The sequence below is a fragment of the Pseudophryne corroboree genome, chromosome 1, assembly GCF_028390025.1.
Source record: "Pseudophryne corroboree isolate aPseCor3 chromosome 1, aPseCor3.hap2, whole genome shotgun sequence".
In the NCBI taxonomy this organism is placed as follows: Eukaryota; Metazoa; Chordata; class Amphibia; order Anura; family Myobatrachidae; genus Pseudophryne; species Pseudophryne corroboree.
Genome location: NC_086444.1, coordinates 1,213,375,524 through 1,213,447,612, shown reverse-complemented (window position 1 = coordinate 1,213,447,612; position 72,089 = coordinate 1,213,375,524). Strand labels below are relative to the sequence as shown.

General features: G+C 42.0%; 1 pseudogene; it reads right to left on the bottom strand.

The window, feature by feature from the left end:
• Positions 1–39,248: 39,248 nt before the first annotated feature.
• LOC135051755 (vomeronasal type-2 receptor 116-like) lies at positions 39,249–66,030 on the bottom strand (annotated as a pseudogene).
• Positions 66,031–72,089: the final 6,059 nt, after the last annotated feature.

Here is a 72,089-nt window from a genome sequence, read left to right as displayed (position 1 = left end):
GAAGTCTCCTAATTTGAAGCTGCAGGGTCTTTTCCGCTTATCAAAAACCCTTTTGGTCACTAATGACACAGACACAAGGGCTTTCTTCACTTTCCTCCAAATACCTCTAAGGACCGAAACCACAGAGGAACCACCAGGCGTGGAGTCCAGGGGGTCAAAAGAATTGGCCTTAGGATGATGCCCATACACACAAAGGAAGGGAGAGATCCCTGTAGCAAAGTGAGCCGCGTTGTTATAGGCAAACTCCGCCATGGACAGATGAGCAACCCAGTCAGTCTGACACTTGGAGACATAACACCTGAGGAACTGCTCCAAGGACTGGTTCACCCTTTCAGTCTGCCCATTAGACTGCGGATGGTAGCCTGACGACAAGCTGACAGAAATCTGGAGATCGGAACAAAATGCCCTCCAGAATTTGGCCACAAACTGGGATTCGCGGTCAGAGACCACATCAAGTGGCAACCCGTGGAGACGCACAACATGCAGCATAAATAATTCAGACAGGCGTCTGGCCGATGGCAGCCCAACCAGTGGAACGAAGTGCGCCATCTTCGAAAACCTGTCAACGACAACCCAGATGGCTGTCATCCCCGAGGATTTGGGCAAGTCCACCACAAAATCCATTGAAATGTGGGTCCATGGCTTAGATGGGATAGAGAGTGGATGTAATGGGCCAACAGGAACCCCTCTAGGAGTCTTATTTCGGGCACAGATGTCACATGCCCGAACCCACTGATCCACATCCTTAGCAACCGAGGGCCACCACACCGCCCTAGATAGCAACTCCCGAGTTCTGGCAATACCCGGGTGACCTGCCGACTTCTTGGCATGGAATTCCAGGAACACTCGCTGTCTTAACCTAGGAGGCACAAACAAAAGACCTACCGGAAGGTCTGGAGGAGCCTGCTCCTGTGCTCTAAGGACTAATGATAAGAGGTCCTGGGTAATGCCCACTTTAATACATGATGGGGACACAATGGGCAACGGCTCCTCTGTGGTCTCCTGGATTGGAGCAAAACTCCGCGAGAGCGCATCAGCTTTGAAGTTTTTTGACCTAGGGCGATATGTTATAAAAAAATGAAAGCGAGCAAAAAACAAAGCCCATCGTGCCTGCCTGGCATTGAGACGCTTCGCTGACTCTAAATATGCCAGATTCTTATGGTCGGTGAGAATTGAGACCACAAACTTAGCCCCCTCAAGCCAGTGTCTCCACTCCTCGAGTGCATCCTTAATAGCCAACAATTCCCGGTTACCCACGTCATAATTCATCTCGGCAGGCGAAAATTTCCGGGAAAAGTAAGCACAGGGATGAAGGCGATTATCAGACACCCCCATCTGAGAGAGCACTGCCCCAATACCCATCTCAGAGGCATCCACCTCCACCACAAAAGGACGCTCTGGATCTGGGTGTTGCAGCACCTTGGCCGATACAAATGCCCTTTTGAGACGGGCAAAAGCCGCTTTAGCCTCACAAGACCAGTGAGCAACATCCGCCCCTTTCTTAGTGAGTGCCACCAAGGGCGCCACTATAGACGAAAATCCAGCGATAAATCGTCTATAAAAATTCGCAAAGCCCAGGAAACGCTGAAGCGCCTTCAAACTAGTGGGCTGCACCCAATCCAGGACTGCCTGTACCTTGGAACTCTCCATTTGGAAACCTTCTGGGGAGATAATATATCCTAGAAATGCGATTTGCTGAACTTCAAATTCGCACTTCTCCAGCTTCGCCCCAAGCTGGTGGTCTCTGAGTTTCTGGAGGACTAAGCGTACATGCTTCCGATGTTCCTCCAGGGAATGGGAGAAGATTAGGATGTCATCTAAGTATACAACTAAGAATCTATCCAAATATTCCCTGAGTACATCGTTCATGAAATCCTGGAAGACTGCCGGGGCATTACAGAGCCCAAAAGGCATCACCAAATATTCATAATGCCCTGAGTGGGTATTAAAGGCAGTCTTCCATTCATCCCTCTCTCTTATTCGGATAAGATTGTACGCCCCGCGTAGGTCAATCTTGGAAAAAATGGTGGCAGTACGAAGCTGGTCAAACAAGACCGAAATGAGAGGCAGTGGGTATGAGTTTTTAATCGTGATACGGTTCAATTCCCTGAAGTCGATGCAGGGTCGCAATGAACCGTCCTTTTTACCCACGAAGAAGAACCCCGACCCAACTGGAGACTGTGAAGGTCTGATAAATCCCTTAGCCAAGTTCTCCTGAATGTACTCTGCCATAGCCTGAGTCTCAAGACGTGACAGGGAGTACAACCTGCTCTTGGGAAGCTTAGCATTTGGCAACAAATCAATGGCACAGTCATAGGGGCGATGGGGAGGTAGTACCTCTGCAACTTTTTTGGAGAACACGTCCGCAAAATCTGCATAACACCCTGGCAATCCTGGCAAACTTAGCTGCGAGAGCCTGACTGGAAGGCTCAAGCAACTCCTGAAACAATCAGTACCCCAACTAAGAATCTCCCCAGAGACCCAGTCAAATTGAGGATTGTGGGCCCTTAACCAGGGTAACCCCAACACCAATGGGGCAAAAGTACAGACAGTCACATAAAAGGACAATTTTTCAGAGTGTGTGGCTCCAATAAACAAAGAAATCTGGCTAGTGCAAGAGGTAATTTTACCTTGGGATAATGGTTCCCCGTTTAACCCACAAATCTCAATTTCCGATGCCAAGGGTACTAAGGGAACAGAGTGTTTCAGGGCGAATTGGCGGTCCATAAAAACCCCGTCGGCCCCACTGTCCACAAAGGCCTCAGTCTTGACAGTTTGACCGAGGATCTTCAAGGTCACCGGAATGATAAAAGTCTTCTTGGGAAATTCTGACTTCTGTCCTGACAGGATATTTCCCATCACCCTCAGGCCCTGAAGTTTTCCGGCTTTTCTGGGCATGATACTACCACATGACCTTTATTCCCACAGTACAAACACAACCCCTGCTGTATCCTCCGCGTCTTCTCATGCGAGGAGAGGCGGGTAGCCCCAATCTGCATAGGCTATTCGGAAAATTCCTCAGAGTCTGAGGTTCCCTTGGGAAAGAAGGAAACCTCGGTCTCCCTTTCAAGCCTACGCTCTCTCAGCCGTCTATCCACCCGGATGGATAACTGCATGAGCTGATCCAAGCTATCAGGCAAGGGATATTGTACCAGTTGGTCTTTTATCTGGTTAGAAAGACCTCTTCGGTACTGGTGTCTCAGGGCTGGGTCATTCCACTGGGTATCATGGGCCAACCTCCGAAACTCCGTACAGTAAACCTCAACTGGCCTTCGCCCTTGCTTAAGGATCGAAATCTGAGCCTCGGCTGAGGCCGTCTTGTCAGGGTCATCATACAACATGCCCAGTGCCGTAAAAAAAGCATCAACACTTTTAAGCGACGGACAGTCAGGCTGCAACCCATATGCCCAGACCTGTGGGTCTCCTTGTAGCAAGGAAATCACTATGCCCACCCGCTGAATCTCCGACCCAGAAGACTGAGGCCTAAGCCGGAAGTATAGCTTGCAGCTCTCCTTGAAACAAAAGAACTGCGAGCGATCTCCAGAAAAATGACCTGGGAGATTTACTTTCGGCTCCTTAACCCCTGAAGGTGCTGCTGCTGCGGGAGCTCCGCCTGCGGCCTGGGAGCTGTGCATTTTAATGGACAAATCATTAAATTGTCGAGTCAGGACCTGCACCTGATCGACCACCTGTTGCAATGTATTTTGAGGGGTATGCTCCATATTCCCACAAAATTTCAACAGGAGTATTAGGCTGCTGAATATGTTATGCACACCAGTGCCTGCAGGAATGTACTGGTGTCTGAACTGTTATGCACACCAGTGCCTGCAGGAATGTACTGGTGTCTAAACTGTTATGCACACCAGTGCCTGCAGTAATGTACTGGTGTCTGAACAGATAGGGATGCAAAACAAATGAACTCACAGACAGACTGGGGAATATGACATTACGTACACAGAAGGTGATAGGGTAACAAAATAAACACAAAGTGAACAGAGAAGCCCAGAGGCTAAGAAACTTGGTGTCTCCCTAGTATTAAGAATGCTCAGATGGAAAAAGCAAGATGTTGTGTTTTAATACGTAGAGAACCCGAAATGCTGTTGCTAAGGGCAACAGCAAAACCCTAAAGGGTTACCAACGGGTGTGGCAGTAAACTCCTTGGTCAGAGATGGAATGATAGACACAAGGAGAGTCTCCACAATCCTAATCCTCACTTGCAGTGCACAGGTTCAGCTTACTGCCACTAAACTGACACCTGAACACCTTGCACAGTGAGACAGGATTTAGGCAGGCAAGTCTGAGAATACAGCCGCAAACTTGCTAAGTTCACAGAGTAGCAAAAGAACCCCAGCAAGTTAAACGACTGACTCCAGTCTTACTGCTAGGTCTGGATTGGCAGAGTGTAGTACCAAATCCCAAGGCCTATATGCAGTAAGCAACAACAAATACAAAGCTACACAGTACTGGCTAACTTTCAGGAACTAACTAACCAACAAAGATTCAGCAGCAGCTGCTTAACCTGAGAAGAGGCCTTATATAGCAGGTGCTGTCCACGCCCCACTCAGACCTCACAGACTGTGAGCACAAAAACCAGCACCGGATCCCCTGCCGTGCACAGAGTCTGTAACCACTGCACAGCAAAAGACCCGAACCGGAGTATCAGCTGCGATCAGGTTACTCCGCTAGCACTTGTCTCCCGGTTGCCATGATGACGTGGCAGCACAGGGCAGGAGACCCTAACAGCTGCATCAGACCAGTGGTAGTGTCCTGTTCATCAGTCATTCCAGTGACGATCTATGCTGCTGCTATATGTCCACTGCTGCTGTATAATAATTATAACAACAACAACCAAAAGTCCCTTAGAGTGTTGTTGTGTTGTGCTGCATCATACCAGTGGTAGTGTCTTGTCTCATCAGTCATTCCAGTGATGAGGCAGTCACAGTGGTATTAGCTGCTGCTATATGTCCACTGCTGCCGTATAATAATAATTACAACAACCACAAGTCCCTTACAGTGTTGTTGTATTTTTATGCATCAGACCAGTGGTAGTGTCCTGTCTCATCAGTCATTCCAGAGACGATATACGCTGCTGCTATATGCCCACTGCTACCGTATAATAATTATAACAACAACAACCACAAGGCCATTACAGTGTTGTTGTGTTTTGATGCATCAGACCAGTGGTAGTGTCATGTCTCATCAGTCATTCCATTGACGATATACGCTACTGCTATATGTCCACTGCTGCCGTATAATAATTTTAACAACAACCACAAGTTCCTTACAGTGTTGATGTGTTGTGCTGCATCAGACCAGTGGTAGTGTCCTGTTCATTAGTCATTCCAGTGACGATATACGCTGCTGCTATATGTCCACTGCTGTCGTATAATAATTATAACAACAACAACAACAACAACCACAAGGCCCTTACAGTGTTGATGTGTTGTGCTGCATCAGACCAGTGGTAGTGTCCTGTTCATCAGTCATTCCAGTGACAATATACGCTGCTTCTATATGTCCACTGCTGCTGTATAATAATTATAGCAACAACAACAACCACAAGTCCCTTAAAGTGTTGCTGTGTTGTGCTGCATCAGACCAGTGGTAGTGTCCTTTCTCATCAGTCATTCCAGTGACGATATACGCTGCTGCTATATGTCCACTGCAGCAGTATAATAATTATAACAACAACCACAAGTCCCTTACAGTGTTGTTGTGTTGTGCTGCATCAGACCAGTGGTAGTGTCCTGACTCATCAGTCATTCCAGTGACGATATACGCTGCTGCTATATGTCCACTGCTGCAGTATAATAATTATAACAACAACCACAAGTCCCTTACAGTGTTGTTGTGTTGTGCTGCATCAGACCAGTGGTAGTGTCCTGACTCATCAGTCATTCCAGTGACGATATACGCTGCTGCTATATGTCCACTGCTGCAGTATAATAATTATAACAACAACCACAAGTCCCTTACAGTGTTGTTGTGTTGTGCTGCATCAGACCAGTGGTAGTGTCCTGACTCATCAATCATTCCAGTGACAATGGGGGTCATTCCGAGTTGATTGCTTGCTGCCGTTGTTCGCAGCGCAGCGATCAAGCTAAAAATCTGCATTTCTGCGCATGCGTATGGGGCGCAGTGCGCACACACAAAGTACTTTCACAAAAGCCGATGCAGTTTCACACAAGGTTTAGCGACTCTTTTCAGTCGCTCTGCTGATCGGTGAGCGATTAACATGAATGGGGCGTTTCTGGGAGGTAACTGTTCATTTTCCGGGAGTGTGCTAAAAAACGCAAGAGTGTCAGATAAAAATGCAGGAGTGCCTGGGGAAATGGGGGAGTGGCTGGCCGGAAGCAGGGCGTGTTTGTGACGTCAAAAGAGGAACTAATCAGACTGAAGTGATCGCAAGGTAGGAGTAGGTCTGCAGCTACTCAGAAACTGCTTAAAAAAATAACAGGACAGTTCTGCTAACCTTTCGGTCGCACTTCTGTAAGCTAAGATACACTCCCAGAGGGCAGCGTCTTAGCGTTTGCACTGCTGCTAAAAGCAGCTAGCATGCGATCAACTCAGAATGAGGGCCTATATACGCTGCTGCTAAATGTCCACTGCTGCCGTATAATAATATAACACCAACCACAAGTCCCTTACAGTGTTGTTGTGTTGTGCTGCATCAGACCAGTGGTAGTGTCCTGTCTCATCAGTCATTGCGATGACGATATATGCTGCTGCTATACAGTATGTCCACCGCTGCCGTATAATAAAAATAACAACCACAAGTCCCTTAAAGTGTTTCTGTGTTGTGCTGTATCAGACCAGTGGTAGTGTCCTGTTCATCAGTCATTACAGTGACGATAAACGCTGCTGCTATATGTCCACTGCTGCCGTATAATAATTATAACAACAACAACCACAAGTCCTTTACAGTGTTGCTGTGTTGTGCTGCATCAGACCAGTGGTAGTGTCCTGTTCATCAGTCATTCCAGTGACGATCTATGCTGCTGCTATATGTCCACTGCTGCTGTATAATAAATATAACAACAACCACAAGTCCCTTAAAGTGTTGCTGTGTTGTGCTGCATCAGACCAGTAGTAGTGTCCTGTTCATCAGTCAGTCCAGTGACGATAAACGCTGCTGATATATGTCCACTGCTGCCGTATAATAATTATGAAAACAACCACAAGTCCTTTACAGTGTTGTTGTGTTGTGCTGCATCAGACCAGTGGTAGTGTCCTGTTCATCAGTCATTCCAGTGACGATCTATGCTGCTGCTATATGTCCACTGCTGCTGTATAATAAATATAACAACAACCACAAGTCCCTTAAAGTGTTGTTGTGTTGTGCTGCATCTGACCAGTGGTAGTGCACTGTCTCATCAGTCATTTCAGGGATGATATACGCTGCTGCTATATGTCCACCACTGCCGTATAATAATTATAACAACAACCACAAGTCCCTTACAGTGTTGTTGTGTTGTGCCGCATCAGACCAGTGGTAGTGTCCTGACTCATCAGTCATTACAGTGATGAGGCAATCACAGTGGTATACGCTGCTGTTATATGTCCACTGCTGCTGTATAATAATAACAACAACAACCACAAGTCCCTTAAAGTGTTGCTGTGTTGTGCTGCATCAGACCAGAGGTAGTGTCCTTTTCATCAGTCAGTCCATTGACGATATACGCTGCTGCTATATGTCCACTGCTGTCGTATAATATTTATAACAACAACCACAAGTCCCTTACAGTGTTGTTGTGTTGTGCTGCATCTGACCAGTGGTAGTGTCCTGTCCATCTATCATTCCAGTCATTCCTGTGCCGCATATTGTCTCATATAACTCCAAAAAAATAATGGAGAACAAAAATTTTGAGGATAAAATAGGGAAAGATCAAGAAGAACCATTTCCTCCTAGTGCTGAAGCTGCTTCTACTAGCCATGACATAGACGATGAAATGCCATCAACGTCATTTGCCAAGGCCGATGCCCAATGTGATATAGGGCATGTAAAATCCAAAAAGCCAAAGTTCAGTAAAGAGAGAGAGAGAGAGAGAGAGAGAGAGAGAAATAGACACCACGGGGAGAGAGAAAGGAATACATGGGAGAGAGAGACCATGAGCAGAGTGAAAAGGAGACATGGGAAAGAGAGAAACTAGGGGCAAAGAGAGAGTCAGAGAGAGGGAGGGAGAGAGAAAGACAAGGGAGAGAGACAGACTAGGGGGAGTGAGAGAGAGGGATGGGCATGTTCCCAGGTCACTATGTTCTGCTTACGTGCTTCTATGGTGGTCATGCAGACTGCAGTGTCCCCACTGGTCTCCAGCTGGTCAGCAAATGGTAGTGCTGTTACAGGTGCCTCATCACTTTCCCTTTGTGTCCCTCACCTCAAGCGTCAGTCTCGACACACACTTGTCAGCATACAGGCAGCAGGACTTACTGGGGAAGGGAAACGGTGCGGTGATAAAGGAGACCAATGGTAGATAATGGTGACAGGGAAGGGTAAATAGGGAGAGACAGAGTGTGATGGAGAGGGTGACTAGGAGATAGTGGGTGATGGGGACATAGTGATTGACGGAGATAATGGGTGATTGGGAATGCAGGGGGTGACAAAGAGGTAGGGGTGGCAGGGAGGTGAGTGGTGGTTAAATAAGCGATCAGTGGGATAGCAGGAATATTTTGCAAGTATATAAAATTTGCAAGCTTTTAAAATGTGGTTAAGACGATTTGCAAGTATTTAAAATGTGGTTAATGTATACAGGTTAACAGTACGGCAAATGTTTTGCTGATGTAATATGGATAATTAAAGTTTTTGCAAACAGCAAGTTGGTGTTCCTTCATTAACTATGCTTCTTAGTGCAAAATTTGTTTTCCAGGAGCTGAGTAAAAATAGCATTACAGGTGTTTTTTGCAGAAAGTGATTGTATAGTTTCTCGAGTCAGTGAGGATTGGAGAATATTAGTAGTGAACATACATTTGTAGTTGGGATGCAGTCCAAGTATGTTTGGTCTTTGAAGGATTTTCTGCATTTGTCTGTTGTTTCGTTTCAGTTTTCATCCAGTTTAAGTCCAGAATAAGTCTCAGATGACATCCTTAGAAACATTCATCCTATGTTAACTTTCATCCCAGACTGTTTCAGCCAAGGCTTATTCAGCCAGACTACACATAATATCAAGACCAACAAACATGTGTTTGTAAGCACATTGATTGATTAGACCCACTCCTAGCTCATCACCCATTTGAAACAATAAAACTTAATCAAACAAATGGTGTGTGGGGATTGTCATGACTGTGGTTTTGTGGACCCGGTGTTAGTGAAGTCTGTGCGGGCGACTGGAGGACAATGTGAATACCATTACTGACCTGGTTTGGGAGTGTTGTGGACTCTGGGTTTCTTCCGGTGACCAGGAAGAGGAACTGCAGCTGAGATGGCCGAATCTAGGTTTTCCTCATGCAGGATTTGGTCGGCAGACAGGAGGCACGTATGGATGCTGGAGGTCTCCTGAAAGACAGAACTTGATAAGGTGCTGAGGAATGAATAAAGAGTACCGGATGCTGGAGACACCAATTACGCTTGTGAGCACTGGGTGTTTGGAGGTGCAGAAGTGCTAGGAGGCACTGAGGTGCTTGGAGGCACTGAAGTGCTTGTAGGTGCAGAAGTGCTTGGAGACACTGAGGTGCTTGGAGACACTGAGGTGCTTGGAGGCACTGAAGTGCTAGTAGGTGCAGAAGTGCTTGGAGACACGGAGGTGCTTAGAGGCACTGAGGTGCTTGGAGGCAGTGAGGTGCTTGGAGGTGCAGAAGTGCTTGGAGGCACTGAGGTGCTTGGAGGCACGGAGGTGCTTGGAGGCACGGAAGTGCTCGGAGGCACGGAGGTGCTTGGAGGCACAGAGATTCTTGGAGGCACGGAGATTCTTGGCGGCACTGAAGCCACAGGGATACGGGAGCTCTGGAGATCACAACTACAACAGCAGTAAAGATGAAAACACGGCAGCTGTGGTTTTCAGTTAAGACTATGGAATACTGTACTGTGCCTTTAAGATGAACCACTGCAGCTGTGCCTTTACGTTGAGACTCACGGAAATAGTGAATATCAGTGGCAACACAAAAGTAAACCAAACTGGGAAACAAAAGGAACAGAGTTTTCATAGGAACTAAAGTACAAAGGTTACCTTTAGGGAGCTCAGCTTCAAAACTCACACAGAGCTGAGTGTGACACGAGGAACTGGCCCAGTTTCCAACTCAGTCTCCCAACTTATACTTCCTGGTCCTTGGTGATTGGTGAGCAGGATTAGGTGATGCAGAGAGTCTTAGGCTGGCAGAGAATTGTTCAACTCTGGGTCAGGTGAACAGTCACTATCATGTGAGTACTCTAGACTAGGCTGTGATGTAGAATGAGGCCTAGCAGGCCGAGAGAACACTGAAGCCTGAACTTCTGCAAAACATGAGATGCTGGCTTTTAGGCCTAAACTTCAGATTACTGAATTCAGCCTCACACAGGAGATCACCACAGGTGGAGCTAATTAACTATTACCTTTCAGGCAGAGAACTCAGGAAAACTCATAGTGCTGACAAGCTGTTTAACTCAGTGAGTAAAAAGACACAGGATCCAGAACAGATGGCAGGGGTAAGTCACCAAATACAAGAACTACAGTCAGGATCGTGACAGTACCCACCTCTTCAAGGGTGGACTCCGTACACCCATCTTTGATCTTAGAGGAACTTGATGAATAACTTGTACACAAAGATTCAGAAAAGTGGAAACCAGAAGGTCCAGAAACAAAACTTAAGCTGAATTCTTCAAAAGTCTTCCTGATCTTCATCTTCTGAACAGGTAAACCATCCATCATTGACAAAACTGGAATTTCCTTCATCTGAAAGGACTGAGGAATAAACTGTTGAAGGTTCCTTTCCTAGATTAGTAATACGAGAAGATTGTGCTTTTGAAGCTAGCACTCCACTGAGTCTTATATTAAATCTTGTTCTATAACGAGGACTTTTCATACAGAGACTTGTAGAGTTTTTTGGTAATTATGGAACCTCTTCATGCGTTAAAGCATAACAGGAATGAATGGGACCTCCCAGGAAAGGAGTAGCATCATAAACTGGATCATATTCAGAGTCTGAGTCCAAGTCTATTGGAAGATACCAGTCGTCTTTTGGAGTAACTACATCCGTTTTGTAAGCTGCATTATCAAGTTCTGAACAACACAAGGAATTTGGAGTGGAATCAATGGAAACATAACCAATTCTTAAATCCACAGGCTGTTGTCTTTGTACTGTTTTCCAATTCTTGGCATCACTGAAATTTTTAAGGTATTGGTTCATCAAGGCATTATCTTGCTCAGAAAGCAATGGGTCAAAAAACAGAGCATTGGCTGAATGTTCTGAAGACTGAGTGGAGGATGAAATTGGACTCATGGAAACAGATGCCACTGAAACATTAGACTGAGGTACACATTCAGACATAAGGTCAATAGCCTTGGTATTTTTCTTGAATTATTCTGACATTGATGAGAAGAGGTATTAGTTTTCCCTGCAGAAGCTGTGGACTCAATGCTGGAAGACGAGGAAACAGAATCAGAGACAGACTGAAGTCTAATTTTAGAACTAGATGGTGGAAGTCATTAACTGTGACCAACTGTCAAAAGTTCTTTACTCGAGCCAATGCTTGGAATCGGTTTGAGTCCAGATGAGCTTGAACAGACTGAAACTGGAGAAATCTTTAGCTGGACGAGTAGGACTGGATTGGATCCGAGGATACTTGAATTGGCTGGAGCCAAAGGAGACTGACCAGGCTGGTCCTGGAGTATCGCTGGACCGGATGGAACCGGGACGGACTGACCAGACGGAGCCTGGAATATTGCTGGACTGGCAGGAGCCCTTTCTTCACGGGGCAGGGCTGAGGCAAGAGCCCCCACTTCACGGGGCTGGGCTGAGGCAAGAGCCCCCACTTCACGGGGCTGGGCTGAGGCAAGAGCCCCCACTTCACAGGGCTGGGCTGAGGCAAGAGCCCCCACTTCACGGGGCTGGGCTGAGGCCTGAGGCACTTCACGGGGCTGGGCAGCACTCTGTAGACTCTCTGGATGGGGAGCGCTCTGTAGACTCTCTGGCTGGGCAGCGCTCTGAAGACTCTCTGGCTGGGCAGCGCTCTGAAGACTCTCTGGCTGTGCAGCGCTCTGAAGACTCTGGCTGGGCAGCGCTCTGAAGACTCTCTGGCTGGGCAGCGCTCTGAAGACTCCCTGTGGCTGAATCCTTTAAAGAACACCCTCCTGGGGCTGGACACTCTGAAGAACCCCCTCCTGGGGCTGGACACTCTGAAGAACCCCCTCCTGGGGCTGGACACTCTGAAGAACCCCCTACTGGGGCTGAAGACACGGACGCCCCTCCTTGGGCTGTAGACACGGACGCCCCTCCTTGGGCTGTAGACATGGACGCCCCTCCTTGGGCTGTAGACACGGATGCCCCTCCTTGGGCTGGACGCTCTGAAGACCCCCCTCCTGGGGCTGGACGCTCTGAACCCCTCCCTGGGGCTGAAGACACAGATGCCCCTCCTTGGGCTGTAGACACGGATGCCACTCCTTGGGCTGTAGACACGGACTCCTCTGTGACTCTAAATTGCTTGAACATTCTTCTCTGGACACCCAACTTAGGATATGGTCTTTTAATCACCGGACCCCAGTCATAAATTTGAGTCTCTTTCAGAGTAGCCTTCTTGATACCCCCGTCAGCAGTAGCAGGATCGGCTACTGTGAACGACTTGTAGACATGAGCACCATGATACTGAGATTTGTCACCATTCCCTGGCTTGCGAAGAATGCAGTCTTTAACAAAATGACCGGAATTTCCACAGTAAAGACAGAGGTGTAGCTCCCTACGCCGCTGACGTTCAGCTTCAGAGAGCTTGGGCCGTGGATAGCTCTGATGAACAAATTTTCCTTGCACAGAGAAAGAGACTTTTTTAACTGGATGGGACAAAACAGGTTCAACAACGTTGGTAGTATTCCTGAAGAGATCAGGCATCACAGAAAGTGTACTAGACAAAAGTTCTTGTAACTGTAATAACATCTGGTAGAAAACCTGCAGTTGGTCAGGAGTCTTAGTGCAGAAGGTCTGAGAATCTCTGGAGAACGAATTCCGCTGCAGACACTATGCCAATTGATGCTGAGTCGACTCCAAACCCTCCAAGCGTCCTGCAATATTGCTTAGGAGGTCCTGCGTCAGACAAACACTTTCGGCCGGGTCCATGTGGCCAGTTCCTACTGTCATGACTGTGGTTTTGTGGACCCGGTGTTAGTGAAGTCTGTGCGGGCGACTGGAGGACAATGTGAATACTATTACTGACCTGGTTTGGGAGTGTTGTGGACTCGGGGTTTCTTCCGGTGACCGGGAAGAGGAACTGCAGCTGAGATGGCCGAATCTAGATTTTCCTCATGCAGGATTTGATCGGCAGACAGGAGGCACGTATGGATGCTGGAGGTCTCCTGAAAGACAGAACTTGAAAAGGTGCTGAGGAATGAATGAAGGAGTACCGGATGCTGGAGACACCAATTACGCTTGTGAGCACTGGGTGTTTGGAGGTGCAGAAGTGCTAGGAGGCACTGAGGTGCTTGGAGGCACTGAAGTGCTTGTAGGTGCAGAAGTGCTTGGAGGCACTGAGGTGCTTGGAGGCACTGAAGTGCTTGTAGGTACAGAAGTGCTTGGAAACACTGAGGTGCTTGGAGGCACGGAGGTGCTTGGAGGCACAGAGGTGCTTGGAGGCACGGAAGTGCTCGGAAGCACTTGGAGGCACGGAGATTCTTGGAGGCATGGAGATTCTTGGAGGCACTGAAGCCACAGGGATACGGGAGCTCTGGAGATCACAACTACAACAGCAGTAAAGAAGAAAGCACGGCAGCTGTAGTTTTCAGTTAAGACTATGGAATACTGTACTGTGCCTTTAAGATGAACCACTGCAGCTGTGCCTTTACGTTGAGACTCGTGGAAATAGTGAATATCAGTGGCAACACAAAAGTAAACCAAACTGGGAAACAAAGGAACAGAGTTTTCACAGGAACTAAAGTACAAAGGTTACCTTTAGGGAGCTCAGCTTCAAAACTCACACAGAGCTGAGTGTGACACGAGGAACTGGCCCAGTTTCCAACTCAGTATCCCAACTTATACTTCCTGGTCCTTGGTGATTGGTGAGCAGGATTAGGTGATGCAGAGAGTCTCAGGCTGGCAGAGGATTGGACAACTCTGGGTCAGGTGAACAGTCACTGTCATGTGAGTACTCTAGACTAGGCTGTGATGTAGAATGAGGCCTAGCAGGCCGAGAGAACACTGAAGCATGAACTTCTGCAAAACATGAGATGCTGGCTTTTAGGCCTAAACTTCAGATTACTGAATTCAGCCTCACACAGGAGATCACCACAGGTGGAGCTAATTAACTATTACCTTTCAGGCAGAGAACTCAGGAAAACTCATAGTGCTGACAAGCTGTTTAACTCAGTGAGTAAAAAGACACAGGATCCAGGACAGATGGCTGGGGTAAGTCACCAAATACGAGAACTACAGTCAGGATCGTGACAGGGATGAGACCATCAAAGATTCCCCAAATAACTTCTAATAAAACCAGCTTAAATCTCCTTATAACAATAAATCAACTATTCATTACCTATAGCTATACTATCATAGTATTCAGTTGTGATAATCAACAGATGCAATACAGATTGCTGATAAGTGTAGTTCCACTATTCATTACCTATATCTATGCAATCATGGTATTCAGTAGTGATAATAAGCAGATTCAATACAGATTGTTGGTATGTGTAGTACCACTATTCATTACCTGTAGGTAGGAGAACAATGAGATTTTGAAGTTACTTCATAGTCTTTTGCATATTGGGGGTCATTCCGAGTTGTTCGCTCGTTGCCGATTTTTGCTATGCTGCGATTTGTTGCTAACTGCGCATGCGCATGGTACGCAGAGCGCATGCGCTAAGTTATTTAACACAAAACTTAGTAGATTTGCTGATGTTCGAACGACGATTTTCAGTCGCACTGCTGATCGGTGAATGATTGACAGGAAAGGGGCATTTCTGGGTGGTAACTGAGCGTTTTCCGCGAGTGTGCTAAAAAACGCAGGCGAGTCAGGGAAAAACGCGGGAGAGTCTGGAGAAACGGGGGAGTGGCTGGCCGAACGCAGGGCGTGATTGTGACGTCAAACCAGGAACTAAATGGACTGAGCTGATCGCAATCTGTGAGTAGGTCTGGAGCTACTCAGAAACTGCAAATAATTATTTAGCAGCAGTTTTGCATCTTTCGTTTGCAATTCTGCTATGCTAAGATACACTCCCAGAGGGCGGCGGTCTAGCGTGTGCAATGATGCTAAAAGCAGCTAGCGAGTGTACAACTCGGAATGAGGGCCTTTGTTCATAAAATTATCCAGAATAAGTCACAGATGACACCCTTAGAAACATTCATCCTTTGATAACTTTCATCCCAGACACTAATCGACTAAACACGTTTGCATACACCATTAGAAAACATAATTCTGTCAAACACGAGTCTTTTGATCTTAAAAATCTCTTACAAATCCCAGAGATGCTGATCATGTTTAAACTCAGACCAAATGATTTTTAGTAAGTACTAAACACGTTTGCATGCACCATCAGAGAACACAATTCTGTCAAACATGATTCTTAGTAAATTTGAGTGTTTAATCGTAAAAATCTCTCATGGATACCAGAGATGCTGATCATGTTTAAATTCAGACCAAATAATTTTTCAGTAAACTTAACATTATGTCTTGCACAGTATCCGGTTCCCTCCTAGACCTCCATCAATCTGTCTCCATATGAGATATTTTTCTTAAATGCCTAAGTTTATTTATAGGTCCAGAAAAATGGCAAATATATCCTGACTAGACAATTTAAAATTACACAACAGAACTACTGTAGTTTCTTCCCAGGTCAGGAATAATGCTGACATAAATTATCACAATGTACAGTCTGATGAGTTGTTTACGACCAGGTTCATTTGCAGGTTGCAGGTTAGGACAATATCAGGCTGATCTCCACTACTGCAGTAAAGTTACCTGAGAGGCCTACCAGAATTCATACTTTACATTGCAAGAGAGCAACCAACCCAGTACACTGTTAGCGCCAGGAGGTGCGTGTCTCGGCCGTTACCTAAGAGCTGGGATGCCGCACCTCCCGCTGACCCCCGCCTGGTGCCTACCAACAGATGGACGCCAGGTGCAAGGTCACCTGGTCCCCATCCAGTGCCTAGAAAAAGGCTGACGCCAGGTGCTGGGTGCTGCCACAATCCTTGGCAACGGGGATGCCAGAAGCAGAAGGCATTCCCCGTTGCTTAAATTTCTTTAGTACATGCAGCAGAGCAGCTGCTCTTAGTTATTAATCAGTGTTGTGATAGGGCATAGTCCATTTATATTCTCCCCAGTGCACTCCCAAAATGCTGGTGATAGTTCTTAGTTCCTGCTCTTGTGAGAATCTGTCATCTCATGTGAGAACCTGTCAGTCTGTGATATATCCATGATTCTGAGACCCTGCTTGACTGATTTCCTGATCTGAACCAGCTAGCCTTGTATTCAGATTGTGGTGTGGAGTTTCCACACAGGCACTGGCTTGTCTACATTTCTTTACTGTATCCACCTTGTGCATTGTTGCATTTGCAAATAATTTGTATTTACAGTCTTGTTGTTCATAACACCGTGTGCATTGTTGCATGTACTTAGTGATTGTGCTAATATTCCAACCTGTGCATTGTTGAACTCACATGCACTCCTTACTTATTCCTCAGTCTGTGCCTTAGCATAGTAGTAAGGTTGATTTTGGTAAACATCTCACCGTATATGCATTTACAGTAGACTTTGACATTAGAGGCTGTTTTGCTTAACTTATACCCCTTTTCCACTAGCTCTTAGAAACACGGGTAAATGTGCGGGGGCGCGCATTTACCAGTGTTTTGCCCTAGTGGAAAAGGGTTCCCCGGCAAATTCCCGGATCAATTGATCCGGGAATCCTACCCGGCTAGCTGTCTAGTGTGAACGGGAGCCGTGTCGAGGCGACACGGCTCCCATTCGCAGTGTATAGGGAGGGCGGCGCTGGGAGATCATGTGATCTCCCAGCACCGCCCCTGCCGCGTCAGTAGTAGCGTCACCAACCCGGAAATATGCCGGGTTGGTGAGCGCTGTTCAAAAGGGGCTGTAGCACGGGTCGCAGCCGTGTCAGGCGACACGGCTGCGAACCGTGCTTTAGTGGAAAAGGGGTATAAGAGTAAATCATGTAAAAAAAGATCACTAGACCTCATACTGTTTATAGTAATCCTGATGGCAGAAATTTGAATTTATTACATACTTAACTAAATGGTGGAACAGAGGGCCTAATTGAGCATGGATTGCTGTTCAAAGAATTTGCAAATTGGCCAATTATCAAATGACACGCAAGGGGTAATAGTGATAGAAATTACGTACAGATTATAATCGCAATGTAGCCGCTGTTTGACTCAAAGTTTCTAGGCATTTCTGGGTGGAAACCTGACATTTTCTGGGTGTGTCAGAAATAATGCAGGCGTGCCTGGAAGTTTTTTTAGGGGGATCTCTGACGTCAGTGCAGACCACTTCATGGACATCTCAGTCTCAGATTAGCTGCAGCCTCAGACCTACTCACATTTTTTCAGACGCAAAATAATCTTCGTTGTTCCAGAAATTGCATATACATCTGCGAATAGATAGCCAACTGTGATGTATTTGCAAACTTGCATGGAGCGTTTCTTCTTTCTGTCAGGATGGCGCCTTCTACTCACGGACAATTGCTTTTTCTCAGAATAATGATCCAGGCTGAATAAGGCCCATAGTCAAGTCCCAGGTGTTACAGTAAGCAAGTGAGCAATGCCCACTTTTGGGTCCATTGTGTTTAATGACATTAATTAAAAAAGACACCCATGGAAATTCTAAAATGTCAAAGATTTGCATGTGTAATATGTAGGGACTGTAATACAATCCCAAACAATCACTGTATCACATGGTACTACAAAATGGTTGGTGAATGTGACCTTATGACACAGACTGAGAGGATGGATAAAAAGGAGGTAACCCATACAATAATAGTTTCAGAAGTTGTTTGTGAAAAACAAGATAACCACTAGAACTCAACAACCAGGTCTGGTACTGTAAATATGGTAAAAAATACTTTTGTTGAGTTAGCTACCACAGCAGCAGGTAGTAATGCATTCTATGTAGGGCCATCTCAGCATGTAGGAAACACATACAAAAGTTATTTCTTCTGTATCCCTCTCTGTGAAATAAAAAAACATTGGCTTGTTGTAGGCCTACATTGTGTTGTTCTGTGAAATTCCATTTGAATTACTGTGGGCAACACACCCAGATTATAAATCTGGAAAGTTTCATGCAGCAAAATATAAAATAGAGGTGCGACCTAGTGCTTTACTATTACAATATTACTGGGCCCACAACATCAATCTCTGGGATATATTGATACTTGAATAAAGCACCTTCAAGTACTGTAAGTGACATAGGGTCCAATATGTTCTGTATCTGCAAATCTGTATTTGAGATTATGTATTCTTATTTCCTTGCAATCTCAGTGCTATTTGAGGGGATTGACTTTCCATTACATACCAATATCACAATGGGGACTATTCAGAGTTGTTAGCAAACCAAAAAAGTTAGCAATTGCCCAAAACCATGTTGCACTGTAGGTGGGGCAGATGTAACATGTGCAGAGAGATTTAGATTTGGGTGTATTATATTGTTTCTGTGCTTGGTAAATACAGGCTTGTTTATTTTATTTAGTTTGGGTGCCATGAGGATCGTGTTTGGGAACCATTGGTCTAACCCATAAAAACAGTCATTAAAATAGTGGATTTTATTTTGTTCCTTTCAGGGGTCATTTATAAATAATCTGGTTAGAAGAAAAAAAGTTTGAAAATGACCAATGGCAGGATGTGATGGAGTCCGAGATTGCGGGAGGTTTGGGATCCCGTCTGATGTCAGACTTTTTTTTAAAGGGGCATACAGTTACAAAGCAAAACCATGCCTTTTAAGTGATTGCCCTTTAAAAAATTGTGCAAACCAGTTTTTCAGTGGCAGCTTAGTAGTCACATCCAATATTTCCCATTGGAGAAGTAATCTGAAACCAATAATGACAAGAAAAACGCCTCCTAGTGCAATATGACAGTTTCCACCATGAGTCTGGTCAAAGAACAAGATACACACGTACCATGTGTTAAGGCAAAAAGTATAACCCTTTGCTCAATATAGAGTTATGGATTTCACAGCAAATCCCAGTAGCTGAAGTTCATAATCACAATATCATGACACCATGCATCATGAGGCGATAACAGGGAATTGTGATATTTAAAACTAAATTTTATTAAATGTGGAACTAAACATACTGCACATTTTAGTTTAAAATGGAGAGCTTATCTGAACATTAGAAATAGCAGCAGATGTCCTTTGAACAATCCAAAAGAAAAGATTCCTCAATGCATTTCATCCATTCAATTACTGTAGGACTTTATCAGGAGGTGACCTTGACAAAGGGGCACTTATACCCCCTTTCAACCAAAAAAAACCCAATAACCCAGGTCTGACCTAGGTAATTGAATGTGATTTCAAGACATGTCTCAGCGGCTTGAAACCCCATTCACACTGCAGGCTGGAACCCAGTTATTGGCTGATCTTCGCTCTGCCAGTGCTTGGAGATGACATTATCTCCAAGTGCCAGTGAGCCTGCTCTCCCTCATATGTACACCACACGATTACCTTGGTCCTTCCAAGGTTTGACGCTGGTAGCTAATATGGTCGGATTCCCAGTTGCATGTCCCAGCTTATCTTTGTCAGACCCTTTCTCACCAACTTGGACCCAGGTTTCCCAGGCGATAACCTGGGATATAAGTTTAGTGGAAAAGGGGTATTACACTTACCTTCATAGGAAGATGCAATGTACAGTAGAAGCAACTTTTGTTGTGGTGATGCCAGGGAGAGTGAGCTATAATCATACCTACAAATCATCCCATTATGCTGCAAGACAGTGGTCTTGCAGTATATTTTGTTCAGTCGGGGGAGAATTTGAAGGACTCAGGAACCCTAATGTGTGAACCACTGAGATAACCCAGGTTTAAGAGAGTATAGCTATTCACTCTTCTTGTCATAACCAGGGGTGTATCTTCCTATTGGCCAGGATGGCACTCACCAGGGGCGCCAGCCGAGGAGGGGCGCCATCCAGAGGTGCCACCCGCGGGCAGTAGGTAGATTCTCTTTTAGAGGCAGCAGCTATCCCCCCATCCCCGTGTAGTTCCTCACCAGCAGAGATGCCCAGTAATGATCATAGTGCAGCAGCAGCTGCTGGGGGGTGTAGTTTATGTAGAGTTTCTTGTCTGTATTGTGGTGCGGTGCTGGACCCCGGTGCCAATTACAGTGGCTGCTGCTGCATTCTTTGATTATTAAAGGGCATCCCTGCTGTTGAGGAACTACACAGGGGTGGGGGGATAGCTGTCGCATCTAAAAGTGAATCTACCTAAAAGTGCTGCCTTTATTAGTAAAATCAACATGGGGCATATATGTGTCTGGCACTGTCGGGGCATACCTGTCTCTGGCACTGTGGGGGCATATGTGTATCTGATGCTGTGTAGGCATACGTGTATCTGGCACTGTGGGGCCATACGAATGTCCGGCACTGTGGGGGCATACGAGTGTCTGGCACTGTAGGGGCATACGAGTGTCTGGCTCAGTGATGGCATGTGTATCTGGCACTGTGGGGGCATATGTGTATCTGGCACTATACTCTGAGGCATTATGTGTATCTGGCACTGCACTACTGGGGTCCTTATGTGTAACTGCCACTATACTGGGGGGCATTATGTGCATCTGACACTATACTGGGGACATTATGTGTAATGAGAACTACTGTGGGTATTGTGTCTAAGGCTGCTAATTGTGTGTGTGCACATGTGTAGGGGGTGTGATTATATATTTATAGTTTGATATCATACTATAAAATTGTGAAGCCACACCCACTTTCCCAGGAGCGTGCACGCCTTCCCATATATATATATATATATGTACTACTGTGTGGCATAATGTGTATAAGGGGTACTACTGTGTAGCATAACGTGAATAATGTACATTACTGTGCTGTGTCATGTGAGTAAGGCACACTACTGTGGTGTAATTTGAATTGGGGTACTACTGAGTTGCCACGCCCCTTTTTTGGCACACGTGCCTTTCCTATTTCAAATATGGGGGGGCACCAGTCCTTTACTTTGCCAGGGGCGCTCGGACACCTAAATACACCCCTGGTCATAACCTCCATCCGGCACATATTCTTACATTTTTTCCAATTACTGTTATACTGTAACTGGAAGGAACTTTCTATGGTGCAGCTATAAATTGGCAGCTGCAGTAAGTATGTTCCCAGTAAATGTATTCAGGTGTTTTGCAATGTCAAGAATAGGTTTCAATTGCATTAAGGGAAAAGAGTTTGGAGTTAACAGGAAATACTTTTACATGTTATGTGCACAATATATCATATGCCACACCAATCATAAGACAATCACCATCCAATTAATGTCAGCCAAGCAGGATGACAGAGCAAACACTAAATCAGCCACAATCAAAAAGGCATAGTAACAAAGTAATATGATTTTATGCAAATATATGCAAACTACATTGCCACTTATTCATTATGACTGTATATGATCCAATATTTGCATCATCCGTCTACCAATCAGACAATGTATGGTGACCAGCAAACAGCAAGTATTCTAAAAGAAAAAAATATATATTGTTTCCCTAATCTGAATTATGTATGATGTAACATGGTATAGAAGAAGGTTATGATTCACAACTTAATAAGCTTATTAGTAGTAAGGTTTTACACTGAAATAATAAACTGTGTAAGAAAAGTACTTATACTGTAGATGATCTATATACACTGATACAAGGCATACATATGCTGTATATGCACTGATTAGGAGCATACAGATGCTGTATATACACTGATGAGGGGCATACAGGTGCTGTATATACACTGATACAAGTCATATATATGCTCTATATACACTGATACAAGGCATACAGATGCTGTATAAACATTGATTAGGGGCATACATATGCTGTATATACACTGATACAAGTCATATAGATGATGTATATACACTGATACGAGGCATACAGATGCTGTATATACACTGATAAGGGGCATACAGATGCTGTATATACACTGATACAAGTCATACAGATGCTGTATATACACTGATTAGGAGCATACAGATGCTGTATATACACTGATGAGGGGCATACAGGTGCTGTATATACACTGATACAAGTCATATAGATGCTGTATATACACTGATACAAGGCATACAGATGCTGTATATACATTGATTAGGGGCATACAGATGATGAATATACACTGATACAAGTCATATATATGATGTATACACACTGATACGAGGCATACAGATGCTGTATATACACTGATTAGGGGCATACAGATGCTGTATATACACTGATACAAGTCATACAGATGCTGTATATACAATGATACAAGGCAGCAGATGCTGTATATACACTGATGAGGGTCATACAGATGATGTATATGCAATGATGAAAGTTATATACTGTAGATGCTGTATATACACTTGTGAGAGATGATGGATGGCAGAGCTGCTCTGCTGCAGACAATACACAGAGATAGAATAACTGAAAGAATGCAGTGTGGAAGTGTAAACGTCATGTGGGGGCAGGGTCACGTGTCAACAAACAAAGCATTCCCCGTGTCAGCCCGCCAAGAATCTCACTGGTAAGCCCTGTGGCCGACCCACCTCTGCTTGTGTATGATTAACTAGACAGGGGTTGAAATTTGCTCCATTGGATCTGAAAGCTTGTAGCACTTCCTCCCTTCCGTGTTTGGTTGTTTCCTGTCTGTGCTTGTGTTGCTTGTTGGTGTGCTGCTGGATTTGTGTTTGCTTGAAGGCTTTGCTTATCAGTGGCAGTATCCAATGCCAGGAACAGGTTTCACTGGTGCAATGTCAGACTATAACTACAGTGCTGTATTGTAATTAGTGATGTGCACAGGACATTTTTCGGGTTTTGTGTTTTGGTTTTGGATTCGGTTCTGCGGCCGTGTTTTGGTTTCGTACGCGTTTTGGCAAAACCTCCCTGAAATTTTTTTGGCTGATTCGGGTGTGTTTTGGATTCAGGTGTTTTTTTACAAAAAAAACTCAAAAACAGCTTAAATCATAGAATTTGAGGGTCATTTTGATCCCATAGTATTATTAACCTCAATAACAATCATTTCCACTCATTTTCAGTCTATTCTGAACACCTCACACCTCACAATATTATTTTTAGTCCTAAAATTTGCACCGAGGTCACTGGATGACTAAGCTAAGTGACCCAAGTGGCCGACACAAACACCTGGCCCATCTAGGAGTGGCACTGCAGTGTCAGACAGGATGGCAGATTTAAAAAATAGTCCCCAAACAGCACATGATGCAAAGAATAAAAGAGGTGCAATGAGGTAGCTGTGTGACTAAGCTAAGCGACCCAAGTGGCCGACACAAACACCTGGCCCATCTAGGAGTGGCACTGCAGTGTCAGACAGGATGGCACTTCAAAAAATAGTCCCCAAACAGCACATGATGCAAAGAAAAATGAAAGAAAAGAGAGGTGCAAGATGGAATTGTCCTTGGGCCCTCCCACCCACCCTTATGTTGTATAAACAGGACATGCACACTTTAACAAACCCATCATTTAAGCGACAGGGTCTGCCACACGACTGTGACTGAAATGACTGGTTGGTTTGGGCCCTCACCAAAAAAGAAGCAATCAATCTCTCCTTGCACAAACTGGCTCTACAGAGGCAAGATGTCCACCTCCTCCTCATCCTCCGATTCCTCACCCCTTTCACTGTGTACATCCCACTCCTCACAGATGATTAATTCATCCCCACTGGAATCCACCATCTCAGGTCCCTGTGTACTTTCTGGAGGCAATTGCTGGTGAATGTCTCCATGGAGGAATTGATTATAATTCATTTTGATGAACATCATCTTCTCCACATTTTCTGGAAGTAACCTCGTACGCCAATTGCTGACAAGGTGAGCGGCTGCACTAAACACTCTTTCGGAGTACACACTGTAGGAGGGGGGCAACTTAGGTAAAATAAAGCCAGTTTGTGCAAGGGCCTCCAAATTGCCTCTTTTTCCTGCCAGTATACGTACGGACTGTCTGATGTGCCTACTTGGATGCGGTCACTCATATAATCCTCCACCATTCTTTCAATGGTGACAGAATCATATGAAGTGACAGTAGACGACATGTCAGTAATCGTTGGCAGGTCCTTCAGTCCGGACCAGATGTCAGCACTCACTCCAGACTGCCCTGCATCACCGCCAGTGGGTGGGCTCAGAATTCTTAGCCTTTTCCTCGCAGCCCCAGTTGCGGGAGAATGTGGAGGAGGAGCTGTTAACTGGTCACGTTCCGCTTGACTTGACAATTTTCTCACCAGCAGGTCTTTGAACCTCTGCAGACTTGTGTCTGCCGGAAAGAGAGATACAACGTAGGCTTTAAACCTAGGATCGAACACGGTGGCCAAAATGTAGTGCTCTGATTTCAACAGATTGACCACCCGTGAATCCTGGTTAAGCGAATTAAGGGCTCCATCCACAAGTCCCACATGCCTAGCGGAATCGCTCTATTTTAGCTCCTCCTTCAATCTCTCCAGCTTCTTCTGCAAAAGCCTGATGAGGGGAATGACCAGACTCAGGCTGGCAGTGTCTGAACTGACTTCACGTGTGGCAAGTTCAAAGGGTTGCAGAACCTTGCACAATGTTGAAATCATTATCCACTGCGCTTGAGTCAGGTGCATTACCCCTCCTTTGCCTATATCGTAGGTAGCTGTATAGGCTTGAATGGCTTTTTGCTGCTCCTCCATCCTCTGAAGCATATAGAGGGTTGAATTCCATCTCGTTACCACCTCTTGCTTCAGATGATGATAGGGCAGGTTCAGGAGTGTCTGCTGGTGCTCCAGTCTTCGGCACGCGGTGGCTGAATGCCGAAAGTAGCTCGCATTTCTTCGGGCCACCGACAGCATCTCTTGCACGCCCCTGTCGTTTTTTAAATAATTCTGCAACACCAAATTCAATGTATGTGCAAAACATGGGACGTGCTGGAATTTTCCCACATGTAATGCACGCACAATATTGGTGGCGTTGTCCGATGTCACAAATCCCCAGGAGAGTCCAATTGGGGTAAGCCATTCTGCGATGATGTTCCTCAGTTTCCGTAAGAGGTTGTCTTCTGTGTGCCTCTTATGGAAAGCGGTGATACAAGGCGTAGCCTGCCTAGGAACGAGTTGGCGTTTGCGAGATGCTGCTACTAGTGCCGCCGCTGCTGTTCTTGCTGCGGGAGGCAATACATCTACCCACTGGGCTGTCACAGTCATATAGTCTCCACTATAGTCATATATGCTCCACTTGTCCACATGTCCGTGGTTAAGTGGACATTGGGTACAACTGCATTTTTTAGGAGACTGGTGACTCTTTTTCTGAGGTCTGTGTACATTCTCGGTATCGCCTGCCTAGAGAAATGGAACCTAGATGGTATTTGGTTCCGGGGTCACAGTACCTCAAGCAATTCTCTAGTTCCCTGTGAATTAACGGTGTATACCGGACACACGTTTAACACCACCAAAGCTGCCAAGACCTGAGTTATCCGCTTTGCAGCAGGATGACTGCTGTGATATTTCATCTTCCTCGCAAAGGACTGTTGGACAGTCAATTGCTTACTGGAAGTAGTACAAGTGGTCTTCCGACTTCCCCTCTTGGATGACGATCGACTCCCAGCAGCAACAACAGCAGTGCCAGCAGCAGTAGACGTTACACTCAAGGATGCATCGGAGGAATCCCAGGCAGGAGAGGACTCGTCAGACTTGCCAGTGACATGGCCTGCAGGACTATTGGCTTTCCTGTCTAAGGAGGAAATTGACACTGAGGGAGTTGGTGGTGTGGTTTGCAGAAGCTTGATTACAAGAGGAAGGGATTTAGTTGGCAGTGGACTGCTTCCGCTATCACCCAAAGTTTTGGAACTTGTCAATGACTTCTGATGAATGCGCTCCAGGTGACGTATAAGGGAGGATGTTCCGAGGTGGTTAATGTCCTTACCCCTACTTAGTACAGCTTGACAAAGGCGACATACGGCTTGACACCTGTTGTCCGCATTTCTGTTAAAATAATTCCACACTGAAGAGGTGATATTTTGTGTAATTTGACCAGGCATGTCAATGGCCATATTCGTCCAACGGACAACAGGTATCTCCCCGGGTGCCCGACTTAAACAAACCACCTCACCATCAGAATCGTCCTTGTCAATTTCCTCCTCAGCGCCAGCAACACCCATATCCTCATCCTGGTGTACTTCAACAGTGACATCTTCAATTTGACTATCAGGAACTGGACTGCGGGTGCTCCTTCAAGCACTTGCAGGGAGCATGCAAATGGTGGAAGGCACCACCTCTTCCCGTCCAGTGTTGGGAAGGTCAGGCATCGCTACCGACACAATTGGACTCTCCTTGGGGATTTGTGATTTAGAAGAACGCACAGTTCTTTGCTGTGCTCTTGCCAGCTTAAGTCTTTTCATTTTTCTAGAGAGAGGATGAGTGCTTCCATCCTCATGTGAATCTGAACCACTAGCCATGAACATAGGCCAGGGCCTCAGCCGTTCCTTGCCACTCTGTGTCGTAAATGGCATATTGGAAAGTTTACGCTTCTCATCAGACGCTTTTAATTTTGATTTTTGGGTCATTTTACTGAACTTTTGTTTTTTGGATTTTACATGCTCTCTACTATAGCATAGGGCATCTGCCTTGGCAGATGACGTTGATGGCATTTCATCATCTCGGCCATGACTAGTGGCAGCAGCTGCAGCACGAGGTGGAAGTGGATCTTGATCTTTCCCTATTTTACCCTCCACATTTTTGTTCTCCATTTTTTAATGTGTGTAATTATATGCCAGTAAATATATCAATAGCAATAGCCTACTGTACCTTACTGCTATATATTATATACTGGTGGTCAGCTAAATTATGCACTGTCCTACTACTATATATACTGCGCTCAACTTAAATGCACTACAGGTATGGATGGATAGTATACTTGACGACACAGAGGTAGGTAGAGCAGTGGACTTCTGTACCGTACTGCTACATATTATATACTGGTGGTCAGCACAATTATGCACTGTCCTCCTACTATATAAACAGCGCATAACTTAAATGCACCACAGGTATGGATGGATAGTATACTTGATGACACAGAGGTAGGTAGAGCAGTAGACTACTGTACCGTACTGCTATATATTATATACTGGTGGTCAGCAAAATTATGCACTGTCCTCCTACTATATATACTGCGCACAACTTAAATGCACCACAGGTATGGATGGATAGTATACTTGATGACACAGAGGTAGGTAGAGCAGTGGACTACTGTACCGTACTGCTATATATTATATACTGGTGGTCAGCACAATTATGCACTGTCCTCCTACTAAATATACTGTGCACAACTTAAATGCACCACAGGTATGGATGGATAGTATACTTGATGACACAGAGGTAGGTAGAGCAGTGGACTACTGTACCATACTGCTATATATTATATACTGGTGGTCAGCACAAGTATGCACTGTCCTCCTACTTTATATACTTCGCACAACTTAAATGCACCACAGGTTTGGATGGATAGTATACTTGACGACACAGAGGTAGGTAGAGCAGTGGACTACTGTACTGTACTGCTATATATTATATACTGGTGGTCAGCAAAATTATTCACTGTCCTCCTACTATATATACTGTGTACAACTTAAATGCACCACAGGTATGGATGGATAGTATTCTTGATGACACAGAGGTAGGTAGAGCAGTGGACTACTGTACCGTACTGCTATATATTATATACTGGTGGTCAGCAAAATTATGCACTGTCCTCTTACTATATAAACTGCGCACAACTTAAATGCACCACAGGTATGGATGGATAGTATACTTGACGACACAGAGGTAGGTAGAGCAGTGGACTACTGTACCGTACTGCTATATATTATATACTGGTGGTCAGGAAATTTATGCACTGTCCTCCTACTATATATACTGCGCACAACTAAAATGTACCACAGGTATGGATGGATAGTATATTTGACGACACAGAGGTAGGTAGAGCAGTGGACTACTGTACCATACTGATATAATACTGGTGGTCACTGGTCAGCAAAATTCTGCACTGTCCTCCTACTATATACTACAATGCAGCACAGATATGGAGCATTTTTCAGGCAGAGAACATAGATATTTTCAGCACACTGAGCACAGATATTTGCAGCACACTGAGCACAGATATTTGCAGCACACTGAGCACAGATATTTGCAGCACACTGAACACAACTGAGAGAACGCTGCACATCTTCTCCCTATCATCTCCAATGCACGAGTGAAAATGGTGGCGACGCGCGGCTCCTTATATAGAATACGAATCTCGCGAGAATACAACAGCGGGATGATGACATTCGGGCGCGCTCGGGTTAACCGAGCAAGGCGGGAGGATCCGAGTCTGCCTCGGAACCGTGTAAAATGGGTGAAGTTCGGGGGGGGGGTTCGGTTTCCGAGGAACCGAACCCGCTCATCACTAATTGTAAGGCCCCTTTCCCATTGTAATTAGAATAACGGACCTGGGCATGTCGGCAAGGAATGTTCAACTGGGAGGTCTTCTCACAATTTAGGATCTGTGTTGGGAACATAGATGTGCCTAACCACCATTGTCCTTGCCCTGTTCTTATGTGTAATAGATAAGCAATGCTTTTGTACGTTAAGTCAATAAAAAATGTCATTAATGAAAGTTAATCACCTTTAACTGCCAATCATTGTATATTCACACCTCCCATCTGTCTGTCAAAGTAAAAAATATTACATAAAGAGAACATACAAACTACACACATATAAGTCGCTATACTTGCAAATATGCGCAGCGAGCACAGCAATATATGGTAACACACGCATTTACACGGACATGCCACAGAGATGGATTCTACACTTATTTCATGCAGTACATAATTGTGGTGGTATCAAGCGCCAGACAGATGATTTAGAATTGTATATAATGAAGTAATGTCATGAATGTGTATTATTTGAACGAAACAAGATAGACCAGTCATGTGTACTATTGAAGCAACCAGATTGATGTGTAGATTCATTTGATGCTTGTTGTGAAGTTGTGGGACATTGCAGCGGATAATTATGATTAAATGTATAAAAGCTAAAATCACTCTTATTAGGACAGTGGACAGAAAACTCAGGACAGCCCTTTGGATGTCTTCAAGGCTGAACCTGATTAGCATATACAAAGGAACTGGTGACTCATCGTGAATCCCTCCCCCAGAAACTAGATAACACATTGATCACACCGGAGCTTAGTTGCTTTTTGGTCTCAGAGGATGAAGGAGTTGCTGGCAGATCAGTTCCTGTTTTTATTTACAGAGAGAGAGAGAGAGACACATAAGATGCATTGGAGGGAATGGTAATTGTATCGCTGGCCTGTAACTGTAATTGTATGTAACTGTATGTTTTAACTGCTTACTTTGTGAGTGTAACCATGAAACTATATGTAAACTGTACTTTGTAATATATATTAAATCCATATCCTTTTAATAACAAATATATACATCAATGAGCTTTGGAAGTCAGATAATGTGTGGGTGTATTGTTTTCTCTTATGGGATGCAGTGTTTTGCAATGTATAGCGCACATTCATGGGATATGGTAATAAGAGGTGCAGGCGTTTACAATATATATTAGAGCGGGCATTTTAAATATTTGTGAGAAATCAATTTGGCATTCACATGTCCCATATTTTTTACACTGTCCTGCTGTCCCACCTGACGGCCGCAGTGGTGGGGGAATTTGGATGACTCTTGTCGCTCTGCTCTGTGTAGCAGGGAGACAGAGGGACTGGAGGCATCGCCAGCAGCTCACAGAGTGCTGGGCATTCCCACACAGTCACGTAAATAGGGGCATGACATGTGATCACGGCATTTCTGTGAAGCCATTTCCCCTTTTTCTTGAGCCATGCAACTTTTTTGGGCATGCTGCTTCGACATGCGAAGGAGCCCCAAACGTTAGGGGTCCTGGCTGTTGAGAGGTATGGTATAGTTATTTTAATGCACTATAGAAAGATAATGTTATTTTGTGTTCTTCGGTTTAGATCAAGCTGTACAACAGTCACCAGCCCACATGCAGCTTTATATACAGCTCACAGAAAGAAACTGCATTTTATATAATTTTATTATTTATTTATTTTTATTGTACTATGCATTTGAGACTATATATATATATATATGTATATATATATATATATACATATGCTAGATAGGAATAACCAGCTGCGGCCCTACGACCGTTTCAACCACGCTTCTGCGGTTTTCCTCAGGGGTTTTTGCCCCTGAGGAAAACCACAGAAGCGTGGTTGAAACAGTCGTCGGGCCGCCGCTGATTATTATTGTGTTATGCTGTTGGACCAATAAACCCTGCTTAAATGTATTACTTTTTGCTGAGGATCATAACATAGGAGCAGTATCCTCAAAAGAAGTGAGCTATCATTTCTCTTTAATACCTTATCCGTTTTACAAGGGTGACCAAAGACAGAAGACACAGCTATAGAGAATATGATGCCAAAAACTATGTGTCGGAACATGCAGGTTCTGTCAGTTGGACGTCCAATAAACAAAAAACGAGCAGAGAAAACACATGGATATGGAGACAAGGAGGATGAAGCTCAGGTTCCTGTTATTTGCTTTGACAATTGGTGTATCTTGGTATGTCACAAAAAACCCTAATATTAGGACAGAAGTGATCCAAAGTAGACTGGAGAGAGAAGACAGAGCTACAGCAATGGCATCCAAATAGTCCAGACATTCTTCCAGTTTTGGGAAACATTGATCTTGTCTGTCATTGGGCCATTCTATATCCAGGCATTTTATGCAATTTTCACTGTCTGTAAAGACACAACTGTATATGTATTACATGCTGAATTCTAGCAAATTCCTGCCTTAGAAATAAGAATGGATAACATAATGTCTGTTTATTTCAAAACTCACAAAAAATTGATTACCATGTTGGTGACTGTATAGTTTTACATTCACCTACTGAGCATCCTTCATTATCAGAGAAATTATTAATAATCACTAATCAGAATGCAAACTATTTTACTGAAGACCAATACAAAAATTATTCATTTATTATTAGATAAACATCTAACATAAAATAACACTTCTTAAAACTCAGCATACAGTGGCCCACATTCCGAGATGATCGCTCGCTGCCGATTTTCGCAGCGTAGCAATCAGGTAAAAAAATGCAAAACTGCACATGCATAGGGGCCGCAGTGTGCACGCGTGATGTACTTTCACACAAAACTATGCAGTTTTACACAAGGTCTAGCGACTCTTTTTCATTGCTCTGTTGATCGGTGAGTGATAGACAGGAAGTGGGTGTTTCTGGGTGGTAACTGTCCGTTTTCCGGGAGTGTGCTAAAAAACGCAGGTGTGCCAGGTGAAAACGCAGGCGTGCCTGGGGAAACGGGGGAGTGGCTGACCAAACGCAGGGCGTGTTTGTGACGTCAAAGCAGGAACTAAATAGACTGAAGTGATCGCAAGGAAGGAGTAGGTCTGAAGCCACTCTGAAACTGCTTGAAAAAAAAAAACAGCACTGTACTGCTAACCTTTCGTTCGCACTTCTGCTAAGCTAAGATACACTCCCAGGGGGTGGCGGCTTAGCGTTTGCAATGCTGCTTAAAGCAGCTAGCGAGCGATCAACTCGGAATGAGGGCCAGTATCTGCCATAAAGCTCCAAGTTGACCCCAAATGGGCTACATATGTATTGCTCTTCAAGAAGGCCAATAGTAAATTAATAAAACTCAGGGACAACTTTGTGCCCAATACCATAAATTTGTAGATAAAACTGTGAATCAAATAAAAAATTTGTGACAGAATCGAAAAAATACAATCTTTGAATAACTGTCCTTATAACACTTATATGATGCCAAGTATTATTGTAAATATTTAACTATGTTTTAAATTAATTTTGTTACAGAATGAATATGATAAATTAAATGTGGAATGAAACTGGTATAGCCATCACTGCCAGAGCCATCTTGCAGGTCCATGCCCAGGACACCACCATGCCTTCTGATTTTCTTCCTGGCCACTCACCTGCAGTGGGCACTACAGAGCTGCTCACTTGAACTTTCCCTCCTTGACTATGGACTACTGTGGTCGCTGGACATCCAGGCTCATTCTCCACCTATCCACATCCTTTTCAAAGCCCTCCCACCTGCCAGCCTCACCAGGGATTGATGTGCCCTGCTGCCTGCAAAGTGGGGAAACCCATGGACTGCTTTTAGCTCATGTCTTCTTTAGCAGTTTCCTAATATTTGTGGCTGACCACTACAACTGAACTTCCTACCTTCTATAGCTTGAGCACTTCCAGATTCATTGGATCACAAGATACATGTGCTGAGGATCTCTTCTCCAGTGAGTAATCCCCTGGCCCTGAGCAAAGAATGAGAGGTGCCATATCTGGAGTGCCCCTGTTGAAACTCCTTCAGTTCAATGGCTGGGACTTGTAGTGCTATAGCTTTGAGAACCTTCTGGCTGTGTTATTCATTACCTCATAACCTCCATTAAATAATAACTTGCTGTCAGCCAGATTGTATCAACCAGGGTTAATGCATCGTGAGTGATGTTTCTTCCTCTCCTTTGTACTCCAGTAATTGGTCATTCTAATACCACCATGTTGCATATGTGATTTTGGCATCTACACATACAGTATAAGACCTATTTTATATACTGAGGAACATTTGAGAACCCATATTATTTAAACATTAAGTCCTGCTAATCTCTTCTTTAAGCATACCTCTCTGAAGATCACCATGCATCCTAAAAGGGCCACATTGTTCCCTTTATCTTATTTATCACCCACACCTCTCCTGACCAGGTGGTATCTAAACAGTCAGAGACAGCCCTAGTGGTGGCTTTACACTTGCCTGTATCTGCACTTTCTCTCCCATGCCTGTTCCACCAGCAGATGATCCGCTTACAATCCACATGTTACAACAGACAGAGAGGAGGGGGGTGCAAATCCCCACCCCTACATCAGATGCTTCAAGTCTTCCTTGCTGACATCACTGTTGACCTTTAGTCCACTGTTTCTAGATTTCTTAACTCACACTATTAACAAACAACTTTATTTCCACCCAATTAAATAAGCAGTATGAGTTAGTTCATTTTTTTTCCCTTTTCCCTACTTGTTTTTTTATTTACCTTTTTTTTCCATCTCCCCTTCCCTCCTAAATGACAGATGTTCACTAGATGTCTTAAGTCTACACCTTAGGTTCTTTATAATGTCAGGCAATGAATTGTTGCTCCCTTGTTGTAGCCCCATGGTTAAAATACCTATCAGTGACCTATTGGATAAGTGGATACTCTTTTACACCAGGCAGGTCAATATCATAGTTCTACAGGGGTCATCACATAAGGTGCAAGGACCCCAAGGGTGCACCATCACTGTCTGACATTGCACCAGTGAAACCTGTTCCTGGCACCTGGATCCTGCATTACTGTTAGGTAGTGCAGGCAGGCAGCTACAGCACTTCATTAAAAAGTAAGAGGCAAGCTCTGTCTGTTGTCACATGTTACACAGTGCAAGCCAGACTGCTGTGTACCTAGCTGAAACTCTGGGCAGGATGCTACTGCAATTTATACTGACACAATCCTCTGTGGCTGACCTGAAAGCACTGCAGGACATTTAGGGAAGAAAATACTGTAAAGTGGGTACTAGTTAGCTGCATGAGGACATGTGTAAAAATGCTGGTGTGTAGAGGATCAACTTTGACAAAGGTGCTGGGCATGATTGACATAAAAGTTGCTGGGCATGAGGAGCATATTAGAGAAAAGTTGTTGGGCATGGTGTTATATTAGAGAAAAGTTGTTAGGCATAGGGGCATAGTAAAGAAAAGTTACTGGGCTTGGGGGGCATGTTACAAAAAGTTGTTGGTCATGAGGGGCATGTTTCATAAAAGCTGGTTTGGGTGGGAAAATCTGTGATGTGTTGTGTGTTGCCAATCCCTCCTTTGACAAAAAAACAATGACAAATACTATGCATGGTGGGACATTAATCTACCTCCACAGCTCCATGGTGTCTCACCAGGCATTTCAGGGTACACTGTTACTAGGTAATTAGTACCTGCCTCTCTACCTCTCGGCACTCTTTAACTACCAACCACCAAAATGGGAGGGGAGTGTCAGTGTTAAATTTCTCCCAGGACACTAAAATGTCTAGTTATGGCTCTCATCATCTTCATCACCTGGTCCATACATGGATGTGGGACACAGGCCAACACTTCCCCCATCTAGACCATTGCATCTCCCTGAATATCAGTTGACTAACCCAGAAACCCTCAAAGACTTAACTGATACTTTTTCCCTTTTATGCCCAGACCAACTGCCCTTCCAATACCTATATTTTCACTTACTGGTGCACCTTGAAGGCTGTGCATGGCGGTACAGTACCTCCAATCAGAGGGGAGCCCAAATATAAGCATGTTACACAAAAACTCAGATCAACATGGAGACTACTCTCTGTTCATTCTAAAATAAGAATCAATACTCTCTCTAAATCCATTGTAATTGAGCTTTCACCCGTCTTTGACATACGTTTAACACAGCTGGGAATAAGGCTTCCAGGTTTTTGACTCATACTGTATACTTGGTCAAGTGTATATGCAGATAACAATCAACAGTTCAATTCAAACAGATTGAGTGCAACGGAGTGATATGAACAACTTACTACCTATTTGATTCTCGTGGATTTTCACTTTTAATAAAAGTACTGGTACAGTATATGAGAAATGTTCTATTAAATGTGTAGCTCCTAATATATTACTCTGATGAGGGGATTACTGGTAACCACAGTGACCGATAAGGGAAGTATCAGGTAAAGACCTGATGCTAAAACTATGAACCACAGTCTTTGTGATCATAACAGCCAGAACCAGTGTTGATCAGTATTTATACTCGTTGATATCAGTTTGATACAATACACTTACCTTATCTTTACGATATTGGTTAATTTACTGATATTCAAGGTTTCTGCATACGGCATATATAGAGAACAACACAACTGCAATTATTGGCGGAAATTTATCTTGAACATATTCATCCATCGGAAGCTAATTTTTCCAGGTTAATAATATAAATATAAATACTTACCAATGCACTATTCTTTCTCCAATACTAATTTACAAGTATATCTCTAGCCGCATTGAGATATATGAATGATTGCTAAATAAATACAGCAGACAGATAGCGAGCCTCATTTTTATTATCACTTTAAACACTTTATTTGTATTCGGCACTGAAATAAACATCACAGTCAGCTTGCCCGGTGCCCTCTAAATCAACTTTGCAGGTTGAAGATATAAGCACAATGAAGCGGCACTCCAGGACTTAATTCAAATAAACGGGTCAAGTCTCCCGATTTTGATGTGCAACGTTTCGGTTTTAATCACAAATCTTCATCAGGCATATGCCTGACGAAGGTTTGTGATTAAAACCGAAACATTGCACATCAAAATTCACTTGTTCACTGGCACTGGACATCACACCACGTCCATAGAGTGGCAGTTGGTGTGGCACCCCTATTGAAATTTTGGATTGTGCTGCATCCCTACCTCTCGGGCCACCACTGCCAGAGACATAGAGAGGTGTCCGTGGAAGTGGTACCATGGCTGTGCAGTGTAAGCAGCATTAAAAAGGGGAGAAGAACCAGGAGCAGCAAGCTAAGCAGAACGCTTTACTGTTACTGAAGACATCCAGCCTTTTGTGATGGATCACTCAGTGGGACAGATGTATGAGCATGGAGAAGGGATAAAGGAGTGATAAACCAGTGATAAGTGCAAGGTGATAATGCACCAGCCAGTAAGCTCCTAACTGTCATTTTTCAAATCCATAATGATTGGCTGGTGCGTTATCACCTAGCACTTTTCACTGGTTTATCACTTCTTTATCACTTCTCCAGGCTTAATACGTCTGCCCCAGTGTGTTGTAGAGAGAGGAGTGAGTGCAGCAGCATACTGTACACATTAATCCTCATCAGCCAAGTGAGAGACTCATAGAACCAGTCAGTGTGCCTCACATTTGAACTTGAGCCTTGTTAGTGTCTAAAGGCAATGCCAGTGAGGTAGCCTGTCTGATTCAAAAGTAATAAACACAGACATTAGTTAGGGGACAAGATAGTGGTATCAACAACCTCTAGTAGTTGTTATATACATTAGATAGATAGATAGATAGATAGATAGATAGATAGATAGATAGATAGATAGATAGATAGATAGATAGATAGAGGAATAAATTAATTCATTGCCGTCAAATTTTATTTATAAGGCAACTCAAATTGTGCATCACAATAAATTAAATACAAGTACAGCAAAAGGTGATACATGGCAGTGAAGACACAAAACACATTTGGGAGTGATTGGAGTGATCAGTAGGGTAAAAGAGATATTATGTTTTAGGTTTAGTAAAATGGAGGTCAATTAGAGGCTAATTTATTACCAAACCCTGATGCCCCCCCTTCACACACCTCCATAAATTAAGTATCACACTTGTGTCAATTTGCTATGGTGGATACAAAGAACAGAGCCAATTTGGTTTTGCTTTGGATCTGGAATGGCTGCTCCAATACAGCTGGCCATTGATCACTATACAGTAGCCAGTGACGGATCTACTATGAAACTACTGAAGCTTTAATTCCAAAGAACCCAATTCTTGAGGGGCTCTGGAGCAACTTTTTTTATTAATATGTAAAGTTGTTAACTAAGTCGAAGGTTATTTTAATGATAGTCATCACTCATCTTGCTTGTGCATTTTATCAACAAAATTCGATTTTCCCTCTCTTGTTTTTTGTAATGTATGTTTATAGTGTGTCACCAATAACACCATGACAACCAGGCTTCTAGTACAGCATTAAACAATATAAAATAGCAGCGCTTATGTGTGCACATTATTAAACAGAGATGGATTGGATGAAAAAGAAAAATTAAACATTTATTAAAATACTCTCATATAGCAATAGTAAAAACACATTCACCGACTTAGGCTGTCTATTCGATAGTGTCCGTTCCTTTTGAGAATTTTTCTGGACTACAATTGGTATGGGAATCTATATTTTAGGAGCTGATGATACAGTCCAATTGTTACATTACTGCATATGCTCCGCTAGAGGAAAAAAAAGGTCCCTTTAGGAAGTTCATTTAAATAGGAGTTGGTATCGGGGTTCTAGGTCCTCACCAGATTGCGGAGCCTTTCTTGCGGAATAGGCATGGAATTAGCCTGGAAGTGAAGGTGAGGGTGGCACCTGACGTGTTTCGCTACAGACCTTTGAAAAAGCTGCAGGATCTGCAGCGAAACGCGCCAGTGGCCACCCTCATCACCGACCACGTGCTGCAGTACCAGTGCCCGGACCATACTGGACTCTTAAATAGGAATTTCATATGGTGAATGGATTCACTTCCAGGCTAATTACATGCCTATTCCGCAAGAAAGGCTCCGCAATCTGGTGAGGACCTAGAACCCCGATACCAATTCCTATTTAAAGGAACTTCCTAAAGGGACCATTTTTTCCTCCAGCGGCGCATATGCGGTAATGTAACAATTGGACTGTGCCATCAGCTACTAAAATACAGATTCCCATACCAATTGTAGTCCAGTAAAATTCTCAAAAGGAACGGACACTATCGAATAGACAGCCTAAGTCGGTGAATGTGTTTTTTACTATTGCTATATGAGAGTATTTTAATAAATGTTGAATTTTTCTTTCTCATCCAATCCATCTCTGTTTAATAATGTACACACATTAGTGCTGCTATTTTATATTGTTTATTGCCATTTTTGTTTCTTACAGGACTGACTAATCCTGTGTTTTTAGCAGCAGCACTAGAACAGTGACCCAGTTTGCGACCGATCAATAACCTTGGTTATTTTGTTTTTCTTCTAGTACAGCATAGCTGCTATCACAGCTTGGATGTGTGTTGCTTAGTACCATGAGAGCTGCTGGGCGTTGTCTGGTTCTGTGATTTGCCCTCTGTAAAGGCCCATATTCACGGGCAGATGTGGGGAGAGATGAGTGCTGAGCAAACCGCTCAGCACACATCTCTCCCCCTATTCAGCACAGCGTGATGTGTGCTCAGCGTGCGGGAGACAGGGGGGTGCTCATTTCTCCCAGCAGGTGAAATGAGCGATGTGCTAGATTGAGTCTACATGCAGGACAATCTAGCACCAGTGATAGTGACGCGCAGGGCCGCACATCACTATCGCTGTGTGGGGTACACATGGACAGATCATGCTTAAAATCTAAGCAATCTAGTCAGATCGCTTAGATTATCGCTCCATGAGTACCCCCCTTAAATAGCATGAAACGTGAATCTGTTCTAAACTACAAATCCCATCAGCCTGCATAACTTCTCTATGTGACATTCCCAGGAATGACAGACCATGAGAGGGCCCATCCTAGGATGGAGGCTGGGAGAAACAAAAGGTGAGAAGGAGCCTACAACAGTAAAGTAATTGTGCTGATGCTGAGCGGGGATTACTGAAGAGAGGGGAGGAGAGAGAGTGATGTGCGGTGATTAATAAGTGGGGTACTGTGAGGTTATTATTAAAGTGGGTGCTGTTAGGTGATTTTGTAGGGGAGAATTCAAAGGGGCCAGGGGGTATGCTGTAACCAGGGAAGGGACTCACTGTATGGCCAATTTTTAAGGACTCTACCCCACCACCCCGCTCTCTGCCATTTTCTGGTTGTGAAGTGGCTACATAACAGTTCAGTAGGAAATCGGAAACAATAGGATAGACAGTAAAAGTCATTAAAACATAAATAAAAATAGTAGATTAGATCAATCGATCATTAGTTAAACAAACAGACAGACAGATAGATAAGTAGATAGATAGATAGATAGATAGATAGATAGATAGATAGATAGATAGATAGATAGATTAAAAGAACTTGACTGAGAACATTTTTTTCATGAATGATTTCTAATATGAGTAAAAATTCATACTGTCTATTAGTAATAAAATAATATGCTTATGTATCTAATTAATATTGTGCTTAACTGAATGTCTGCAATTATTTTCTTATTAGTAAATTATTTTTTGTATTCAATTCTGGCCTTACTAATATGATATAACATTTGGGATAAAATATACAGCCCAATATTCCAATACTTGAAGATATTATAGCAAATATCTCTACAAGCACTGTGCTTTTCCCAGTGACACTCATATACGCCGGGATAAAAGTCACCCAGACACTGCAGAACACCAGCATGCTGAAAGTGATGTATTTGGCTTCATTGAAACTATCTGGCAAGTTTCTAGCCAGGAAAGCTGCAATGAAAGTCACAGCTGCGAGAAGCCCCATGTAACCCAAGAGTATGGAAAATGCCAATATTGAGCCTTCATTACACTGTATAATAATTTTATCTAGGTACGTGTAGCTGTTACACTCTGGAAATGGAGGAGATACACATAACCAAATGATACTGATTACAACTTGGATAAATGAACAAATGAAGACCACACAGTTGGTAATTTTCACTCCAATAAATTTCCTCCAAGAACTTCGAGGTTTTGTTGCTGTGAAAGCCATGTAGACCATTATAGTCTTGGCCAGAATGCAAGAGATGGCTACTGAGAAGCTGATCCCAAAGGAGGTCTGCTGAAGCATGCATGTTATATGTACGGGACGTCCAAGAAACAGCAGTACACACAGGAAACTCAGCATGATGGAGACCAGAAGAAGAAAGCTCAGGTGCTGATTATTAGCTTTGATGATTGGAGAGTCCCGGAATAAAATGAAGATTACCAAAATAATTGATGTTTTAATGAATAATAACATAGAAATAATGGATATAATGAGAGCTGTTGGGTCATCCATGTAGGATAGAAATTCAGTTGGCTTTGGAACACACTGGTACTTGTCATCTGGCCAGTGGTCTTCTGGGCACTTCTGGCATGACGTTTTGTCTAGAAAGATTATAATATGTAAAAAAATTAAAAGACTGTTTTATCTTAAGAACTACTGCATACATTTCATGTTATAAAGGACTTAATAGAAAGAAAAAAGATTAATTGACCAGAAATGGACATATTTACTTTGACATAGACAAAATATATAATCTTATGGACCAGAGTGTGCATGGATAATAATATTATTATTATTATTATTATTATTATCATCATCATTATCATCATCATCATCATTACACTTTATTCCTAAGACCCCACAAGTTGTCCACAACACCACACATAGGGCATGCAATAAGATAGATAAGTCATACACAATACAGTAAAAACAAAAAAAAACTAATACTACAACAATTCTCAACACAGCTGGGAATTAGGATGATGTGGTAGAGAAGTAAGTGGTGATAATATGAGGGAGCTTATGATCTATAGGTTAAGGTGAAAGACAAGTAAAGGTGGGAGACCAACACATCACTTACCGTGTCTGTACAACACTATTCTAATCAATAGAGCAGGAAACTAACAATTATTAATTTATTTCTAATTCCAAAAAAAGGATAGAAGGAAGGAAAGAAGAGAGTTTTACTGAAGTTTTCCACATAAAACCATAAACAAGCAGTTTCATATAATGTGAGGAATACAAACCTTTGCACAAATGCACCTTGCGTTAATATACTGTAAGGAGTGTTGATTAGATGTATTTGCAGTGTTCTCCCCAGAATTTTTTCTTGGATGATGATGTAATCTCCAAGTGCCCACAGATAAAAACATTGGCAATATCCCAGGTTCAGCCTGCGGTGCGAACTTGTTTCAAGCCAATGGTGGTCATTCAGACCCAATCGCACGCTGAATTTTTTAGCTGTGTGATCCGGTCTGAACAGCACATGCATGTGGCTCACAATGAACATCACCAGGCAGCGACGAATCTAAAAAAACAAAGCGATCACACCAGTGGTCGCAAGAAGATTGACAGGCAGAAGGCATTCGTGGGCAGCAACTCGCTGTTTTCTGGGAGTGTCCAGAAAAACGCAGGCATGCCCAGCCATTCCGGAGGAGGATTCCTGATGTCACCTCCAGTACGTATCATCGCAGCGGCTGAGTAAGTCCTAGAACTTTTGTTTGTGCAGCTCATTGCACAGCAGATCGCACCCCTGCAAAGCGCTTACCCCCTCCCCTGTAGGCGGCAATTGCCTGGTCATAGCAGTGCAAAAAATAGCCGGCGTGCGACCAGGTCTGAATTAGGCCCAATGTGTGACACGACTTGAAACCCATGTTCAGTGACCCGGGCTGTACCCGTGAATGCTGTGTAAAAGGTGTATTACAGAGTTTATTGTGAATGAAGATACAGTACATAGGAAACATTCTCACCTGTGTTATTGGATATTTCTCCTTCAGAGCATTGCACACATTGAAAGCAGCACTGGTGAAAACCTTTTTTTTTGAATCTCTCCTAAATCCCAAAGGACAATCTTGAGAACATATAGACACAGGAACCTAGAATACAAATATAATAAAGAAGAAAATAAATATAAAAAATAAGACTGAAAGACTGAAGATTACACATATTATTATAAACATTTATAATTTGATCAATTATGATGATCTACTGTCTGGGATTACATGAAGAGAAAGAAGGATTTGAGCAAGGCTACATCCACGAAGGATCTGGGGTTTGTTCTTCAACATATTTGGAACAACCTCACGGCATAGTTCCTTCAAAAACTTTGTGTAAGTGTACCTAGAAGAATTAATGGTGTTTTGAAGGCAACGGGTAGATACACCAGATATTAAAACACACAAAAAAACACACATATATATATATATATATATATATACAATGGGTGTGGTATGTAAGGTCGACCACACTTGGGTTGACAGACTCTAGGTCAACCACAATTGGTTGACCGTAAGTAGGTTGACATGGTTTCTAGGTCGACAAGGACTCTAGGTCGACATGACATAAGGTCGACATGAGTTTTTTCATCTTTTTTGGTGTAATTTTCTCTGTACAGTGACCGGGAACCTCAATTAGTGCACTGTGCTTCAGGCAAGGCAGGTTACTATTCCCAATTGTAGTCCATATGGATCGTAAGTATGAAAAAGTAAAAAAATTTAAAAAAAGTGATAAACTCACGTCAACCTTTTGTCTTGTCGACCTAGAACATGTTGACTTAGAGTCCCTGTTGACCTAGAAACCATGTCGACCTACTTACTGTCGACCAATAGTAAACAACCTAGACTGTGTCGACCTAAGTGTAGTTGACCTAAAGACCGGATAACACATACAATGTACCAATATATAATCATAATGTATCAACGATACATTTATTTTGTTTTTGGCCAATGGACTCTCTAGTTATGATTATATTTTGGTACATTGTATGTATATGTGTATTTTTGTGTGTTTTATTTTACTGGTCTTGATATGTGTTATATGTTTATTATGTGTAGCTGGTTCGTCCATGAAGTCCGGCTCCTGCAATCCTGTTTGTGTCTATTTTGTGTATTGATGTAGTGATTTATAGGCAGTGCTTTTACTGTATTTAACTTGTACTCTTTAGCCCCTGTGATGACATTACATTTGCTCCGCCTCCAGTGGTATGAGGCATCTGTCAATGTAGCTATGCTCCCTGGCATGTCACTTCTGGTTGCAGCGGGTACATTCCAAATGGTATCCGGACTCCATGTCGACAACAAAAAGGTCGACACACCGTAGGTCGATGCCAATTGGTCGACATGCCTTAGGTCGACGTGAACAAAAGGTCAACAGGAACAAGGTCGACATGGAAAAAGGTCGACATGAGTTTTTTTATGTTTTTTTTCTTTTTTCGAACCTTTTCATACTTAACGATCCACGTGGACTACGATTGTAACGGTAATCTGTGCCGAGCGGAGCAGAGCGAAGGCACCATGCCCGAAGCATGGTGAGCGAAGCGAGCCATGCAAGGGGACGCGGTGCACTAATTGGGATTCCCGGTCACTCTACAAAGAAAACGACACCAAAAAAACATAAAAAACTAATGTCGATCTTTTTCCATGTCGACCTTGTTCCTGTCGACCTTTTGGCCATGGCGACATTATGTCCATGTCGACATAAGGTGTGTTGACCAATTGACATCGACCTAAGGTGTGCCGACCTTTTTGTTGTCGACCCTGAGTCCCAGACCCTTCCAAATAGTGATGGGAAATCTAGTTCACTTTGATGATTAGTTCATTATGATCTAGTTCACTTAAATGATTAGTTCAGAAGATTAATTTATGTAGTTCATTTCACTCACTGACTCTGAGACTGAAAGGAGTGAATGGATTTAGAACTTGTCTATACTATTACACATAGAGTATGTATTTCAAAAACTAGCTCATTGCAGGAGTTACAATCTTATTCAAATCATCAGATGTGTTTAATATGTCAGTTTTTTTTATATTTAAGAAAAACAATAAGTTATAGAGCAACCTTATAGTAACATGTTTATCTCTGTAATATTAGTCCCAATGTTGGTACAAATTTTTACTTCATAATATACAAGTGAAGGACCCAAATTCAGAGTAATGTAATAAGTTTTTTCTGCTTTTAAAATACAGTTATTAAAAGAAAAAAATTCCCTTTGCCCCAATGTAACAGACCTTAGAGAGAGATAAAGTGGAGATGTTGCAAAGTAACCAATCAGCTTCTGTCATTTATCTTCAACAATATATAAAGTGACATAAGCTGATTGGTTGCTAGGGGCAACTGCTCTACTTTATGTCACTTGAAGGTTCATAGTACATATCCCCCTATGTCTTGTGTTGAGTAATCAGACCCAACAGGATAGCATGCAGCACTCAGCACTGTGTCTTTGGCTGAGTGGGAGTGACAGTGTACCTCCTGACCTAATATGCTAGGTGAATTAATCATGGCTATATGCAGTACAGGATCAGCTCCATAGCATATGCCTGAGCACAGGAGTGCCACACATGGTAGCTTAGAAGTACTGTACCGACTTGTTATGGGTGTATGAGTAATTGAGCCAGAGATCTGATCAGTGTTCTGTATGAATCAGTGAACTACTGAACTACCTGCAAGGAGAATGACTCATGAGTCATCAGGACAATGCAGTTCAGAATCAGCTCCATACAATCAATGCATATGTCTGAACACAGCAGCATCACACATGGTAACTTAGAGGTACTGTACTGACTCATATGGCTGTATGAGTCATTGAGTCAGTGAGCTGATCAGCGATTTGTATGAATCACTGAACTGCTGAGCTACTTGCAAGGAGAATGACTCATGAGTCGTCAGGACAATGTAGCTCAATCAGTTTCACAGAGTCTACTCCATGTATGAGCACAGCAGTGCCACCTGTGGCATCAAAGATGTACTGGCTCATAAGTATTGCTAAGTGAGAGCTGAATAACAATAGTGCTTCTGCAGCAGCACCTACACAACATCCAGCAGTAGATTTAGCACAGCAGTATTCCCAGGAACCAGTAGTACCAGAAGCAGCAACAAGTGTTTGGACATCTGGAGTAATAGGACAGTGATTATATCATAGAAAGTTGAGCAGCATGACTACACATGCTCACTCACAGACACACATGGACTTTGGCTAAGCAGTGCAGAGGCTATTTTTTATTAGATCTGTATTGCTGGGCTGTGTTGTACTTTTAACTTTCATTTTACAGCCTCAGATTCAGGAAGTGAAAATCCAGTGAGTGAGACAGTGAGTAGCCTAATGCAGATGCTGGCTCTATTCTGTCTGTGTCTAACTCCTCCAAACCTGTTTTACTCCCTGATTAACTAATCTTTGCCAGAGCTGTGAAATGAACGAACTACAGTAATTCACTTTGAAGATTAGTTCAATTTGAACTAATCATTCATGAACTACCCATCACTAATTCCAAGGCGACCAGAAGTTGGCCGTGCATTCCAGGTGGAATGCGGAAGTTGAATTGCACTCAGTGGTCGGATACAGAGCAGCGACTTGCCACAAGTTTGGTGCTGTAAGTACATTAGGGAGATAGTGGGGGTCCTGAGCTTGAAAAGTTGTCAGTATGGGAGCCAATATAATGTTATAGATTTGGTGTGTTAATGTAGGTGAAAGCACTGTTTACTGTGACATCATAGTGACATGGTTTACGTACTTTTGGTGTCATTTTTTGATTGATGGTAAATAAAGAGCCAGGGAGACAATGCCAGAATTGATACTGGTTTCCTTGGATGTGGATGTGACAGCTGGTGTGTGTAGTGTCCCCCAGATGTCGGTCATTTTATGACCAGAAACATTTGAGATTATACAAATTATGCTGTAATTGAACTGAGTATATGCTGTCTAAATAGTAAACTCTTTTGCTAATTATATGAAAAATTCTGGTAAGAGCCCCATGTTTTATTTCTAAATTTGTATACCTCCTATGAGTATCTTTGGTGACACCCCAGTGGATGGACATTGAATATATGAGTGTAGGCATGCCTACAACCTGCATGCTAAAAGGATGTCTCATGTGGCTGGCTTGAAAATGACCCGGTAGGGTCGAAACATTGACACATATTTTGATGTTGCTGATGTCCTAATAAAATCTTTACACTTTATTGGATGGTGAGTGCTCTCTGTAAAGTCTTTTGGACTTTTACTGTCTATATTAAATGGTAAAGCCACCTGCATTACCCTGTGGAGCATCCATATGATGCCTTACTGAATATGAGTGCAGACACGTACATGGATATATATATATATATATATATATATATACATGCAATACGTTATCAAACAACTCAGTGGCAGCTGATATTTCACTGCATGTTTCTGTTTTATGGATAAGGAGAAGAGAAGACAAACACTGTTTCCTGCTAATAAAATATAATACAATACATTGGAAAAAATATGTCTTTAGTATCACTAAGCAGACTCAACTAAATCCACTAGTTCACCTACGCTTAATATCTCAAAGTACAGGAATCATCCACTTTTTATCCTCTTTGTACGGAATGTCATATTAAGTCTCATTCTGGCTTCTACTGTCTGAAGATTTGGTTGAAATTGCATTTTTTTTCTTGTTAACTATGATCTTTGCATGGATGTCTTTTTGTGATTATTGGCTGTATGCCTTCTGATTTGGTCATTTATTGTATCCATGCACTATTTATACTTGTGAAAATATTTCCCTGTATGTATTTGTATGTATATCTGATACGTTTTGTTTAGTGCTGTGAAATCTGTGGCATTTTCTAAAAATAGATGATGATGATGTCAATCTTAGAAAGGTCAGGATAAAAGTAGAAATTACTGTATGACGTTAAGAAGCCTAATGTCTCTACACTTAAATTACCATCTTTCCACCTCTCCCTCTATGTTGATAATTTTCCTATTATTCTGTTCCCAAAGTCATATTATTTCTCACATAGATTTCTGCAATTTTCTTCTTTGTAGTCTTCCAATCTCACTCCTCACCACTCATAGGGGGTAATTCAGACCGATCGTAGCAGCAAATTTGTTATCATTTGGGCAAATCCATGTGCACTGCAGGTGTGGCAGATATAACATTTGCAGAGAGATTTACATTTGGGTGGGTTATAGTGTTTCTGTGCAGGGTAAATATTATTATTATTATTATTATTATTATTAATAACAGATTATTATATAGCGCAGCATATTCCGGTGTGCTTTACAATTAGAACAACAGTAATATAACAAAACAGGGCAAAAACAGACAGACATAGTGGTAGCAAGGCCCTGCTCACAAAATACTGGCTGCTTTATTTTTACACTACAAGTTAGATTTTAGTTTGAGCACACCCCACCCAAATCTAACTCTCTCTGCACATGTCATATCTGCCCCCCCCCCCCTGCAGTGCACATGGTTTTGCCCAACTGCTAACAAATCTGCTGCTACAATCAGGTCTGAATTACCCCCATAGTCCATAGATAATGCTGCTGCCTACACAATTTTCCTCATTCATCACTGTACTTCAGTTGCCCCTCTCTTGCCAGTTTATCCAGTGGTTCCTTATCCCTCTTAGAATCTTCTTTTCCACACCTAAAAAGCATATAATTGCCATTTAAAGAACAGTCTATAAATTATTATCGAGTATCAAATATGGTGGCATTTATTTTTCTTCATCACACAGGGATACTAACTTGACCATGTTTCCAAAATATGATTTCTGGTTCTGTAACCTTTTCTCCTTCAGGAGATGTAGAATTACATTTCCCAACTTTCCTGAGGTAAAAACGTTTAGCAGATATCATTGCATAATTATTAATGTAGTAGAATGTTGTCATTTCTCCTTTATCATTGAAATAGATTTCTTCTCCAGTGGGATCTTGGAAATGAAGTCTTTTTAAAATGTACTGGAGGAATGAATATATATATTTGTCAATATTTTTGTAAATTAATTATATTAGACAGCAGTAATGTATATTTTAATACATAGGGTAGAATAATTGTTACTGCATATTGTATTTTACTCCTCTATTACAATTGTTTATAATGGATAAAAATGTTCTAAATAAATGGATATAGTAAATCAAGTGTCCTTCCTATACAATTTAGTATAGGGTTACTGAAAACAGCCACATAATCACCTGGCATAGCACAAATGCCAGTAAACCAGGAGCTCATTGACTGCAAGAAATAAATGACATAACCATGAATATTCCACATGACCCAGGGCAAGATTAACAATGGGGAAATGGGAAATGCAGGTCCAGAATGCCAGAAAAAAAATAGGCCCACCATCATGACAGCATTGTGGGGACAACCCACCCAAATAGCCACAAGGTTGGTCAAAAATTTGAACTATTACATTTGCATTTTTATTTTAGTCACAAAATTATACATTTTTCAATTTTATACTTATTGGGGTTGATGGTGTATGGGGCATAAGTATTTATTTATTTATTTATTATTTATTACCTGTTATTTATATAGTGCACACATATTCCACAGTGCTATACCGAGAGAATATTTGCCCATTCATATCAGTCCCTGCCCCAGTGGAGCTTACAATCTATATTCCCTATCACATGTACACGCACACACATTGACACAAGGGTTAATATTGTTGGGAGCCAATTAACCTACCAGTATATTTGTGGATTGTGGGAGAAAACCGGAGTACCCAGAGGAAATCCACGCAAGTACAGGGAGAATATATAAACTCTGCACAGTTAGGGCCATGGTGGGAATCGAACCCATGACCCCAGTGCTGTGAGGCAGTAATGCTAACCATTACACCATCCGTACTGGACCATAAGTACCCAAACTGTACTAGCCACATCCACACTGTACTGTGCACAGAACCTCCACTTCTAACAATAAAACCTTGATCATTTTCTGCCCTAGGCCCATGTGGCCCTTATTCCAGCCATGATTTGAACATCAAAGAAAGCACCAGTCCAATCATAAGAACACTAGCATTCCGCTGCTGAATGTACATCTAGTACCTTACATAACATAAAATAATCACTTTCATTACAAATGAGCAATCTGATCATTGCAGACCTGCCCAACAAATGTAACCATGCATTTTCAAAACACATAAAGACAAAAACAGTTCTAAAAAGGACATAATTGTACATATACTAAAATTTGTGTTGCAGACAAATTTATTTGAGATTGATTTCGGCTGGCATTGGCCGTTTTTTATTGCAACTTTTTAAAATCAAAATTGGAAATTTACTAAGCTACTGTGTTTATGGAATTAGAGTTTTCTGAAGACATAGGGTTGGTGATGGGTAGGTGGGAGTGAGCATATGTAGTGTCTAGTTTGTTGAAACAAAGATCTGCTCAGGTTAAAACCTTTAGATGTGGATCTAAGGTCTATATCTCACCCATAAGGGAACAAAAAGGGGTATTAAGGGGGCTCCTATAACAAGGCACAATCCAAAATCTAACCACTGGGATTTTCTTCATACAGCCAATCACTATTGTAGATAGACAAAGAATAAAAAGCCAAAAGTTACCCTGATTTACTGGTAGCTAGGAGCCTGGAAAATGCCAGACAGTATCATGTTAGGAGCAGGATTCCTAAAGTCTTTTGCATAGTCAGATAAAAGCATAGGTCACTTATCGCACAGATCAGTTGAAAATGATCACGATCAGCAAATTTGATTGGACACTGCAAATGTATTTGCTTTGATTGTATGCAATTTGATTGCATTACATTGTGATTGCATTATCACGATCTCATAAAGGTCACAAGTTATATTAACATTGGTAATGTCTAAGGTTATGCTTTAAAGGTGGAGTTAGCTAAATTTATAAACTTAAATATTTGCAATTTAACATAATAAACATGCTTTTAGGAATCCAGATAAAAATTATTTGTGTACTCAGTACGTAAACTGCGTACTGTTTTTACTTGTTTTGTTTCTTATTTTAATAGTATGCTCCCGGTGATCTTGCAAAGATGATTGCATTGTGCTGCTATTAAATATGATCAAAACAAAGTTATTTATTTATTATTATCCTTTATTTATATGGCGCCATAAGGGATCCACAGCGCCCATTACACAGTATATAATCAAATGAGCAAAGAAGAAAAAAGTACTAACAGTTCAAGACAATATAGGACAGGTATAGAAAACCTGAGGTTAGGTGCCATCAAAGGGAGTATGGAGTATAAGATAGTGTAAGTAAGAAAAGGAAAGGCACATGAGAAAAGGTCCCTGCTCTTGCAAGCTTACAATCTAAAAGGTGAGGGGCTAACATACCGGAGTGACACAGAAGGGGTAGACAGTGAGCATAGACAAGAGTGTTGGGAGGAGATTTGGCTGGATTTGGTGAAGAAGTGGGTCTTGAGAGTCCGTTTGAAGTTTTGTAAAGAGGTGAAGAGTCGGATGGGACAGGTAGAGCATTCCAGAGATAGGGAGAAGCATGTGCAAAATCTTGTAGGTAGGAGTGGGAGGAGGTAATCAGATGGCAGGAGAGACGGCGTGCATTATCAGTAAAGAGGACGGGTGGGAATGTAGAGAGAGATAAGTTCAGAGAAGTAAGAGGGAGAAGAGTGGGTGAGGGCTTTGTAGGTGAGTGTGAGAAGCTTGAATTGGATTCTGAATGGGAAGGGTAGCCAGTGACGGTCCTGCAAGAGAGGGGATGTGGATGTAGTAGGTTTGGTGAGGAAGAATAGATGGGCAGCAGCATTGAGGATAGACTGAAGTGGAGAGAGGCATTTTTGAGGGAGGCCAGAGAGGAGGAGATTGCAGTAATCCAATCTGGAGATGACCAGTGAGTGGATTAGGGTCTTAGAAGCATCCTGGGCTAGAAAGGGATTGATCCTGGAGATGTTTTTGAGATGAAAATGGCAGGTTTTTGAGAGGTACTAAATGTGTGGTTTGAAGGAGAGGAAGGAGTCAAGGATTACTCAAAGACATTGCACTTGGGGGAGAGAGGAGATAGTTGTGCCATCAATGGATAATGAAATTGTGGGAGGTGAGGTTATGCAGGAGGGAGGGAAGATGATCAGCTCAGTCTTAGACATGTTAAGTTTAAGAAAGCACTAGGACATCCAGGAGGAGATAGCAGAGAGACAGTTGGAAATATGTGTGAGGAGAACAGGGGAGAGGTCAGAGGAGGAAAGGTAGATTTGAGTATCGATATTTTAAGTCAAAAGAGCTAATGAGCTCACCTAATGAGGATGTGTAGAGAGAAAAAAAGAGAGGCCCAAGAACAGAACCTTGGGGGACACCTACTGGTAGAGGAAGTGGGGGGAGGTAATTAGAGGAGACAAAGAAGGAAGGTCAGTAAGGTCAGAAATATAGGAGGACAGCCAGGAGAAAGCAGTATCTCGCAAACCAAGGGAGTAAAGGATTTGCAGGAGGAGAGGGTGGTCTACAGAGTTAAAAGCAGCAGAGAGGTCAAGGAGAATAAGTAGAAAGTAGTGGCTCCTGGATTAAGCAGCAAGAAGGTCCTTGCAGAATTATGTGAGGGCAGTTTCAGTGGAGTGCTGAGGATGGAAACCAGACTGGAAAGGGTCAAGCAGTGAGTGGGAAGAAAGAAAGATAGTGAGGCGGTTGTAGACAATACGCTCAAGGAGTTTGGAGGCAAAAGGAAGAAGAGAGATGGGTAGGTAGTTGGAGAGATTGGTTGGATCAAGGGTAGGTTTTTTTAAGAATAGGAGAGACAAGTGCATGATTGAAGGCAGAAGGGACACTGCCGGAATAGAGTGAGAGATTGAATAGATGGGCAAGATGGGAACAGGCATAAGAAGAAAGAAAGCGGAGAATGCAATAGGGAATAGTGTCAAGTGGGGAGGTGGATGGGGATGAGGACCGGAAAAAAACCATGACTTCCTCTCCAGATACAGAGAAGAAAGGTGTCAGAGTTGGTAGGAGGGAAGGAGAGGGCGGTGTCGAGAAATGGAGGAGGGGGATTGCTCAGGATCCGGTGGGATGTTATGTACTGACAAATGGATCAATTTTGGATGTGAATTAGGTGGCAAAGTCAAGAGCAGAAAGTGGGGGAGTTGAGGTAAGGGTGGGCAGAGGAGTGAGTTGACAGTGGCAAAGAGGCACCTGGGGTTTGTGAATTGGGAAGAGTTGAGGTTTTTTAAGTAAGATTGTTTAGAGAGGGTAAGGGCAGCAAAGTAGGATGAGAGCATACATTTATTGTGGAGCAAGTTGGCCTTATTGCGTGATTTCCTCCACCGTCGCTCAGCGGTACGTGATCATTTTTGCAGATATCTGGTGCATTTAGTGTGCCAGGGTTAAGGTGTTGATCTGTGAGGGTGAATACTGGTTGGTGGGGCGACAGAGTCAGGAGCAGAGGTAAGGGATGCATTGTAAAGGGAAGTAGCTTGTTCAGGGCATGAAAGAGAGAATAAGAGAAAGCAGTGAGTGAAACAGGGAATATAGGGAGTTGATGTCAATAGCCTCAATGATATGCTTAATGATGGCAGTCTTAGGTAGTAAAGATGGAGAAGCAGATAGAGACAGTAGGTTAAAAGTGAGCAGGTGATGGTCAGAGAGGGGGATCAGGGAGTTAGAGAAATCAGAAAGATGACAGCGGTGAGTGAAAACCAGATTCAGTGAGCTTCCACTTACATGGGAGGGGGAGGAGGTCCACTGGGAGAGGTCAAGACAAGAGGTGAGGTTAAGGAGTTTAGATGCAGGTAATTTTGTGGGGTTATCGATAGGGATGCTGAAATCGCCTAGGATAATGGAGGGAATGTCAGAAGAGATGAAGTGAGGAAACCTGGAAGCAAAGTTGTCAAGGAATTTGGAGGGCATGCCAGGGGGCAGTAAATGACAGCTACTCGAAGATGAACAGGATGGAAGAGTCATATGGCATGAACCTCAAATGTAGAGAATGTAAGGGATAGTTCTGTTTGTATAGGTTGGTATGAGTAGCTAGAGCAGCGGTGGCCAACCAGTGGCTCTTGAGCCACATGTGGCTCTTTCTTTCTTCAAATGTGGCTCCTAAAACACAAAGTCACATGACCACAACAGATCCGGTAACCACTGCACTCCACAAAGACTCGCATCAGCACTACGGGGACATAGAATTGAGGGAGCCAGATACTAGAGATGAGACTCCCACCAGCAAACAGAGTACACATAAGGGACTGCTGCAATGGCATGAGTTGGTGGAAGCTGAAGTGACACGAGGGTGCTGGCAGGAATGATATATGGGAAAACTGGCTGGAGTGACACAGGAGGGTGCTAGCAGGAGTGACACATGGGGGAGCTGGCTGGACTGACACAGCAGGATGCTGGCTGAAGTGACAGGAGGGTGCTGGCTGGAGTAACAAGAGGGTGCTGGCTGGAGTGACACATGGGGTAGCTGAAGAGTATTATGTGAATCTGGCTTTTCCAATATATTTTATGTGGATCTGGCTTTTACAATAATTTTATGTGGAAGTGCCCTTTTTTAATGTATTTTATTTCGGAACTGGCTTTTTCAATGTATTTTATATGAGCGGCGTGGCCTAGCAGGCACAATGCCACGCCCCATTTTTGCATGTGCACCTTCTACTCGATGTTGGCTCTTTGATGTACCTAACAAATTTTTGGGGCTCTTTGTCTCTGACTGGTTGGCCACCCCTGAGCTAGAGGGTAGTAGGATCCCAACACCACCACCGTGGTGACCCCCGGGTTGGGGGATGTGTGAGAATGTGAGACCCCCTGCAGAGAGAGCAGTGGGAGAAACTGTGTCAGAGGGGGTAATCCAAGTTTCAGTAATGGCTAGGAGATGCAAGGAATTTGAGATAAAAAGGTCATGGGTGGGGACCAGTTTATTACAGACAGATCTGTCATTTCAGAGGGCACAGGAGAAAAGGAAAGAGTCTGTGGGAGTGATGTGAATGAGATTATCAGGGTTGCTGTAGCAATGAGGTGAGTTGGATTTAGAAGACATGGATACAGAGGATGTAGTGAGGGTGCTGGCTCCTGGTCTAGGAAGGGACACTGCAGCAGTTGAGCATGGAGGGTGTAAAGTGTGGTACAGAGGGGTATGAGGTGAGGTAGGTAGAGGAGGGATGCAGCAGGGCAGAGTGGTGGATGATTGGGCCGAAGGTAGGGTAGAGGTAAATGACAGTGGGGTGTCAGGGGAGGAATGGAAGTGAGGCAGTGGAGTGGATGGGAGATAAAGGAGGGGAGAGAGGAGGAAATGTAGGAGACTAGGGGGATAGTGGTGGGAGCAGGGGGCAGAGAAAAAGGATAGGGCAGAAAAGCAAAAGGTAATTCAGACTGGATTTGCAGGTATGTAAAGACAAAATGATATAGGTTCAGCATGTGCATGAAGATGTTTGTGAATACTGCAAAAGAATATACAAGTAACTGAAGGAGAAATAAAAATTGTAAGTGTGTCCAAAAACATGGAAATACGGTGCTTATTGTCCAGGTTACACAGACAGGATTTGTTAGATGTGATAAGAAGGTGAATTCACAATTGTCCCAATGAAGAGCTTTGTGATCCTGATTATGGATGGAAACTTGATCTTACATATGTTCCTTTCTAAAACTGAAATTAAAGAATGCACTATCTAACCAGATTATACAGGTCTTTAAGAGGAAGACTGAGGCCATACATATGGCTGGACACAGACTCACTGGGACGTTGAGTTTTTGTGATATCCTAACCCTTCACCCTGATTGTTGCCTTTTAATGTTGCAGTTTGTTTACAGTTGTGATGTCACAGTCTTTCTCATTTTGAAATGTATAAAACTCCACGCCTCTGGCTGTGAAGGTCAGAGCATTCTGTATTGAAGTTTAAGGCAGTGCTGTCCATGTGCATGCATGTTGTAGTCTAAATTCAGGAGTGAAATAGTTTATACTAAACAGTGGTCCAGAAGTGCTTGTAAGATTCAAACAGAGAAATAAAGTTGAGGAGCACCACTCACCTTCTGTACTGTAGTGTTTAGTGGCTACATTACTCAAAATATATTGATTGTTGCTACTATACTAGTGTAGACGTCATTATTGGGAGAACTCAAAAGATACCTTTATGTAAACGCATCTCACTAAATTTTGGTGAATCAGGTTTATTAATTTACTATAAGGAGGTGTTGGATAATACTGAATAACAGAGGATCTCTTTTGTGTTATTTCTTCAATGCTTTGAGGATCATAGGACATCCCTGCGGATACATCTAGGTCAATAGAATATTTCTGAATCTGACAAGCGTTTGTGGACCACTCTTTTGTATAACAAGTATGATTTTCAAGATTGTGTGCCCTTTTGAGTTGACACTGAGCTGTGGTCAGGCACTGCAAGGTACTCTACTCCATAAACAGTATATTGTTTATCAGGAATGAAATCATCTGAAACTGGTAAAGGGAGGATTCTACCCGCCTAAGAGAATTATTTTACTATGGCTGAGTTATTATAAAATTTGACAGAATTAGTATAAATAATGTATAATTAAATATGAAATAATTTGATAATAAACAGCAAATGAAGTGAATTTAAATATTGTTGTTTTTTTTAGAAAGATTCCTGTAGACTTCACAACTCAAACCATCCAGGCTGGGTGCCTTGGCAGATTTTACTTGATTTATTTCCAGTAAATACTGTACTTTAGTCAGGGAAATTGCTGCTAAAGAGTGAATGTCAACACAGGGTGCAATGATGGTAACAGTAATGAATCTCAGTCTAACAAATGTGATGGAAGAGGGGAAATAGCTTGAGACATGTGAGAAGCAGGATAAAGGGAATGTGGAGAAATCTGATGTGAGGAAGAAGGAAATGCTGGGTCAGGCTGGGAGAACAGATTTTCATAAAATTTGCTCAAAGTTTCAGCAATATGGGTGTTGTTCTTCATAAGAGAACCATCTGTTATGCAGAGGGTTTACACAATCGAAGAGGCTTTTGTGCCATTAAAAAGATTAATTATGACATGGTCAGTTTTGTTGCTAAACGTGTGGAAAAACCAAAAAAACAAAAAAGATATTTGTCACCTGTATTCTGTAAAAAGTCATCAAAGTGGAATTTGGACATGTAATAAATATCTTTGGTTAGAGGACAAGGGTTGGACTAAAACTATTGGATGACCTCAGTCAGAGGATTGTATTTCCACATAGGAGGTGGAATATTTCATATAAACTGCTGAGACGTAAGAAACGATGGCTATTGCCATTGCCGATTGCCAAAATAGAAGAGGATCAGGCTCAATGTGGGCAAGGTTATTCATTCTATATTGTTCCCAGTCTAACTCAACCATGTTCTGTAAATTTAAATAATGAGAGAATTGAGAAGGGAATCACAATTGTTTGCTGCCTCCTGTAGAGGCTATGTGGAAAGACAATCATATGTAGGCATGATCCGAGATACAATATATGGTTTGCTACGCAGAGTGAAGTGTAGCATAATACCTTACTATGAGGTTCAGAGCTCACTAGAAATGTATTCCTAGTATGACTACCCCTTGCAAGTTATATGTGTGCCCAGCAACTATTGCCCACTGAAAAACCTGTAATTTGGTTATCTCTGCTGGGGCTAGGTGAGTTTTCTAGAGGAATACTAAATCCAATTCTCTTGGATAAATAAAGGAGGATTTTATGTTTATTTATTGTTTTTGGTAAAAAGTGGAAGCCTCCAAATTTAAAGAACCATGTATTAGTGCTGTCATGTCATAGTATTATCCAATTTTTGAGCAATGTCAGAAGAAACCCCTTCTGGGGAGGAATCCACATGAGGAAAAAGACACAACAAAACAGACTCAGATAATTTGCCATACATAAATATCATTTTGAAATGGGACCCAAAACAGAGTAAACAACTAAAATAATAAAGAGAAAAATAAATACATAAAAAAGAACAAAAAAAAATACAGTGGTTGTCTAGGAATTCTAGTAAACCAACAGGAGATAAACATCGCACAGTACAAAAAAGGATCATAAGAGGACTTAGCTTTGGCCTGTCTCAGCAAAAAACTCTAGGTGAACAATTAGAACAGTTAAAGACACATGGCACACCTAAGTACATAAAAAAATTAAGTTAAATATTATATACACTACTAATCTTGTGAATCTTCAATACATAGAGGAGAGCAGGTTTATATATGACTGACATTACAAATAAAATAAAAGGAAGCTTGTTGTTAAAGAGATCATACATTTAGAATAATTATCAGGCAAACAGTGAACAGTAAAATAAAGTAAAAAAATAATAAATAAGATATATTAGCAGACTTTATGCACATATAAAATCCAACAACACATTTCTGGAATAAGGGCACAGGAACATAAAACCCTGAGTTGTATAGGTCAAACGGATATAATGAAATCTGTTAGGAGAGGGAGCAGGTTGTAGATAAGACATACTGTATATACAGACAAAGTCAAACTTTCTTCCCGCAGAAAAGCAGCTGCATCAGCAAGAGAGTCATAGTACTTATGGGAGGACCCTTCATAAATGCAAATTTTTCATGGGTATAAAAGAGAGAATGTGTGCTTTTCATTAACTATTTGGGTGCATAGGTTAAAAAAAGCTTGGCATGCCCTGGTGAGCTCAACCGAGTAGTCCTGGAATACAGGTATGAACAGTTTGCATCCTTTCCAGGTGAGATCACAAAATTTAGGAGAAGCTGAACAGAAGTCAGTTTTATGTACGTATTTGAGGCATTTGAAGAGGGTCAACTTGGGTTGGGTGGAAGAGAAGGTAGGTAAGGGATCACCTAATGAACTTTCTCAATTACCAGGTCATGGCATTAATCTTCAATACAGAGCAAGGGAGGCACAGTGTTGTGCAGAAATGCTAGGTCCTTAAAGATTTTAGGTAGCTTCAAAAGTCTAGTGTTATTACATTAAGACTGGTTTTCTAAATCAACAACTTTATTTTAATTTTGGATGATTTATTTATATAGACTTTTAACATCCTGCTTGAGATCAGTTACAGGGTCAGACTGGCCTGCCAGGGTCCAGGAGGATTCACTAGTGGGCCCTGGTGATTTATAGCCATACACCCTTATTCAAGGGTAGGCACCTGGCACATTATCAGTTCACCACCAGTGCTAGACTTACTAATGACAGCTGCTTGCCAGAGCCAGGCAGGTCATCAGGTGTCGATAGATCTGGTAGTTACAGGCAGCAGGAATCTGGTGGTGAAGAGCGGGCTGCTGGGGTCAGGTGTTATCAGGGGGAGTAGCTTAGCAAGATTGCAGGCTCTTCCTACTTTACAGGAAGGAATCCTTAACAGCTCACTGACCAGGCTGCCATCAAGGGGTGAGGCAGTGGGCACGGCGGATGACAGCTTGTATGTATTTGTGTGTTTGAGTCAGTGTTTGTAATAAACAGCAGTGCCAGATTGTTGCAATTATGTCAGAGGTGGTGGAGCCCAACCATAGCCAAGCAAGTACACAGTCACAGAGGAGTCTGGAAATCTTCCAGAAGGTGGTTCTGTGGAGACCTAGCAGACTGATACCCCTTTCACATCACCAAAATAGCCCAACATATTAACCCAGAGGGAGTTGCGATTTGAAAGGGCCAGGTTGAAATATCCTGGGTCGAGCAAAGTTTTAATTATAGTACAGATTATATTATATTTAGCCTTTGACCTTTAGCATTAAACTGTAGTTGCCACGCTCTTGACAATTATATTACTCTGGGCATTCCCAATCTCAGTCTTCAAGGCACACAAACAGTGCAGGTTTTAGTGATATCCAAGCTTCATCACAGATGCTGAAATCAAAATAACTGAGTTGCTAATTAAATCATCTATGCTGAAGTATGGATATGACTAAAATATGGACCGTTAGTGTGCCTTGAGGACTAAGGTTGGAAATGCCTGCTCTAATCTACAAAGATCATTTTTTTATCACTCCTGGTGTGTCTACCCTATTGCATACAGATGGAGCCACGCTTATTTGATGCATCTCCATTGTATAGCAGCGTTCCCAGCGTGACTAGGCGATCCGTCCACCTAGTCACGCAGAGAGCGCACAGAGATGCTCCCATTCAAGTGAATGGGGTGCGTGCGCATCATGGATGCACGTGCAACCAAGATGCAGCAGTAGCCATGCCTGGGTGAGTGCGCCCAGGCACAGATGGAGCCATGACTAGTGTGGCTCTATATTTACCTTTTTGTTATTTGCCAAAAGCTATAGTCTCCCTTTAATACAGTACCATTTGCAAAGCACTGGTCCAAGTACAGATCCTGGGATTATTCCACTGGTAAAACGTCCCTCCTGTGACTGCTCTCCATTTACTACAACTCTCAGTTTTCTATACTGCAACTAAGATCTTATCCATTTAACCATATTTTAATCCAGTCCCAATATTTTTGTTTTATTCAATAGTCTGCAATGTGGGACACTGTAAAAAGCTTTACTAAAGTCTAAATAAGTAACATGGTTTTGATGGGACCCTATTCTGAGCTGCTGCATTTCTAAGGTTGCAATTCTGATGTTGCTATTCTGAGGTTGCTGTAATCACCTCAGTTTATGACATCTCTTCTAGGGTACTCTATGTAGCCCTGGGAAATTATACTTATTGTGCCCATGATATAACCAGTGTAAGTTATTTCATATAATGCCTACACAAACCCTGCATTATGCTTATTGTGTGTTCTAAGTATTTTTTTTTTATTTCTGTGTGGCTTGTCTATTACTCTATTACTTAAATCTTCTGTATTATGTGCATTGTTACTGATTAATGTAAAATGCCCTGAGTCCTGTTGGAGAAATAGTGCTATATGCTTTAAATATAATAATAATAATAATAATAATAATAATTATTATTATTATTATTATTATTACATCTTCTCCCCCTCTTGTATTACTTTAGTGCCCCAGTCACAAAGTCAATAAGATTTCTTTGACATGTTCCCCCCCCCCCCCCCCCCAAGTAAATTCATGCTGCTTGGGATCCTGTAAATTACTGGATTTCAGATATTCTAACACTATTTCTTTTAAGAGAGTTTCCATAAATGTCCCTAATACTTATGTAAGGATCACTGATAGGTAATTACTTGTCTCTTCCTTGCTGCCACTTTTGTGCATTGGGACTACTGTACATTCACTCTTTTCCATCTTTTCCAGACCTTTGGAATCACTCCTAGTGAATGGTTGAATAATTTTGTTAATGATGTTAACAGAACCCCTTAAAGCTCTTTTGGTATCCCTGGATGTATTATATCTGGCCCCATTTGTTTATCCACTTTCAATTTTGAGATTTATTTTAGGACCTTTTACCCTATAAATGTATTGTAATGCATCTGTCTTATTTTTAGGACTATCCTTGCAAATTACAGATATGCCCTCACACATCTATGCTGAAAACTGCTGTATGGCATGACCGTGGCAATGCCACACCTTTGTTGTGCTATAATATGTACACACCTGCAAATGTAACCATGTAAACCATATATAACTATGGGCAGCAGGTGCACACCTGCTTTCTTCCTGTGCCCATACACTGTAGCTGAGTCCCCCTTCTAATGTAGTTCAGTGGGAGCATCTTACTCCCATTGCCTGTGACCACTTTGCATTCTGAATACACAGTAGTGTAATAGCAGAGTAGGTAGCCTGCATATTGTATGAATTGAATGGAGAAGTTGCAATAAGATGCACATGACTTTACTGGACTGTCATTTCGACAGTGATGTGCGGGCATCACACATGCATTGAAATTATAATTTACCAATGAATGCTGGGCTTCAGGGGCTGCCTATTAAAGCAATGGAAAGGTCCAGAAACAAGTACAGTAAACTCATAAAGTTAATACTCTCGTAATATGAAAAGTTGCACATGTATATTTGTGTAATTAGTAGAACCTACAGATTTTTCCTCATTTTGACTGTATATCTGTGTGCATGTCTGAAACTATATTCAAAGTGTGACAGAACTTGTTTTGGCAAAATGAGAAAGAAACTGTGGATGTTAATTTTTACACAGATATACAGTACAATCCAAGTGTCTCTTTTGTGGGAATCAAATCCTAGCTCACGGGCATGGTAACCATCGGTGATACCACTATGCCAAGAAAGCTATGGAGACAGGTGACTGACACCTGCGGTGACCTAGTGATGTTGCTTATTGCAATTTTTTATAGTGCTGTGTGTCCCAACTCTATCATTGAATATAATGATTTTTTTTCTTTTATAGAGCTGTGTAGAACTTTGAACTGTGCTTTTCTTTGTGTGCTTTGGTGACACGTCTACAGATGTTTCCTCTTACATCCTTGCTGCACACTGAACAGACCTTGAAGTTAAACCAAGCCACAACAGGACTTGGTAGTGCCGATCACCTTTTTCCATGAAAATGCTTCTTATATACACAGTAATGCCTTTATTCTGTTTGTAATAGAGGCTCTATCTGTATCCGAAATTAAATGTTACAGTGTTTTTCAGGAAAACAATGTAGCAGAGCATTTTGTATGCAAATACAGTCACAGTCACATACAAAATATAGGCATGCTTCCTATCATTTTAATCAGCAGAAGCTGCGTGTGCATCCTATTTCACTACATTGTGTCTATGATGCATTTTCGTGGCAAAAGACTCAAAAAAAGAGGCTCTGCACTACCGAGTTCTGCCACAGCATGGCGCAACTTGAAGGACTGTTTAGCATTACTTCAGCAAGGATGTCAGAGTGCACATTTGTGAGGTGCATTTATGACAAGAAAAGACGGCCAACATTAGCAGAGCTGCCCGGCAAATGACGGCTCACTCACGCCAGGCATCTCTCAATCTCTAGGTGTAGGCACAATGCTAACATGCCTTACAAATGAATGTGCCTTCTGTGGCTTCTGGGTTCTCTTCCCCCAACCAAAGCCAGCAGGAGTCATTCATTTACATACAGTAGTGTACCGGCCTTATGGTGTTTGTCATTTACTAAGAAGTGCACCTAGTCCTTGAAATCATAAGTCTCACATTGAAAGGGATTAGTGCTGGGAGAGGCAGCATATTAAAGCAATGGGGAGGCCCAAGATGGAGTACAGTAAATTCAGTCTCATGAAGATACAGTAACACTTATAATTTGAAAATTCACTTTTGTATATCTGTGTAAATATTAGCAACCAGTTTTTTTCTAATTTTCCCAAAACAAGTTATGTCATACTTTGTATATAGACTCATACATACAAACAGATCAAAATTAGAAAAAAAATTGTAGGTGCTAGTTTATTACACAAATAAACAATATGGCTTTTCAAATTATTAGAGTGTTATCTTTAAGAGACTGAGTTTACTGTACTTCTTATCAAGCCTCCTCATTACTTTAATATGCACCCTCCCCACCACTAATCCCAACTCCTCCTTTTTCCTACTGACTGGCCCAGTCTCCTCAGCTTTTGCCTTTGCACATTTGATTACCTTCTTAAGTGCCCTACACACTTAAAGATTATCTGTCCAATCTTTCTGGTTGGAACAAAAATCTGGTAATGTATGGGAGCAAATGACAAATTACTATTTGCTTTCAAACACTGGACAACAGACAAAAATGGACTTTCAATCAAATTGGTTAAGTTTGTTTCGTTAAAACAATTGATCTTAACAACCATTTCTGTCCATTTTCTGGATTTTGGGAGCAAATGGTTGATTGTCATTTGCTCCCAGACATTGCCAGATTTTCTTTCCAATCAGACAGATTGGAAGATACACCTCTTTGTCTTCATTGCTCTGCTTATTTCTTTAAGAACATTCTTTTTGCTTTCACAATACTCACTAATTTATTTGTAAATTGCACTTGCTTCCTTTTCCTTGTGATTTTCCTGACACTTTTTATAAAGTTATGTTGCCTTTAGTTTTGCACTTTTTTACATTTTTCCCACTTCATCTATCATCCTTTCATGTTCCTCCACTTTGCCAAAGAATCACTTACAAATGTTCTATCTCTACTAAGTCATCCTTCCGAAAACCTAACACATTTGTTTTTATGGTGTAAATTGGTCTCTGTCTTTATTCTAAACCACACTGCTTAATCCCAGGTTTTGAAACACATTTTTTTTTTTGGGGGGGGGGGGGGGGGGGGGTGGAATGCACTCACTAATTGTAAGCATTAGTGTTGCTACCATGCTTAGACTTGTAGTGCCGCAAAGAATATAGAGACAATGCAGATGCACATTCTGAACCATTAGAACACTGATAATAAAAATAAATATTATAAATTATGCAAATTTTGCATAGAGTAAAATTGAGATCCTTAGCTAGCATCATTTTTGGCTAAAAATATGGGCCCATCTACCCCAGCCAATTTACCTTTTTGGGTGGTACCCTAACAGAGCATGAGACCCCCTGGACAGCCCAATCCAACCACCCCAAGGCTTCACACTAGTAAAATGTATCAGTTTAAGTTTAATAAGGAGTAGCAGCTAAGTGCTAAAAGTGTTACAAAGGTGAGCAGGAGTAGTTAAAGAGCAGGATAACTTGCTTGATGAATCACTAATCATTGTGTAAAAAGTCACCATCATTTTCTGAGAGAGTAGAGTCTATGATGCGCATGTTAGCACACAGGCTTCTTGGCCTTGCAGCCCCAGCTACCATTGTCCATCTGAATAAGATGGAGCTTACTTAGCTAGCTCTCTGCTTTGAACATCACAACTAATAGTTGCAATGTTGGATCCCAGCTTGCAATATCAGCAGCAGTGCTGGCATTGCTGCTACATGCAGGAGGCATCTTTTCTACAAGACGTCTCCTGTGTATCCATCCTTATATCAGACAAAAATGTGAAGCTGCTTACAAGTAGCCTTGCATTTTCTTCCTTCTCTTTATCAGGCCCTAACACACATTTTTAGGCAAAAAGACACATAAAAGCTTCCTGACACCAGCAGATTTGCACTGTACCTGTTGTGAGAAAAGACGGCCTGTTTGGTGTGAATGCAGCCATAATGCAGGAGGACACATCTGAGTTGAATGAAAGCACACATAAGCCTCTTTCTATTTGTACAGTATATTTTGCACTGAGCACTATCTGGTTGGTGAGTGCATACAAAGTAACGAAAAGTAGAATGCTTAAGGCCATTAGCAGAATAAGTAATATTAAGTTAAATCCATCTAACATTATTTTAATAAAGTGGCATTATATAATAATTACATTACCTTGTGCATGTATTTAAGATTTTTTCTGAAACTCTCCTTGTGATTACTGGGTGCATACAAATGCATTTCATGCAGAGAATGTGCGATAGCATAGACAGCTTTATAAATTTGGTAAGCTATTCCGAAGCTTTGAGTATAGTATATAAGGTTGCCAAGGTTACGTAATTGGACACTGTCATTACATTTCTGAAGTTTAATCTTATACTCATTTGTAATGATTCTGTTCAGTAAAGAATCTGAGGTTAAGCAGTCCATGTAAGATGCCAGAATATGCTCAAGTAAAATGTCATTTGGGCGATTGGTACGGCTAATCTCTTCTAAGAATCTCTTCAATTTCGGAATCTGTTTTGTGGGGGGTGAAAATGCAAAACCTCCATGCAAAAATGCTTTCCATTTTGCAGATAAAATTGTATGAACATTCACACTTGCAGGTAAGATGAAGGTCTTCTCCTGGCCACCAGTACATAGCTTTTCAATAAAATATATTATGGAAAATGTAACTGTACCACAGAGTACAACAACCTGTGAGGTTGACTTGTTAAATACCTGTCTGCTCTTCTCTGCCTTTCTCTGTGTTATTTGCTCAAACTCATCTGCTACTTTAATAATGTACTCAATGCATACACCATGTAGAGAAGATACTTTCTGTAGCTCCTGACTCTGCATTTCCCCATCATCATCATCAGAGGTAACTACACCAATCCATGTCCAGCCAAATTGTCTGAGTAACTTAATGATAACCAGGTACTGGGTCTGGTCACTGGGAAGAGTTTGGAAAAATGATGGATAGATTTTCTTGTTGGTTAGAACAGGATCTGTTGCACCATAACTTATCTAAGTGATAGAATGAGGAGAGGTTAACAGCATTACTCTTGAAGCCATCAAATATGGTAGGAGAGTAAATCAGCATTATAAGATATGTATTATGAATGTGTAGTTGTGTGAGACAACAGCTGGTAAGGCTGTGGTCGATCATTATTAAGGCTGTTGTCGATCCATGTTATCTGCCTACTTATGTTCTGCTTGCATTATACAGATGGAGCCATGCTAATTGTGGCTCTGTCTGCGACTAGGTGAACCTGGCAAGGCACATCGTGGGGAAGGAACAGGGCGCGCGTGCTTCGCAGATGCACACATGCCCCAATCAAAGTGAAAGGGGGCGTCTCTGTGCGAGATAAATATATATATATATATATATATGTATATATATATATGTATTAGAGATGTGCAGGTTCAGATTTATTTGGTTTTCAACGCCAGAAATAACGTGTTTTAATTTTTTTGGATTTTTCTTATTGGCTAACCAAAACATGGGACATCCGAGAGACAATAAGATGCCGTTTTGAGATCCAGGTAAATCCAGGTAAATCTGAATGTACACATCTCAGGTAGCCCCTAACGAAAACCACATTTGGTTGAAAAAGCTGTCAGGCAGCAGCTGTAAGTCTGTCTACTATGAAATTCCTTTCAGGAATAAACACATTGTTTTTTTTCATCTAAAACACGAGTGCTGGATTTTTTTCTTTTTCTATGCCCTGGGAAAAGTGAGTGAGATTACAGTATTTTTTACCAGGCACCGCCAATTCTTGTTTTTTCATTTCTTCTGTCTGAGTGCTGTCTCACCTGCTTTATATATATATATATATATATATATATAAAAATAGCGCAAGTGTATGAATACACACGTGTTGCTGTACTTTTAAAAGGTGAGGGTGACTTCTGTAGAGGATAACAATACAGAAGAACAAAAACTGTGGCACTCCAAAGTGGATCAAAAAGGCAGTATAACTTGACCTTGAAAAAGGTCAATGCTAGGACCAAAACATCGACTTCTACACTGGGTTAAGTGAGTTACTTTTAATAGTGTAGCAAGTCTGGTGAGTGCTTCCCAATATAAATTGAATATATATATATATATATATATACACACACACAGAAGAATAAAAACTGCGGCACTCCTGAATACAAGTAGAATGAGCTTTTAGTAGACAATGTCATACATTGTTATACGCTCAGCAGATAAAGTCGGTGCTATTGTGGTACAGAATATTACAGTTTACTGCCGTCAACTGGCAGAGACCACTAGTTATAAAAAACTGGGAGGTGATCCCACTCTGCAATATTAACTTGAACTAGTTGAGATCTTATAACAAGCCAAATCCGATGGACTTCTGAAGGATAAATTATTTTTGGCCCTGCAACAACCACATCCAGTCAGCCCGATACTATACATGGTCCCTAAGATCCATAAAGATTTAACTTACCCCCTTGGACGACCTATAATATCTGCATGCAATTCCCTCAATCAACCCATTGCCATGTAACTTGACAGCATTTTACAACCTCATATTATCAAAGATTTATCAAGGATAACACTAGTTTTTTAACACGTCTAACCAGCATTGAAGGAATTTCACCAGAAACCATTTTGTGTACATTCGACATTAACAGTCTCTATACCTCAATCCCACATCAAAAGGATCTGGCAGCAGTCAGATCATCTTATATTCAAGAAGGCATCAAAGATTTGGACATCGATCTATTCATAAACAATGGCAAATTCTATAGACAACTAGAGGTGTGTGCGATGGGAAGTAATGTAGTGCCTAGCTATGAAAAATGTTTCATGTTTAAAGAAGAAGAAGCTTTGTTCTTTGTTTCTCCAGATATTCACAGTCCATCAAAACCTGCATGCGATATATAGATGACCTGTTCCTGTTGTGGACGGGGGAAGAATCCTCCTTACTACAAATGATCGATTATATTAATACAAGATCATTGACCATTAAGAGTCATGATCCAGTATAGCAAGAGATCTATTCACTATCTGGATGTCCTAGTGTCTAAAGAGATTGATACATTACGAACGGAAGTCTTTTCCAAGCCTACGGATAGAAACACATTGTTGCTATCATCAAGCCACCATCCGAAGCCTTTAAAGCAGGGATTACCAAAATCCCAGATGAGGAGGTTGGCCAGAATTGCAAGCAGTCCTAAGATCACAGCCATGAGTAAAGACAAAGTAATCGATAGATTCATTGCTAGGGGATACAACTTGACATTGTTAAAACAACAAAAAATGGAGGTACTGGCGATTGATAGGAAACAACGTCTTCAAGCTAAGGTAAAAGATCAAAACTCGGTAATTCCCTGGAAAATGGAATATACTACATCAAGTCAAGTGATTCAACGAGCAAATAAGGCACTGTGGCCCATAGTTTCAACAGATAACAATCTACGATGTTTTAAGAATAAAAGACCTATGGCTTGCTATACAACAACCACAACATCAAAGATATGATCGTCAACATCGTTATCACCGAATTTAACAAACCTAGGGGCAGATGTATTAACCTGGAGAAGGCATAAGGAAGTGATAAACCAGTGATATGTGCAAGGTGATAAAGGCAGCAGCCAATCAGATCCTAACTGTTAATTTACATATTGGAGCTGATTGGCTGGTGCTTTTATCACCTTGCACATCTCACTGGTTTATCACTTCCTTATGCCTTCTCCAGGTTAATACATCTGCCCCCTAGTCCGCCAAGTCACTTCCTCACGAAGCCACCCGGCTGCTACAGATGTCCTGGTTGCACGACATGTTCCCATATGCTTATGGGAACCACTTTTAAATACCCACATTCATCTAAGGTATTCTCCATTAAACACACTCTATCCCGCTCATCAACATATGTGGTCTATATTATCATCTGCCCATGCAACAACTATTATGTGGGAAAAGCTATTCAAACAGCACAAGAGCGGATGGCATTGCATCGCTCCTCCATCAACAAAGCCATCGCCAGTGGAACTTTGGACCAACTGGTGGCACAACATTTAGTTCAAGCAGCACATCCTTTATCATCTTTAAAACACATGTTAATTGACCACATCCCACTACCATTACGTGGTGGAGGTCAGAGTGGAAAACTTTTATACTGCGAGACTAAATGGATCCACTATGTGAACACAGTCTACCTATCAGGCTTGAATGAACAACATAATTGGATCATATTTCTTTAAACACGGTCATTATATCTATGTTATATGGGACAGCTTTTATTTATATGGGACTACGTATGTGGTCAGTATTCTGCTATACAGTGGGTTCATGCAGGCCACACTGCATTGATTACAAGCAGATTAGATAGTGCACATTCAGTCACCCCTCTGTCATGATATCCATGTATAGTGTTTTAGATCTAACAAGACTCTATCACAGGACATTTATACATGACTTCTATAGTTCAAATTAGACATCATTACATCTGATCTATTGGTTGCACACATCGAGTATGTATATTGGAATTGAGTACAGTTATTTAATGTGCATATTTCTGTGTTGTCTGTAGAGCTTACTGTGTACTCTTGCCATCGGGGGGAGCCAAGGAGACAGATTGGCACCCTGAGCCGGGTTATAAGGCGATGCTGGATGCATTATTGTGGAAATGACGGTGACAGTGGGCTGACATCACTGGAAATGATGCCCGTGACCGGAAGTTGTGGGAGATGCACTCAGCTTCCAACGGTGGTGGAGGTCCCATACCTATTTAGGTAAAAATTGTGTTTACTTTGTTTTTTTCACATACCCGGTCAGCTTTTACAAAGGTGCTGACTGGGTACCTAAACATTAGCATTATGGCCATGTAGGACATTGTCTACTAAAAGATCATTCTACATGCATTCAGGAGTGCCGCAGTTTTTGTTCTTCTGTGTATATATATATATATATATATATATATATATATATATATTTATATATATATAACTTACTTAACCCAGAGTAGAGGTCGATGGTTTGGTCTTAGCATTGACCTTTTTCAAGGTCAAGTTATACTGCATTTTGGATCCAAATGGCTGTGTGACTTGGTCTTTATAATATACTATATATAATATACTGTAATATACAGTACTATATTGTTTTCACTGTGCTTTAGCTACACTAATCCTCCAATGTACAGTATTCACTGCTGTATATTTGTAATACAAGTTATATATTATATTTATATCCCTTTCTCCTCCATCTCTTTGCATATTTACTCACACAACCTTATTTACACATCTCATGTGCACAGCAAACACACACACACACAAAATCCCCATAGTTTCATTAATGTAGGATTATTCGAGTACATGAAGGAAACATTTATACTTTATACACAAACTAACACATACCATGCAGCCAAAGGTAGTGGCCACCATTCCCTCCATTCATACACACTCATCCATGCTTATTCTCTTTCTCTTTATATACACACATGACCAAAGAGCAAAGAATGACAATGTGCACATTATTTCAATCCTTTACGCATACACACAAATACATATACAGTATATATATATATATATATATATATATATTTATTTAAACACACCAGTTAAAATAATATGGAAATATGAGTGGTATAAGTTCAATGATGCTGGCCGTGATCATGCATGTAGATTGTGTCACTAAAACTATTGGATGATCATTGTGAATGTCTGAGGTAATAATACAATGCCAATTTATTAAGCTATTGTTTCTTTTTCAGGTGGAACAATGGGTTGTACACATGATGTGACTGAGTGAAAAAGGGAGCCATTTATTTTGGCTGGGAGCATGGGCATAGCCTGAAGGAGGTAACAGCGTTTGTTGGTGTGCTCTCGAAGATAGAAGCATTGATACCAAGAATCTCTGTGGTGGGACAATGACCAACACCAATTAGCCAGATCTGGGACTTTGGGATAGATTGACCAGGTCACTCATTGTACTATTGAAGCCATTCCTGATGCGTCTGGAACTGATTGGTTGTTGCTAGGCACCCAATATTTCTGTTGTCCTGATTATTCATGATCAACTTTTGCCCACTGTTCCACCGCTGAGATTCTTGGTGTTAATGCTTCTCCCACTGTATATAGATACTACTCACTGTCTTCGAGGGGTACACCAACAAACACTGCCATCTCCTCCAGGCTATGGACATGCTCTCAGCCAAAAACAAAGGCACCCTTTTGCTACTTAGTCACATCACATTGACCCACGGTTCCTCTTGAAAAAAAAACAATATCTCAATAAATCTGCATTGTACCTCAAGCATTCACAATGATCATCAATTCATTTTTGTGTTACCATCTACATGCATGTTCACAAACCACGGCATTGAACTTATACTACTTATCTATTCACATTCCATATTATTTTCTCTGGTGTGTTTATACAGAAAATATACACACAGATACACACATACAAACACAAATATATCCTTGATTTTAAATACACAAAGGAGGATTATTGAAATACAATGTTAATTTAGGAACTGAATCACATTATAAGATTTCAACTGGAAACTCACTTCTGAAGTATATGTACAGATACAGCCATACTCGTTTTGCTGCGCTGAAGCATTAGGTATAGAGGCATGCTACATGGTGTGCCAGAATGTGATTACTCTCAGCCAGCAATCACTCCATTAATTCTTAATGGAATTAATGAAACTATCACCTGCTGCAAATAGTCACAGCCAGCAGCGTGCAGGGGCGGTCTTCAGTATGCCGCTGGTCGGGCTCCCGGCGACCAGCATACCTTCGCCGGGAGCCCGACAGCCGGCATACCGACAGCCGTAATACCGACACTTATTCTCCCTCGTGGGGGTCCATGACCCCCCTGGAGGGAGAATAAAATAGTGTGGCACGCGTAGCGTGGCGAGCGCAGCCAGCCCGCAAGGGGCTCATTTGCGCTCGCCACACTGTCGGTAAGCCAGCGGCCGGCCTCCCGGTGCTGGTATGCTGGTCGCCAGGAGTGCAGTGATCCGGGATGGCCACATATATAAGACTGTGTTTTTTGAAACTATAATGCATTATCTGTATTGTGTGAAACATTTTATGTATTGTGGATATAATCTTGAAGTTATCTTTGTAAATTAAAATATTTTATACCTGACCTCTGTTTATATGTTTAGATAACGGAAAGTAAGAATGAAGGAAAGGTCTGTATACTCTGGTAATGCAGTATAGTGATCTGGATGAGAGATTGGGATGTACAGTATTTAGTGATTAGCACATAATGGTGGACTATTTGATGTGGAAGTAATTATATGTTTATTACTTTGGTGGTACAAAACCAGGTCAAACAAAGGAATTCTGTAAATTGCTCTTACGGATTTCTAGTTGGGCTGCATTAGCATTGCAACTGCTATCCCTTATTTATGGTTGTCAAGGTAGAAGACAAATGTTTTAAAAGGTTGTTCAAAGCACTGCATCTTAATTTCACCTGAGATGTCATGGGTGCATATTATTCAATTTGACTAAAACAGCAGAAAAGTTGCAAATTGCCCCACATCGCAATAATTAAAGAGTTTAGTGAATATAAAGATGACCCAAGGGGCAAATGTAATAGAGTGACACTTTCAGAAAGTGAGAGATTTGGTAAGGGTTTGTCAGGGTTTTTTTTAAAGTGCAATCATTTACACAGCAGGATCAACTTGGTTTTGCAGTGTAATTGATTGCCACATTAAAAAAACTGAAAAACCTTACCAAATCTCTCACTTTCTGAAACTGTCACTTTATTACATTTGGCCCAAGGTAATGTATCACTAGTATGTGGAAAAAAGTTTCCTATAAAGACAGCCATGTGTCTGCATAGCCACATTTAGCATATTTAGTATCTCAGATACCACATGCTACCTCTGTGGACACAGCCATCGATTGTACATTCAATATTGACATCAGTCCCATGCTAGGTGAAAGATGATGCATCCGTGTATGCAACCTTTACAGTCACAGACACTCACAACACTCCAATAGAAATAACTGAAGCAAAAACACATGAAGATAATATTAAAATAAATGTGTTAAAAAGTGAGAACATGTAGAGTATATTTGAGTTTTGTATAATAAGTTGTCTTGTTCAAAAGAAAATGACCATAAAGAGGTCCTTGGCTGTTTTAGTGTGAATGTGATTGTAATTAGTAGAAGGGGTCACAAAAACAAACAGTCAAGCACATGTAATACTACGATGAGTATTACAGGTTACATAGTTACATACTGTAGTTACACAGTCAGTGAGGTTGAAAAAGAGGCAAAATGCCCATTGGGCATTAATCTGTTCATTGGGCATTAATCTGTTCATATTATCATGCGCCTGCTGGAGTAATGGTGTAGTACCAATTGACACCTATGATTCTTACCACTCCCAGATAATTTAATGTCAATATGTTAAATGCTATAGCCCTGGATACATTTCCAGTTAGAAATGTGTCCAATCCATTTTTTAATGCATTAACCGAGTCTGCCATTATTACCTTCTCCTGCAGGGAGTTCCAAATCTTTATTGCCCTTTACCGTGAAGAACCCTTTCCTCGGTTGTGTACAGAATTTTCTCTTCTCTAGCCTCAGCGAGAGCCCACACGTCCTATACAGAGTTATTTTAATAAACAAATCCGCTGCTAGATCCTTGTAATGACCCTTTACATATTTGAAGATATTAATAATGTCTCCTCTTAGTCGCC